Source organism: Myodes glareolus, chromosome 10 (genome assembly GCF_982192425.1).
Source record: "Myodes glareolus chromosome 10, mMyoGla1.1, whole genome shotgun sequence".
In the NCBI taxonomy this organism is placed as follows: domain Eukaryota; kingdom Metazoa; phylum Chordata; class Mammalia; order Rodentia; family Cricetidae; genus Myodes; species Myodes glareolus.
In genome coordinates, this window is record NC_142035.1 from 5,814,743 (window position 1) to 5,885,913 (window position 71,171).

The following is a 71,171-nucleotide window of genomic DNA, read 5'->3' on the forward strand; positions in this document are numbered from 1 at the left end:
ATATGGTTATTATAAAATAATAGGGAATTTATCTTACCTTTTTTGCATTAAGAGATAATAAAATTACTCTCTGAAAACAAATTATACCTCCTTTTGTCTTCGTGAAACATTAGCTAGGCCTGGACAGTACTCTAGAAACTTCCTTTGTTTTGTCAGGTGTTTCTTCTGTCAGAGACTTGCCAGAAAGCTGCTGGGCCTGCTGGCTCTCCAAGCCCTTGTTTCTGGCAGGTCAGACAGACAAGCACAGAGGCCATCTTCCACTGTGCTACCCCCCGCCCACGCTTATTAATTTCCAAGGGAACATCCCTTTTTTCATTTGGTCGGAACCTCTGAGGCATGGACAGACCCTTCCAGAACAAAAATGTCCTCACCGCCCTGAGTACATCACTGTGGCCAAGGAGGACCTAGGAAGAGCACAGGATTCACAGCAGGCCTGGGGCAGGAAGATCTTCCTCTAGGGGTCTCTCCCTCCATGGCCTCAGAGGTGAGCTTCCTGTGAACTTGACATTCGTCTGAACTGTGCCTTTGCCAGTGTCTGAGCCTGCTTCAGTCTTGGAACACGTGGAAACGCGGGCTTTGCTTGACTGTGAGCGACAGCCCAAAGGAGCCCCTCCTACAGAAGAGGAAAGAAAGCCACCAAATGCGGAGGCACAATGCCCCTTTCAAGAGGAGCGCCATAAAACCCTCCCTGGAAATGAAGCCTGGGGTCGGGTGCATGAACCACCTCAGTGGCTTGGAAGAAGCCAGCAGGGGGGTCAGAAGCTAGAATCACATCATGTGGTATGAAATGGAACAAGTGGTTTGTCTCAGTTTCCCTGCCTAAAACAGAGATCTAAGATCCCAGTGACTGTGTTCTCTTTCTGAACAGGGGTATCAAGAAGACCTAGGCACACACTCCAGGCATCGTCTCAGCCCCGCACCCCAACAACACCTGCAAACTTTACCAAGTCCCCACTATTCCCAGGCCACATCAGTGCAACCCACTCACAGGCCCCTCTAGCCATGATCCCCCTCTCTAGAGCTCTGCTCCCAGACTGTCTGATCATGTTTCCCAAACAAAGTACACTTGCAATTTGTCTGGCTGCTTAATTTCTCCTAAGACGAAGTGACAGCCTCCTGAGAGCTCCCCCTCTGTGTTGGCTTTTATTCTTTCTTTCTTTATTTCTCCCTCTCGCCCACTCTTCCCTGTTGCTCAGTCTCCCCACCGCATTCAGCTGTCACTCTGGTGTTAGCCCACTGTCTGCTGGCAGCCCACAATTACACACTTATTTTATTACTTAGTTTCCCACCCTGAGCCGGTGAGTCATCCCTAACCTTTTGCGCTGTAACAAACTCCTCTTCTACTTTTCTTCCTCCCCGACAGCCTCCTAACCCCTTAACTTTCAGAAGTCAATGTCTGCTCAAACCCTTATCAAGGAGCGAGACAGGACAGGCTTAACTGTGGTGCTGAGCCCGTGACCTTTTTTCCACCCGAGCAATTGATTTGAACAAATGAAGTGCTGTACTCTGGGTGTTCCGGTCCCTTGGGATCAAAACAGAAATAATAAACAGGACTCAAGAAGGGTGGGAAAGTGATACCTTGGTCCCATGGGCAGATCTTGGACCAAGACAAGGCAGGGCACTCCTTTCTGTAACCTGGACTTCACTATATGACTGCGTCATCAGATTGCAGAAATGAGGCTAATGTCCAGCTCCAGACAACCGGGCGTGGGGCTCCTGGGTGTTTTCAAGTAACAATCCTAAGAGAAGCCAGAGACGGCTTTTCAGTGTTTATTGCATTTAATTTATTAAGGGGGGGGGGGTTATGAGCGTATGTGGAAGTCAAACAACGATTTGTAGGAGTCACCCCCTTTTTTCACTTCATGGGTCCCAGGGATTGAACTTGGGTCTTCAGAATGGGCAGCAGGAGCCTTTCCTGCCTGAGTCAGCTCATTGACCAGGGTTTGTTTTTTTAAAAAGATGTAAAACCCCAAAAGTTACATAAGTTCTCTGTGTGGGAGCTGGCATGGAGTTGTCTCTGAAGATGCCAAAAAGGAAGACGGGACAGGAAATCTTGAAGAGGAGGGACTAAGAGCTAAAGAGACCCAGGAGTTCCTTACTAATTTTTACCTACTAATAGTTACAGGGAAAAAAAAACAGATTTGGGCTAAGACTGGGACATAACCTTCAGGGTCCAGAGTCCAAGTCCTTCCCAGCATCCATGTAACCTGATGCACCTACATACAGTTCAGAGGAGAATGCAGATCAGAGAGGGCTTTGAAGCACACGTGCATGGGGAACGAGACAGTGAACTGCACAGCTAGCCCCTCACAGGCAGCTCCGCCCGAATCAGCAAGTCATAAGAGCAAACACAAAAATGCCCAGCAAGGCCTAGGCACCCACAGTCACAGCGTACGCAGCAGAATCTAAGGGATGAGAACTCGGGATGTAAGGCACTCTGTTTGGGGCTGGAGAGATGACTCGGGGACTGAGAATGTGTACGGCACTTGCAGAGGACCAAGCTGGGTTCCCAGCACCTAAGTGGGAAAGGTCAACTATGTCTGCAGCTGCAGCTCCAGGGGATCCCATGTTCTCTTCTGGTCTCTGAGGGAACTGCATGCACATGAGCCTCTCCACACACAGACACAAAGGTAATTTCAAAACAACAAGAACAGCACATAAATCTGAAGGCATTGGGTTTCCCAGCTTGTGACCAGAGCATCTTGCTAGCATAATCGTCAATTTTGTCTCCCCGCTGGTCACAGCTTTTCCTCCCCATATCCTATTAAAGGTTCGTTGGATTTACCTTTTAAAACATACAATTCAGAGTCTTCTAGTGTAATCACACAGGGGTGTGCAGACACCCCTGGATCCTTCAGAACCCCTCATCACCTCTTCCCTGACCACACAGTCCCATCCACACACACCGTGTCTCCTCAGCACCCCTGCGGCCCTTGGCAGGTGCCAGTTCTCTTCAGCCTCACCCACCTGCCCTTTACGAGGCTCCACACCAGGGGCACAGTACGATTGCTTTGTGGTATTTTGTGACCGGCATCTTTTATTTAGGTCATTCACCTCTCAGCATCAGGAGTTTTTCATGGCTGGGTGGCATTCCACCGTGCGGCTATGCTACGCTTTATCTGCTCGCTAGTTAATAAGCCCTCGAGTTGTCTCCATTAGGGTGCTGATAAGAATAATGCCACTGGCCCTTCCTTTTTAATAATGTTCTGCCACTCACCTGGTTGTTGCTGCCTGAGTAGAAGCCCCGCCACGGACTAGTCAGGATCAAACATTGCTGAGTAATCCATCTTCCTTAGGGGCCAGGCACTCTGACTGAGCCCTGACACTGTCTAAATGGCAATGGGTCGTGGCAAATGTCCCGATGACATTTCCAATTTTCTCTGTCTCTGCTTTTCTATATCTCCTCTTGAAGGTCCTTTGGAATTCTGATTAACCAATCCATCACTTTTCATGTTCAGATCGCAGAGACCCTGCAGTTTGGTTTCCACGTGAAGCATGTCTACAGTCTTTCTCTGGTCCCCTAAGCTCCACAAACTCGGTCTTCACAATACCGCTATATGGAAGAATGGTGTAGTACTCAGGAAAAACGAAACCGAGCACCAGAGAAACGGACACAGGAGCAGAAGGAAAATTCAGATCTGCCACTGCGTCAAGCGCCTTCTGGGAGAACTCATAGACAGGGATCAAAACTGCTTTTAAAAATCATTTGTTAGCCAGGCGGTGATGGCACACACCTTTAATCCTAGCACTCAGCAGGCAGAGGCAGGTGGATCTCTGTGAGTTCGAGGCCAGTGTGGTCTACAAGAGCTAGTTCCAGGACAGGCTCCAAAGCTACAGAGAAACCCTGTCTCGAAAAGCGGAAAAAAAAAATCAATTGTTGACCAGTAGCAAATTCACAGGTAAACAAGGCTAGGCAATTAAAATCAGATGTCTGACCAGAGTGATGATCCAGTAGAGAAGGTGCTTGCTCCCAGCCTAAGATCCACAGAGAGGAAGGAGAGAATCACCTTCACAAAGTTGACCCGACTTTCACCTCAAGTCATCACACACACACACACACACACACACACACACACACACAACCACATACCACAATACACAATAAATAAATAGATGAAATTTAAAACTAGATGTTCCTAAATTAATGTAGAAACCATGTCACAAGGGGTGCAGTGATGGTGCACACCTTTAATCCCAGCATTTGGGGGCAGAGGCAGGCAGATCTCTGAGTTCAAGGCCAGCCTGGTCTGCAGAGTGAGTTCCAGGGCATCCAGGCCCAGGACAGAGAAACTTTGTCTTGAAAAACAAAAGAAAAAAGAAAAGAGCATGTACAATGTGACTCTCATATGTCTCATAAGAGCATATACGTATTGCTCTTACACTTTTTTCTTGTGTGCGCGTGTGCACAAACACACATACATGCAGAGACCAGATGTGAGCCTCCAGATGTGAGCCTCCAGATGTGAGCCTCCAGATGTGAGCCTCCAGATGTGAGCCTCGGGAGTCCTCCTCAGCCACTCCTCACCTTTTCCAGTTTTAATCTTTATTAATTTTTAACGCTCTTGCTGAACCCAGAGCTCACCAGTTTAGCCAGCATGAGCCCCAGGGATCCTCCTGTCTCTGCCTCCCCAGTGCTGGGATTCTAGGCACACACTGCCATACCCTGCTTTTTATGTGGGTTCCAGGGTTCCTCGTGCTTGCACGGTTTACTCCCAGAGCCGCTTCTGCAGCCCCTGTGTTTATGTCTCTATTAAGAGCCTGCAGGGGATGAGCCAAGCAGACCTCATCAAATCTCAAGGCCTCTGATTTACAGTCATCCTGATAGAGGCTGGGTTAAAGTTTATCCTCTCAGATCTTCAAGAAAAGCTCTGCTAAGCAAATTAATCCTGTCAACAAGATTGCTGGTGCCTGCCGAAGCACTTTCCAAAGCACAGGATGTTTTCAACTGCATCAAATGGGGCTGGGATCGGGGCTACAAATTCTCCTTGGGGCTTGTCCAGGGTGTGATCAATATTCACCTTGAAGAGAGTTCTAAACGGTACTACTTATCTCCTTCCCATCTCTTGAGTTTTCCTAGGCCCGTACTTGCTGGCTTTGGAAGTAATCAAATACCCGCCTCCCCCTCCCATTTGATTGGAAAGTCACTTAAATTTTACATAGTCAGCCAAGCCTTCCCAGACGTCCGTCCAAATGGTAATGAAATGAAATGGACGGTCCTGTCATGATGGAGAGCTTTCCAGGCCACTGAACTCTGCTGGTAAAGAACTCAGCCTTTTAAGTTGGACTGTAACACAGACAGATCCCGCCACTGAGCGGCTGGAGTGCACCCTGAGTCTAGACACCTACGTGCATGGAGAGCTGTCCTTCAAATGTTCTTAGGGTAAATTCTGAGAGGTGCCTCCGAGCTTAGCATCCAGTTGTCACTGAGGGGAGGAAGAAGGAACAGGAGCTTAGCCTCAGTCCCCTCCCTCGTACCACTTCAGGGAACGTCACCACCCTCATTTGCACAGGAAGCCGGGGTTCTGACCCCATTAGATGCGTTATCATGGTATGACCAAGCAGTGCCTTGCTGCAGACCCCACATGACAGAAGACTGCCCTCTGTTCTATGGCACTGTGCCCATGTGATTAAGGGGGACATTAGGAGTCAGTGAGATAGCCCAGTAGGTAAAGGTGCTTGCTGCCACACCTGCTAATCTGAGTTCAGTCTCCAGAACTCACATGGTGGAAGGGGAGAAGCAACTCTTCCAAGTTTTCCTCTGACCTTCACACATGTATGTGGCTCTTATGCTGTAGGTGTATGGGTGCATTCACGCATGTGTGCGCGTGTGCGTGCGCGCGCACACACACACACACACACACACGTTAAAGAGAGAACACTAAAGATGGGGACGAAGAGAGGGCTATATGGTGACATGTAGCAAGTTGAAGATTTCCATCCTGGAGGGAGGCTCCTTAAGAACCTGAAGAAAACAAGTCATAAATCTCAGGAAGATCCTGAAACTTACAAGACCCACAACACCCCTACGTTCCCATAGTTATGTACAAGTGGGAACTGCAGGGGACTGCTGTCAGGGAGCTCCACTGTTGCAGCTCACACCGTGTGTCTTTGAGTTACCTATGACCTAGCAAATCACCCCTTGCCCCCTCTCGGAATGGCACCCTGATAAACTCAACAGCTCACTAAGTTGGACTTGTCAGATCCTCTCTCTGGAGGGAGGAGACATATGTTCACATCTCCCCAGAGAAGTCACACAACAGCTGGACAAGAGTGTGGGTAAAGGCTGGAGAAGGGAAAACCACAGGACATGAGGCAAGGAGGCATCTGCCTGGCTATAATCAACACCTTCCCCCCAGAAGATGCTACCCACCTCAGAGATGTCCCCAGAAACGTCTTTGCAGTTCATCACTTAACAATGCATTGCTTGAAAACCACTTAGCAGCTCACTGGGCTGCTCCCTGCCTTGGGAAAGCATATGCCAGTCTCTCTGTTTGTTATATTTAGCTTTATTGTGTAAACTGCTGCTTAATTCACATCCGTCTCTTGGTTGAATTCTTTCCTTCTTTGAGGACAAGAACTAAGAGGTACTCCCACAACTGAAGTGTCTTTTTAGTCTGCTGATAAAGAGACTTGAGGCTCAAGACGGTTCAAGTCCAATGTTGTAGTGGGGTTAGGACAAGCCTTTCAGACTTTGACCGTTTGGAAAGGATCTTTAGCAGTAGCTACAAGGGACAGAGTATCTGGGGTGGCAGACTGGCATCTGTCTCCTTAAAGAGATGGTACTTTTGTTCTCAAATAAAAAAAACAACTAGTCCTTTCTGGATGTCCCAGTGCCCTTTATGTCTGGTTAGTTCCCCACAGAGACCTGAAAGGAGCAGGCATCTGGAGGCCTGAACTGCCAGCCAGGCCCAGAGCCAAGAATCAGCACCAAGATGATCCCCTCCTCCAGGCTCTCTGTGGCATTGGTTGTCCTGTGACATCAACACAAGACCGTTAAGGAAGCAGTATCACAGCTAGGCCCAGTGGCACAGGCCTGTCACCCAAGCTACCTGGGAGGCTGAGGCAGAGGGATTGTTCACGGCCTGTCTAGGTGATCTGGTGAGCTCCTGTTTCAAACCCAAAGTTTAAAAAGAGCTGAGGAGTCGTTCAGGGGGAGGAGGCTTGCCTGGCTCATGAGAGCAGCTAAGTTCAGGCCTCTGTGCTGGGGTAGGAAGAGGGAACCAGGAATCACACAAATAACTGCAGAAGAAAACGACACAAAGCGCCTTGTGACAGTTCTGCAGAGAGTAACTACTCCGAACAAAAGTCCCCCAGTGGATGTCAGCCCCATGACAAACGCCCTCCACCGACCCTGAGCCTTTAGGCTTTATTGTCTAGAACAGACATTGGTAGCTATTACGTCTTTTAACCCAGGCATCAGGAACGCAAACTCAGAAGTGTTCCATCAAACGAAGATGCACACTGTGACGGGCTAGGGACCCAGGAGTTCTGGAGCACATCCCTTCATCTGCTCTGCTAGCTCAGCTGCTGCGGCTTGCCCCATCTGAACTCCACTCCAGGCAGGCCCACTCTGCTCTGTGCTGCTCCCCCATGAGCAACAGAAGCCACAGCTAATTGGTTCCTAGGCCACCAGCTCTGCATTCATCACCCAGGCCCCTCAAGAGCTTCCAGACTGCCACACCGTGGACTTGTCTGGGCCCAGACGGAGACTTTGTCCACCCTTTATTTGACAACCGCTGTTAATTGGAAAATTACTTCTAAATTCATCTTTCGAAAACAACTAAAGTCCAGACTAATTGCTGAAGGGCAGTTTTGCCGACAGTGTCCTGACTAATTGCTGGCAAGAAGCCAGAGACAGTTCCTAGGAAGGAAGCAGGCCTGCTAGAAGGTTCTAGAGTGGATCAAAGGTGTATGGGAGGACATTAGCAATAGAGGCCAGTGACCTCTACCTTTGTGTCTGTTCACAGAGGCTTTGGAACATCCAGTATCATACAGACCACCAGCCAGTGTCTGGGAGGCTATGCTAGATATCACGTGTGTTGCTGTGTGGTTGCAGGATACTCCTGGGGTCCTTGACATTTGAATTCTTAGTCTGCTCCATCGATGAATGTCAGTCAGACACCGTTTCAGGCTGGGCAGGGTGGGGATGAGAAGACGACTGGGCCATGTCCTCTTGAGTCTGAATCCCCAGGGAAGCTAAGAAGTCAGGCCAAAGAGACACACAGCACAGATGTAGCAGAGATCCTGACATGGGGATCAGGTGTCCCCGGCCACCCTCTGATGGAAGGTTAGTTCCAGAACTGAGCAAGGAAAAGGGCTAGAAGGCTGCAGTGGAGGAGGGATAACCCCAAGACCCATCAGCTGCAGAACAGGCAATGGGAAAGGGAGACTTGACATCTGACCTCCTCACAGGTCAGATTTGCAAATCTAACATGCAAAAAATGACTTCCTTCACATCAGCCTTGACTGTGTCAAACAACGAAGACCAGCTGACCCTGAACTCACCACACAGCCGAGGCTGGCAGCAAAGTTTCCCTCAGAAAAGTTTTAAAGTGTGTGTGTGTGCGTGTGTGTCTCTGTGTGTGTCTGTGTGTCTCTCTGTGTGTCACTGTGTGTGTCTGTGTGTGCGTTTGTGTGTGTGTGTGTCTCTGTGTGTGTGTACACAAGTGCAGATGCTTGCAGAGTCCAGAAGAGGACATCAGATCCCCTGGTACAGGACTTGTAGACTGTTATAAGCCCTCCAGTATGGATGCTCAGATCTTCTGCAAGAGCAGAGCATACTCTTAGCCACTGAGCCATCTCTTCTGCTCAAAGAAGTTTCTAAAATGTCCCTGTGGCTTACATTCCTCCAGTGTCTCCCTGACAAACCCAAGGTCTTTCCTAAGGTTCATGTCCAGCTGCAGGAGCGAAGTCTTGTGTCTTCTTCAACCTCTCTCAGGCTCTGACTATCGGAAGGACACAGGGGACCCTCAAGCAGCCCAGGCCGACATGAGAGGGAGGTTTTCAGGGTTCCTTGAAATAGCTTTAGAGGTCGGCTAATGAAAAGAGAAGTGGTTGTCCAAGGAGTAAAGATATCTCTCTCTCCCTAACTCCCACCACATACATACATTCACACACACACACACACACACACACACACACACACACACACACACATGAATATCTGGCCTTGAGTATTGGATAATGGTGTACAACCAGTTGTGATTATAATATTGTAATTATTATAAGAGACTTATAATATAATGTTATATTTATAATAGAATAGACTATTTCTTATGAGAGGCTGGGGAGATGGCTCAATCGAAAAAAATGCTTGCCATGCAAGTGGGAAACCCTGAGTTCAAACCCACAGCCACTTTTTTTTTTTTTTGATTTTTCAAAACAGGGTTTCTCTGTAGCTTTGGCGCCTGTCCTGGAACTAGCTCTTGTAGACCAGGCTGGCCTCGAACTCACAGAGATTCGCCTGCCTCTGACTCCCAAGTGCTGGGATTAAAGGCGTGCACCACCACTGCCTGGCCCCACAACCACATTTAAAAAGCCAGGCACAGTGGCATCCTAGGAATCTCGGCATAGAGTAGGGTTCTGTGGTTTTCCCAGCCTGGACTACTTCCAAATCAGCAGGAATCTTATGTGGAGACTGTTTCTGACTGAGGACATCCCCACCACGATCTGTCCTACACACACACACACACACACACATACGTGTGTATGCCCCTCAGAGGAACACAGCCCACCATCTAGTCCATGGAACTGAAATTACCAGAAACTATGTTGCTGTTCCTGTCCCCAACTTTGAGCTTTTCTTGGGAGTGGGCAGTTAGTGGCACATGCCCTGGGTCCTTCAAGTCAGGGCCGACCAAGGTGGGCTGAAATCACAAAGACCAGAGCATTTCAGACAAGTGGATAGGAGAGGGCTGGGTGTTGAGAACACCACCCACAGCCCTGCACCAGGACGCAGCTCTGAGGTCATGCTAGGTTGTGTCCAGGTCATGCCATGTGCTACCCAGACTCCAGACCTTGACCACACTATGCCCATCCCATACCCCCAGGGGATAAACCAAGGAAGCAGAGCCCAGTATCCACTTGATAGGCTGCAGAGCCCTGCACAGTGTTAATGATTATGGTTTCCAGAACATTCCCTTGGGAAAAGCGACAATTTAATGAATGACTGAAGTTCTTCCGAGTCCCACCACTCGACGTCTTCCAACTCTTCTTGTTCTGAGACCTAAAAAGAAAAAAACCAAGGGTCACTGGGCAGGTATCCAGAACGGAGGTCACTCACCGGCTCACACCAGATCTGCTACACACATCTCTTTTGCTTGGTAGGCAAAAAAAAAAAAAGGACATTGTTTGAAATTTTTGCCAGCTTTAAACTGGAGTGACTTGTGTACCCAGAAAGCACCTAAAGAACACCTCTCCTGCTGCCATCTACTGGACCTGAGAACAAGGTTTGCCCTGTGGAAGGCCCTGTCCCTCTCCAATCAAAGGCAATGGCCTACCTGGTCCCTCTAGGGAAGCTAATTGAAACCTTTATCTTAGCCCCCATCTGCAATGAAAAGGGGACCAGACCAGAGGGAACCCAGAGCTCCTCTACCTGTGTGAGTGGGCTTCTCTACAGACACCTTGGGCTCCAGCCTTGAAATGACATCTCAGAGATGTCTGTGCCGTCTGCCGAAACGTGGCCCTGGTGACTGTGTGGAGTGGAAGGACTTTGGAGCAAGTCTTCTCAGGATTAAGCTTGGCACTGTCTCTAGCAGCACCGGCATACGCCGGAGTTAAGAGTACAGGTGCCCCAGGCCCTCAAGTCCTGATAAGATAGGTGCAGGCCTCCGCAGGAGGCTGTGGAGACACCCAGTGTTCTTCCTCAGATCCCGGTAGGGTCCTGGGAGGATTCAGTTCTTGTGCCCTTCACTGGGCTGAGGAGGGCAATGGAGGTGAGCGGTGCAGGGCAGCATATGGCACACTTTGGGGGACTGTTCTGAATTCTGACTGCACAGAAGCGTGTGTGTACATGCACACACCTCCAGTACTCCCCCAAGCCTGTGTGTGCAGCAGAGGGCCATTGTGTTGGAAGTCAAGCAGAGCAGAGAGGGAGAGAGAGAGAGAGAGAGAGAGAGAGAGAGAGAGAGAGAGAGAGAGAATGATGAGTTCCTCTACTCCTCTTTGTCTTTTGAAACAGGGTCTCCTGTAGCCCAGCCTGGCCTGGGACTCACTATGTACCAGAGGAAAACCTTGAACTTCAGATCCTCTTGTCTCCGCCTCCTGAGTGCTGAGTGCTAGGATTGCAGGTGTGTGCTGCCACATCTGGCTTGCACAGTGCTAGCAACGATAGCCAGGGATTTGTGCAAGCTAAGCAAACACTTTAGTAACTGAGCCACATCCCCATGTCCACCTTCTCTCTAACACATAGCAGTACAGCTCTCCGGAATCTCCACAAGGGTCTCCTCACGCCTGCCAGGAGCTCCTCGGGGCCTTTCCTGAATTGGGATAATCACACTGTCAGGAAAAGTGTAAAGGCGAGGGGCAGTGAGCCACCTGTCTCCTTGAGAGGCATGGTCAGACTCAACCAACGCAGAGCTAGTTCCCATGGCCTCTCCACCTCCCACAACCCCGTGGGCTTCCAGCTTCCTGGCTACTGTCTGCTTGTTCTTTCTTTTCCCAACTTCCTGGCAAGGGTCTTGAAGGAGCTCTAGTGAGCCCAAGCATGGCAAACACAGCTCTGGCAGGCCTTGCCCTTCCCTTCCATTCTCTCTGCCTTGCTAAAAACCATTAGATTACATTCCTAATGCCAGCCACCAAGGCCTATTTCCTTATTTGGCCACTTCTTCCTCCAGAGACTGACAACCAAGGCCCAGCCATCAAAGTATTGAAGTCCAGCAATCAAAAACCCCCTAACAAGCCCAGTTATAGTTAAACACCTCATCCTAACAAGGAGTTTGCCCCTTTGCCTTTATAAACTGCCGTTTGCCTGTGGCCACCTCTGTCTTCTCACTGTCATTGTCCCCCAACCGACAAATACCTCTCCCCCCTCTCCCTTGTTCCTTTCCCCTTCTTCCTCTTCCTCTGTCTCCTGTCTTTGTCTCTTATCCCCCGCTCTCTGTCCCTCTGGGGAAAATAAATCTCTTTTGTGCTGAGAATTTGGTCTTGTGAGTCTTGAACCGATACTGGTTCCTTTAGGTCTCATAAGTGAAAGCAGACAAAAGGCTATCTGCTGTCAGAGAGAATATTGTCCCACAACCCCTTTTCCACCTGAATGTATCCTATGCAAGAGGTCAGTTCTCTTTCTCCTTCCCAGACAGGAGCTTGGGATTCTCCTCTACAACTGACTTTGGAACTCATGTCTATAAAAAGCCAAGGGTGCTTTCAAGAGTTAGAAGATGACTCAGTGGTTAAGATACTGGCTGCTCTTCCAAAGGATCTGAGTCGATTCCCAGAGTCCACATGGTTGCTTGTAACTATTTCCATGGGCTCCCCTGCCCTCTTCTGGCCTCCATGGGCAAGCACACACATGCTAACAGACACATGTGCCGGCATCCATGAGATCCCCTGCCCTCTTCTGGCCTCCATGGGCAGCACACACATGGTACACAGACACATGTGCAGGCAAAACACTCAAACACATTTTTTAAAAGTTGAGTGTTTTTTTTGTTTTTTTTTTTTGTTTTTTTTAGACAGAGGGAACTTTCAGCAGGAGAGGTGTGCCAGGAACATGCTGGCAGCTTCTCCCTGGGAACCGGATTTCACACTGTTTGATTACGGTATACAGTCTTGTAACTTTTACAAGTCTGGCAGTTAAGATGCATATTACATTCAACTAATATAATATGCCCGACTAAGAGCACAGATAAGCCAGACCACCAGTGAGTCCTGGTAAATACAGGCCTGAGAGCCAGGCTACGCTGGTGGAGGAGTTCACTGGTAGTGAGCACCACTGTACTACATGCCAACTCCCAGGCTTGATCCTCAGTACTGAGGGGCTGGGGCGGGAAAAGCCACTCGGGACCAGGCTAAATGACTGCAGAGGGCTGTGTCCCCGAGCTGGGTGTCCACCTGTGATCCTAGCCTGAGGGAGGCTGGGGCAGAAGGGTTTGAGGTAGAGAGCAGACTGGACTCCAAAGCAAGGTCCTGTCTCAAAACAAAACAAAACGAAACAGAAAAGGCGATTGCATCACCCGTGCCCGGGCCAGCTCTCTCAGCAAACGTCTGAGGGCCCAGTACAGCAGGGGCACCCATGTCACCCAGATGTTACTGCCAGCAGAGCAGGAAAATTCCACTGTTTCGAAAATGCTGCTTGCTGTCCCTGAAACACGGAAGCTACCCACAACAGAACAGGGGTTTCAACTTGACTTCAAGGGTGTTTTGAGACGGCCTTGGGAAGAGACAGGTGGTCAGAGAAGAGTCAGTCTTGATACTTTGGGGACCAGACCTTGCCATGGTAGAAGGAAAATCTGGTTCAGGACAGCAGGCCTGAGGGCTGCAGGAGAAACTAGGGTCCACGTGGAAGAGCAGGGCTGACCATGTGGACAATCATGGACTCCAAAGGGAGAAGGGAACTCCTTCGGCTCCCTTGAGTCCTGAAGACTGCTAGGGGGCTCTGCCTAGGGTATGACCAGAAGGTGGAGGTGTGGCATGGTGCTGGCCAGATCCAGGCAAGAGCTGAGGAGTTAGGATCAGGGCCTCAGACTTGGAGAGATTTTGTGAGGTCGGTCCATTGCTGCTGTAGAGAAAGAAGAGTCTCTAAAGTATTTTCCAGCAGCATCTAGAAGCGTCTACAAGGATCTTTACCAACTACAGTAGAAGACTGAAGAAGGCGAGATTTGGGGTGTGGTGGGGTGGGGGTGAAAAGCTCTGCTCTGGACAGGTTTATACATTAGAGGATTTGAACAAGCCAAGGAGTTTCGGAGTTCCAACAGAAGGCACCAACCTGGTTCACTGAAAGTACAGAGGTGCTGAGATACCCAAGGAAAATGCTGTGGAGGCTAATCCAAGGAACAAACCACAGGCCTGGTGCTGGGAGACTGGGAAGGAAAGCAGAAAGCGGGTGGAAGACTGAGATAGCCAAAAGGAGAGAACCAGGGGCATCAGGAGCAGGTGGGACACTGAGATAGCCTCAAGTAGAGAACCAGGGGCATCAGGAGCAGGTGGGAGACTGAGATAGCCCCATAGAGAGAACCAGGGATATCTGACTTTCAGATGCAAGTTATACATGTGTCTTCCTGCTCAGATTGCGTGCTCTGGGGGACACACACACGCCCTCTCCCAGATCTGGACACCAGCATTATAGAGTGGTGAGCAGGGCTGCAGCCTTTCTACAGGTTTTGGGGGCGCTCCCTTCCTTTGCCTCTGTAAAAAGTAGTTTCTGGACTCCTCCTCTTCCTTGCTCCCAGCCTATCCCTCTATCCCCAAAGCCCAGAGCATATTACCCTTAAATCTCTTTCTCCATTGCCTTGGCTACATCTCCTTCTGACCACGACCACATCCCCACACCCCCACACCCCTACCCCACCTCCCTCACAACGTCTTCCCAATGACATCAGATCAGTTCAGGATAGTTTCATCTCAATGTCCTGACAGCACACCCCAGTCTATGCAAAGGAGAATGGAGACACACTCAGCATTCAACACGAGGCCCTTGAGTACCCCACTACCGGAGCTGTCTACCAGGTATGGTCTGGAGACCCCTTTTTAAGCTGTTTGTCATCGGAGTCCATTAGACTGAAGGTTAACAAAACGTTCCCTCGTTTACAAGGTGTTTCTCCAACTGTCAGCAGGATAACAGAGCCTTTACCAATAAAGTTCTGGAGTGTTCTGGAATCCAAGGACACTTTTATATAACAGCCCCTTTCATGCCCCGCCTCTGTGACTCATGATCTTTCAGGTTCTGAGGATCCTTTGCCTCGCTTGTCCCCAAACTCCCCATGAGCAGCCAAGTCCAAGGCAGGGCCGAGCCGCTCGTGAAGTCAGTACATTCCATGTCCATGGCAAAGTTCAAAGTATAACGGCGGGTATATAAACAAAGCTTGCCCAACAGGCCACTGACACGTGCCCACACAGACACTCCCGGGCCACCTACTGGCTGAAATCGGAGTGACCGCGGGAACATTTTGAACAAAAGCTATTTACTTTATGGTATAAACTATCTATCTTCAACACTTAGAAGGACCAAATTTTCCACGGAAATTTAAATTAAAAGAATAATCTACACACCCATGGCTAATCCAGCTTCAGAGCAACAAGAAGAGGATATAGAAGTGACTAACCATACAGAAAAAAAATCAGGGTGTTTGATCCTCAGTTTGCATGGGTGATAAAGTGGCAGTCAGCGCGCCAGTTCCTTCTACAGACACCAGCAGCTGAGGAGGGTTGCGTGGTGATGAAGGCTACATGCACAGTCTCGGCAGCGCAAGCAAACTCCAGCCCAGGCGGCTCCTTATACGCTACATTCTTTCTACCTGGTATATATCCCAAGTACATCTTGGGAAATGGCACACACAGGTCCAGGTTGGAAATGCTGGATACCAGAGCTCAACTCATAGGAGACTTCTGGATACCCACTTTCCAATGATAAAAGTCCTTAAAGCATATCCCAGGGTCGTTACAAACACCTAGAGTTGGACAAAGTCAAAAGCACTGGAAAGTTTCACCGGTGTATGGTAATAAGAACATACCCAGCATGACATCCTGTAAGCTCGTAGGATGTGCAGATCACACGCAAATCGCGTATTCTCCTCGTGCACATTAGCAAGGCGCAAAGAGCTAGAGGACTGACTTTAGCGCCAAGCTTCTCCAGAACAACTGTCAGGGCCGGTCCAGTAAAAGCAACAGAGATCAGCTGGTGGTGGGGGTATACGTTTTTAATCCCAGCACTCAGGAGGCAGAGGCAGGTGGATCTCTGTGAGTTCGAGGCCAGCATGGTCTACAAGAGCTAGTTCCAGGACAGGCTCCAAAACTACAGTAAAACCCCATCTTGACAGCCTACAGAATGAGAAAAGACCTTCACTAACCCGGCATCAGACAGAGGTCTGGTCTTCAAAATATACAAAGAACTCAAGAAATTGGACACCAAAGAATCACTTAATCCAATAAAATAAAATGGAGTACAGACCTAAACAGAGAACTCTCAACAAATGAATCTAAAATGACTGAAAGACACTTAAGGAAATGTTCAACATCCTTAGTCATCAGAGAAATGCAAATCAAAACAACTCTGAGATTCCATCTTACACCTGTAAGAATGGCCAAGATCAAAAACACTGATGATAACTTATGCTGGAGAGATTGTGGGAAAAGGGGAACACTCCTGCATTGCTGGTGGGAATGCAACCCCTTTGGATGTCAGTGTGACGATTTCTCAGAAAATTGGGAAACACCCTTCCTCAAGACCCAGTAATACCACTTTTGGGTATATATCCAAAGGATGCTCAATCGTGCCATAAGGACATGTGTTCAACTATGTTCATATCAGCTTTGTTTGTCATAGCCAGAACCTGGAAACAACCTAAATGCCCCTCGATCAAAGAATGGATAAGAAAAATGTGGTACATTTTCACAATGGAGTACTACACAGCAGAAAAAAATAATGGCAGCTTAAATTTTGCAGGAAAATGGATGGAGCTAGAAAACATTATTTTGAGTGAGGTAACCCAGACACAGAAAGACAATTAACACATGTACCCACTCATAGGTGGTTTTTAAACATAAACCAAAGAAAACCAGCCTACAAACCACAATCCCAGAGAACCTAGACAACAATGTGGACACTAAGAGAGACTTACATAGATATAATCTACATGGGCAGTAGAAAGTAGAAAAAGACAAGATCTCCTGAGTAAATTGGGAGCATGGGGACCTTGGGGGAAGGCTGGGGGGGAGAGACAGAGAGGGAACAGAGAAAAATGTAGAGCTCAATAAATATCAATAAAAAATGTATTAAAAAAAGAAAAAACCCTGTCTTGAGAAACTAAAAAAAAAAAAAGCAACAGATATCCCTGCCCACCTATAGCTTTCCACCCATCCCACGCCATAAATGGGACCATGTACACATGCATATACATGGTTACCACATGCAAATACATATTTGCATATCATATGCAAAAACACCCTTGAATTATCACATGCAGGTATACATTTGCATGCCATGTGCAGCTGCATTTGCATATTACCTGTATATTTTTCACATCCTAATTACATTGCATACTAAATGAGAGTGTTAAATTAAATAGATAATGTTTAGACATTAAAAAATATTTTTATATAATAGTCTTGGCAGTAAGAAACAAGGAAACATTACCCAGTGTTTAAGACAAAGACACTGCAGTGTCTAAGGGAGGCAGGAAGGCGGAATGGGGTGGGTGGGAAGGAAGGATGATTACAAACGGGGGTTACCATCTCACTGTGCTAAGCTGCATCCTGGGTTCTCAAGCCCTCCAGCAGGAAACCAGCTCAGCTTCAAGAGGGAGGGCTGGACCCACCTCCTCCCCCTCTCCAGCTTCTCCCCATGCCAGCTTCCATCGTTTGTGAAACTCCCTCCTTCTCTGCTTCTCCAAGTCTACCTCGGTTTCTCCTCCCATGCTCCTCCTTTCCCTGGCCTCTGTCTCACTCACACACCTTTATCAGCTGCATTTGAGCTGGACGTACCGGAACGAGTGGGTAATTTCAGCACTCAAGAAGTAGAGACAGGAGGATCAGTTATCCTCAAGTATATGGCCCACCTGGGCTACAGGAAACCTTATCTCAAAAAAGGGGGGCGGGATGGAGAAGTGGCTCTGTGGCTAAGAACACTTATTGCAGAGGACCCAGGGTCAGTTTCCAGCACCGACATAGCAGTTCTCAACACAGGTGCATGTACATACATGCAGACAACACACACACACACACACACACACACACACACACACACACACACACAAAATCCTTTAAAAACAAAAACAGAAAGAACTGTGGGACCCCTGGCAGTGGGAGCAGGGCTGTGTCTGGTGCTTTGACTGACTCTTGGGAACCCATTCCTCATGCTGGATTACCTTGCCCAGCCTGAGTTCAGGGGGAGGTGCTTGGTCTTATGGGTGACTTGATATGTCATGCTTTGCCGATGCCCATGGGAGGCCTGCCCCTTTCTCAGCAAATACAGAGGCAGGATGGACTGAGGTGGAAGGAAAGGAAGTGGGGGGGAGAGTAGGAGGACAGGAGGGCGAGGAGGTTGTAATCAGGACGTAAAATTAATTAATTAAAAAAAAAAACCAGGGGAAAAAAGCAAGAAGAGAAAAAAGATGTTGTCTCTTCACTGTGTAGGTTCCAAGGATCACACTTCCATCAGCAGGCTTGGTGCCAAGCACCTTTACCTGGTGGGCCATTTTGCTGTTCCCAGAGCCATTTAGAAGATTGGAAGGCAAGGGAGACCAGGTGGTAAACTCTGGCCTTAATCCTAGAAATTGAGACAGGAAAATAGAGAATTCAAGCTAGCCTTGGCGACAGAAAGAACCTGTTGCAAAACAAGCAAAACAGCTTCCGGCATAACTCAGTGATCATTTGCTTAGCCTGAACTCTGGCATAACTCAGTGGTCGTTTGCTAGACTGAACTCTGGCATAACTCAGTGGTCGTTTGCTAGACTGAACTCTGGCATAACTCAGTGGTCGTTTGCTAGACTGAACTCTGGCATAACTCAGTGGTCGTTTGCTAGACTGAACTGGTACCTGGGTTCTGCTCCCCCAGAACTTCAATAATGTGAGTTTTCTGGAACCACGGAGACTGAAGCAGGACTGACACTTCAGGCCAGCCTGAACTACATGAGAGTGTCTCAGAACAACAAGTAGACGAAGAGAAAACCCCGAGTGAGCCACAGAGAGAAAGGGAGAGGCTGCTGCAGGCCCTTCCTCCACAGGGAGAGCCTGTCTCTAAATAAATAAATAAAAATATAAAAACCCTTGTGGATATTTTTTAAAAAAATAGAAAGAATGAAAAGGAAAAAAAAAGTTCAGTTTGGACTACATAGTGAGTTCCAGGCTTGCTCGCCTGGGCTACCATCCCAATAAAACAAAAGAGAGAAAGAGGTGCGGTGGGGGGGGGGGGGGCGTTTAATTGGTTTTTAGAATTTTCCAACATCAATCTTTAACACATATCCTGAGAAAATCCCCTACCTGTAAAATTACCCACAAAGATACTGGATATAGGTGGTTATTGCTCAAGCAGAAAAAATGTCATTTAAGTGATTTGCTTAAAGTTATTATCATAGTGGCTGGAGGTTAAGAGCACTGCCCGCTCTTCCAGAGGTACTGAGTTCCATTCCCAGCAACCACATGGTGACTCACAACCATCTGTAATGAGATCTGACTTGCAGGGATACATGCAGACAGACTGTATACATAATAAATAAAAAAATCGTTTTAAAAATAAAAGTTATTATAGTACAGTTTTCACAGGGACCTCCGAATATCTTTCCAGCCCAATCCCAGCACTTGGGCGCACATGCGCACATGCGCACACGCCCACACTCATGTACACATGCACACACAGACTCCAGTGCCCCCCTCTAGACTCCACCTCCCCCAGGACTCCAGCGCCCCCTCTGGACGCCACCTCCCCCAGGAGTCCAGCGCCCCCGTCTGGACTCCACCTCCCCCAGGAGTCCAGCGCCCCCCTCTGGACTCCACCTCCCCCAGGAGTCCAGCGCCCCCCTCTGGACTCCACCTCCCCCAGGAGTCCAGCGCCCCCCTCTGGACTCCACCTCCCCCAGGACTCCAGCGCCCCCTCTGGACGCCACCTCCCCCAGGACTCCAGCGCCCGCCTCTGGACTCCACCTCCCCCAGGACTCCAGCGCCCCCTTGGGGTCCTGTGCCCTCTTACTCCACTTCCCCATCTCCATGCTCTCCCTCTCCTTGGCTCCACCCCTCCCCCCCCCCCAGCGCCTGCACACGACTGCTCTCTTTGGGGAGGTGGTGGCAGCGGCTGCAGCACGAAGATCCGCTTAGCACGAGGCGACAAGGTGGCAGCCATGCGGTAGACTTCCCAGGCTCTGCCTCCGTGGTGAGGCCCCAGGGTGCTTCGGCCTCGTAGGGAGCGTCAGGGAGCGTGGGCGTGGGTGGGGTGGAGGCGGGGTGGAGAGAACAGGTGGGGCATGAACATGGGAGGCGGCCATGGAGCCAGATGGGCCGCGTGCACATGGCGGCCAAGAGCAACGAGGTCCCAAGAGAGGTTGCTCTGCTGTCTTGTAGACCTCGAGTGTTGCACCAGGTTGGGGATGGGTGAGCCTGTACACGGACCCGGGTTTTGCTGGACCCTTGGCTATGCCAGCTCAGACCACCACCCTTCACCACCGTGAACCCACCTTGGGACTTAGAATGTACTTGCTGTAGTTTATATCCCGCTAGAGACTTTTGTGGGGGTGGGGGAATGTTGAGACATGGTCCCGCCATAGAGCCCAGACTGGCCTGGAATGTGGGCTCTGTCTTTTGCACTTTGAAAGTCTCTGTCCGTTAGATCTCAGCCCCTCTGCACCCCGTAAAGATTGCATGCTCTCTTTCCATCAGGGGACGTCACTATGGCTGCCGCCGAGGTCCCTGTCCTTTCTGAGTCCTTCACCCAAATCAAAGAGCAGAAGTTGAAGCCTGGAGACCAGGAAAAGGAAAAGGAGGAGAGTGGGGTACAAAGAATGGGAGCCCAAGAGTGTACTGTCGAGGTGGAGGCCGAGTTCTGCCAGCTTCTGGATGCAGGGCCCCAGAAAGACCAGCCCGAGCTGCCTTTGTGGGTCCCGGTAGATGGCGACAGGCAAATCCTGACCCTGCAGACCTTGCACCTGACCTCCCAGGATGTGCACCTGCAAGGGCTGGGTTGGCTGAGCGTGCCACACTCCGAGGGGTTCCCAGTGATGATGCCACAAGCGGAAAGCTTCCTGCCACTGTCCTCCGTGCTGTGGCTGGAACAAGAGTCCCAGCCCAGCCTTCAGCATTGTGTGGCCATCAGCATCCCGGAAGAGCTGTGCCCACCTGAGGAGCTGGAGCGCACGCATTTCCACCTGCTCTGGGAGAGTGTGCCAGTGGCTGAGGAGGACCAAGAATTAATGCCAGACTTGGGTGAAGGCACAGCCCTGATGAAGGTATGTTCCTTTCTTCCACGCCGATGCCTTGTGGGAGAGAGGAAAGTAAATCTGATTTTTCTTAGGTCAAGGCTTTGGATGATATTATGTATGGACAAGATAATTTGAAGTTGGAAAGTAAAGCCCAGTATAAAAATAACAAGAGACCGTACCATATATAAACACACACATAGAATATAATGTATGTGTATGTTTTTAAAAATCTACAGGATTTAATCCCAGCACTTGGGAGACAGAGGCAGGCAGTTCTCAGTGAGTTTGAGGTCAGCCTGGTCTACAAAGCAAGTTTCAGGACAGCCAGGGCTACACAGAGAAACACTGTCTCTAAAAACAAAACACAAAAAAGTTACAGGAAAAAATGCTATTCGTGTGAGGTGTGTTGTGTTTGAAAAAGGAAATATTACGGCCTGGAGCTGCAGTTCAGCTGGTACAGTGCTCGCCTGCACACATGGAGCCTGGTTTTCATCCCCAGCACCTTATAAATCTAGCTTGGAGGTTCATAGTGGGGCATTCACGAGGTGGAGGCAGGAGGAAGAGCGGTTCAGGATCATCCTCAGGTACATAGTGAGTTTGAGGCTGGCTGGACAACAGACCCTGGAAGAACCCAAAAGAAAAACACCACCGGGACTGGAGAGATGGTTCGGTGGTTAAGAGTGCGGGCTGTTCTTCCTAAGAATCTGGGTTCGATTCCCAGTACCTACACGGCAGCTCACAACTGTGTGTAACTTGGGTTCTAGGGAACCCAACACCCTCACTCAGACGTACATGCAGGCAAAATATCAATGCATATAAAATATAAAATAAATAAGAAAACCACCACCAACAAATGAGACCGAGCCACCGCAGAAAGCCTGGTGCTAAATTAACAACAGCTTAATTACAAGCATTTGGTAGCTGTGAGCAGTCTTACGTGTTTGCTTTTCCCTCTGTGTACTGTGGTTTGCCAGAGTGAAGAACTCCATCAGACGGTAAGTAAGTGTTGCCTCTGATTGCTCATTTTTCACTTATCAGTTTGAAGACAAGGAGAAGGACCAACCGTTGTCAGAGGGAGGACCAGATAAGGAAGGAGAAGAGAGATATCTTTTTGTGGAAGTGGCCCCGGATAATGAAGGAAAAGATGAAATCGTTCTGACCATTTCCCATCTGAACCTAGAAGAGCAGCAAGATCAGCCCGCACCAGACCAGACAAGTGCGCCTAAAGCTGCAGCCACGAAACCTCCGAGGAAGGCCAAGGGTAGGCTGGCCCGCGTGCACGGGACGCTGAGAGACCCCCTGGTTTTCTTGTGGGAAGGTGGCAGTTGTTGAAGTTTGAGGTGTCGACTTTTAAAAACTCCTTTCAGAACATCAGGAAACGGAAGAAATTTTAAGCTGATGTTCTATATTGAAAATTGAAGCCAAAACGTTTTTTTTTGTTGTTTTTTGTTGTTGTTCTTGTTGTTTTGTTTTTGTTTTGCATACAGACATTTTAAAAAGTGGTTTTTAAATGTTCCAGAAAGTATTATGCACATAAATCACAGGCCAGGCCCTGGACTCTGCTTTCTGACTTGAAGTTCCTTGGGGGCAGGTAATTACAGAGCAGGGCAGCAGCAAGCCCTGGTCCCGTAGAAAGGCAAAGAGTGAAGGGAATAGGACCAGGGACCCCTTCCTGCAGAAGGCTAGAGGCTAGGCAAGGGGACAAGCAAAGCTGGGGGTCAGAAAGAAAAACAGAGGGAGACTGGGGGGCAGGAAGAAGGACTGAGCCAGGCTGGGGGCCATTGTGGAGAATGAAGCCAGCCTAGGAGCTGGGACCAAGGGCCAACCAGCAGAAAGAGTGGCCTTCCTGCGGCCATCAATGGCCCTGTCAGGGCACTCAGAGGAAGGGCCAGCGAAGCTCTGTGGAGGTCTCATAGTAGCACAATAGATGACATCCTAGCGGCCCACGGGAAGAATTTGACTCTCACAGTGGTTTAATGGGCTGCTGTTTTAAAGTAATTTCTCGCTTATTTAAATCAAGACATTTTATCCCATTATCCCAATTTTGAGATGACTTTTTAAAAAGTCCTCTCTGACTGAAATTGTGGCTCAGTGGCTCAGCACTTTCTTAGCATGCGTGAGAGCTTGGGCTCCATCCCCAGTCCGGCAAGGAGAACACCGCTAAAGTCAGTCTATGACAGCACACTGCATCTTTGTCTTCTAGCGACCCACGGCCAGGCTGGGAAGGAGGTGACTCCGTTTACAAAGGCACTAGCCACCCTGCCAACACTTCAGTTCCCTTCTGCGGGGCCGGGGTCTGCCTCTGAAGGTGGAGGTTTGGCTCTTTGCCTGAGGGCAGCTTCTCATACAGTCAGTCACGAGGCTGTAGCCCCAAATTTCTGGCCTACCTCGCTTTCCAGCTTTTAATGTATTTGCAATCCTGTGCAATCATCATCACTCTAATTCCAAAACATTTTTTATCGTCCCCAGAAGAAACCTCTACCATTGAGTTACTTTCCACCCCTGGCCTCCTAGCCCTGGGAACCACCAATATGTCCGTAATAATACTTATAAACCGTGTGGCCCCTGGATCTTTATTCTTTCACTTAGTAGTTTCAGGGTTTAGCCTTATTGTAGCATAGGTTAGCATTTTCTTTTTAACAACCACCTAGTGTTCTATCGTATGGATCACAGTTATGTATCTGCTCGTCCTTTGCGGATGTCGAGGTTGTTCCCACTCTTTGCTATTGTGAATGGTGTTGCTATGACTATCACTATACTTTAATTTTGGGGAATGTACATAAGGAGTGGAATTTCCGGGTCATATCTTTGTTCCATGTTTAACGTGTGTGTGTGTGTGTGTGTGTGTGTGTGTGTGTGTGTGTGTACATGCATGTGGAAACCCTATAGGAAGAGGTCACAGACTGTGTGCTGTATTACTCTCTACCTTACTCTCTGAAGACTCTCTCTCACTGAACCTGAAGCTAGGCTGGAGACCAGCAAGCTCCAACAATCCTCCTGTCTCCAACTCCCACAGCACTGAGTTAAAGGCATTCAAGGTCATGCTTAACTTTTAATAAGGGCGCTGGGGATTTGAACTCAGGCCCTTGTGCTTGCATAGAAAGCACTCTTCCACACTAAGCCGTCATGTTTAATTTTCTGAGAGACTGCGGACTTTCTCCATAGCTGCCTGCAGTGTCAGAGACTCGTTCCTCCACAGCCTTACCAAACCAGTTTCGGTGCTTTGTCCCGTTGATCTGATGGTCCTGGGTGTGAAAAGGAATCCTGCTGCTTTCGTTCACATATTCCTAGTGGCCGTTGTCTCCAAGCATGCATTGCCCCTCTGTGTGTGTCCTGGAGAGAAACGCCTGCGTAGCCTCGGCTGCTTGTGTGAGTTTCTGGCGGCTGTTGTCACCAAGCAGCACTTGCTCAGTGCCTTAAAACAGCAGGTGTGATCGGCCACGGTGCTGGAAGCTGGAAACTGCCCTCAGCCAGCTCCTTGGGAGCTTCCTCAAGAAATGTTAACGGGGGCTGCATCCTCCTTCGCAGCTGTGTCCTGCCAGAGGGTGTCCTCGCTTGTCTGTCTGGCCTGGCTCTGCCAAGTGGAACAGCTGAGGTACAGGAAACGATTGTATCCAGTCCAGTAGCCACCAGCCATGCGGCTGGTGGGCGCAAAAATGAGGCTTACATCAGAGAGCAGCCGCGTTTTGTTTTCACTTTAGTTATTTTAGATAAAAACTTAAATAGTCGTGTGTAGCTGTTGGCTGTGGTTTCCTTCAACTTCATGCCAGTTTGCCAGAGCTCCCTGGCTTGGGTGGAGGATGCTGAGGAGCCAGGCAGGTGTCTCCGTTTCACTCAACAGAGAACATATGCACCCGGGTCCATGTTTAAGGGAGATTCTCTTCTAGGACCCCCTGCTTTGAGCAGACACTTCATCTTCTGCCCCTTCTGGTCCCTGCCATACTCTGAATGTTATAACATTTCTTTAAGACTGACTTTTTAAATTTTGTTTTTGTTTTATTGTTTTTTGAGATAGGGCTTCTCTGTGTAGCCCTGACTATCCTAGAATTCACTCTGTAAACCAGACTAACCTCGAACTCATAGAGATCCACCTGTCTCTGCCTCCCAAGGGCTGGGATGAAAGGAGTGTGCCACCACTGCCCAGCTAGGATTGATTTATTTTTAATGTTTGTGTGAGTGTGTGTGTGTGTGTGTGTGTGTGTGTGTTTGTATTCATGTGTCTCTGTGCACCACCTGTGTGCAGTGCCCATGGAGGCCAGAAGAGGGCACAAGATTTTCTGGAATGGGTGTTGCAGACATTAGTGAGCCCCACTGGTGCCCGTTCAGGACAGCAGGAAGATGGGTTAGGGACCTAAACAGAAACCTATTTCCTGACAAAAATGATGACGCTCTTCATCAAGCATGGGGTATCCAAGGTTTTGAGACATCTCCTAATCCTGACCTTTGCTGGAACTGCTCAGGGCAGAGCCTTCCAAATGTGGCACTGTGTCTTCTCCCTATAGGAAAGCCACGCACCTTCCAGTGCGATGTCTGCCTGTTCACGTCTTCCAAATTCTCAACTTTCACCCGCCACAAGAAAATTCACAACGACGAGAGGCCTCACCTGTGCCACCTGTGCCTGAAGGCTTTCCGCACTGTCACCCTCCTCCGGAACCACGTCAACACCCACACAGGTGAGGCGCCCTGGGTGACCTTCCTTCCCAGATGTGCTGTACGTCTCGGGGAGGGTGCGGGGGAACCCAGTGAGTTCTCCCTTCACCTGGGGCTTCACTGAGACCTAGCAAATAGAAAATCCCAGAAGCTGGGGGTGGAGCTCCATGTGGAGCTCTTGCCTGGTGCATGCAGGGTCCTGGGTTTCATCCCCAGCACTGCAATCATAAAGGGAAATTGCAGAAGAAGCAGCTCAGACGTTTAAATAATTTTCCTCTCAGTGCGTAGTTTAAAGAGTTTTGTCAGTATCCTCTTGGCATCTGCTAAACTCAATTTGTTGCCCGTGCTTTGTAAAAATGAGGACTCAAGCATGCTAGGAAAAGTTCTTCCCGCTGGGCTACTTTCGCAGATCTTTACTTTTTATGTTGAGACAGGTCTAAGTTGCCCGGGTTAGTCTGGAACCTGTGATCCTCCTGTTTCAGCCCCTGAGCAGCCAGGATGATGCCCTTGGGCCACCAGCCGAGCCCATTTGTTCAGTCAATTTCTTATTGTTGTTCGCTCTGAGTTTTAGTGTCTAATTTATTAATTAAGCCTCATCATAAGCGTTCAGGGACCACTTGTACCTTGCTCTCCAACAAGGTGGGTTCCCCTTGTGCAAACATTTATGCTTAGTTTTGTCTTTCTTCTCCTGTTTTGTTTTGGAAATAGGTCTCACTTGTAGCCCACTGATCTCTAGTCACCAATCCCTCTGGCCTTAGCCTTCTGAGGGCAGGGGTTACAAGGCTGCCCCGCACCATTCCCAGCTTGGTTTTGCCCCCTCCACACGCCTTCTTGAATTTCAGCTAAAAGCACTGACTGTTACCCAGAGCGTTGTCTCGTACATCTGTGATATTTATAGTTCAAAGAACGTCTTAATTGCTGAAGCCTTTTCAGACTGCCATTTCAGAACTAAGAAGTCACTGGAAGTTTTGCAGTTAAGTCTTGTTTGAAAAGTGTAAACCACGTGATTTTTCTAGGAACCAGGCCCTACAAGTGCGGGGACTGCGACATGGCCTTTGTCACCAGCGGAGAACTGGTCCGGCACAGGCGTTACAAACACACTTATGAGAAGCCCTTCAAGTGCTCCATGTGCAAGTATGCCAGCGTCGAGGTGAGGCCCCTTGCTGCCAGCCGTGTACAAGAGTGAGAAATCGCCACCCCGAGGGAGGGCTAGCCTGTTACTCAACTGTTTACCATATTTTAAAATCTATGCGAGAAGCAAGCCACAGGCATTAGTGTCCAAACCGAATACAGGAAATTGGAGCTGGGTATGGTGACTCACACTTATAATCACAGTACTGTGGCAGGATGATTGCTGTGAGTTCAAGGCCAGCCTGGTCTTCATGCTGACCCTCAGAGGACAGCTTGAGGGAGTCAGTTCTCCCCTTCTGGAGGGTTGAACTTAGACCGTCAGGCTTGGCAGCAAGCACCTTTACCAGCCGCGTCATCTCACCGTCCCCAAACAGTATTTATCTGTGTTTACTTTTATTATGTTTAAACTGGGGGAGGTGGCATGTGCCCATGAGTACAGGTTCCTGTGGAGACCGATAGAGATACCAGATCCCCTGCCGCTGGGGTTAAAGTGGTCAGGGGCCGGCTGACAGCAGTGCCAGGGACGCGGCTTGAGGCCTCTGCAAGGGCAATCCGTGGTCTTAGCTGCTGAGCCAGCTCTTTGCCATTCCCAACAATATTTAAAAGTATACAGATTGTAGATATTAGCTACAATTGAGAAATAACCCCGGGGCTGGAGAAATGGCCCGCAGTCACGAACACCAGCTGCTGTGTCACAGGATCTGGTTTGACTCCCAGCACTCACGTGGTGGCTCACAACCAGATGTCTGTAGCTCTAGTTCCAAGAGATTCAATGCCCTCTCCTCTGGCCTCTGGGTACCAGGCACACCTGTGACACCCAGACATATACGCAGGCAAAACACTCGTATGCACAAAGTGAAAATTTAAGTCCAGAGAGAGAGAGAGAGAGAGAGAGAGAGAGAGAGAGAAAGACCCCACCACCACCACTTGTTGAAAAGGCCTTCCCAGTATTTATGTCACCGTCAGGGTTGCAAACCAGAGTGTCTCCTCTAGTATAGAACTTGGGAGTTTGAACTGAAACTGTGTCCCCAACACCACCGGGACAGACCTGTAACTGATGGCTTCAAGATGTAACTCTGTCCACACACACCGCAGCACCAGAGACGCCAATGGAATTAGCTGCATGTTCTACTCATGACAACTAAGTGTGTGAGTGTGTGTGTGTGTGTGTGTTGTATGTGTATGTATGTGTGTTGTGTGTGTGTTGTGTTTTGTGTGTGTGTGTGTGTTCTGTGGTACTAGGGTTTGAACCCAGGACCTCCAACATGCTCGGCAACTGCTCTATCACTGACCTATGTTCTCAGCTGTGTCTTCTTTTTTGAGACAAGGTCTCACTAAGTTGCCCATGCTGGCCTTGAACTTGCTCTGCAGCTTAGGCAGTCCTTGAACTTGAAGTCCTCCTACCTCAACTTCCTGAGTAGCTGGGATGACCGGCCTGGGCAGCTGCTGTCAGGACCCTCGGTGAAACAAAGGCCATTTGTGGCTTCTCCTTTAGCGGCCCATTTTCTAACGGTCTGTATCCAAGGTTTCATCTCATGTGAGGACGCTGACTGCATCCTGGCAGAGGAGGGTTAAGCAGGGACTCCTAACAGGAACTAAGCTAAAGGGGACAGAGAAAGCTTAAACGCAGCAATGACGCAAGTGTGTTTCATCAACCGGGGGATTTCACAGACGGGTCGGAACTCGATTCCAAGAACCTCTTTCCGCTGCGGCTGTTTTTAAAAAGAGCGTTCCCAGCTGAGGCAAAGGTTGTGACGCAACGTGAGGGTTCAAAAGGTATCCAAAAAGGGGACTCCGAGGCTCCTCATGAGAAGGACTTACTATGGGTGTCCCACCATTCTCCCTGGGAACTCTGAGACCCTGCCTAGTGGCAGAGTGTCCATGCAGCCCAGGGATGGCCCATGGGACACTGCCCACGATGCTGCTGTCTTGATGGTACCTTCTGGCTAGCAGTGAGATAGGGTGTTGGGCTGTGCCCTCCGTACCCCACCCTTCTACACGTGACCTCGCAAAGTGGATTAGACACACCAGTTTCTGATGCTTTTGCATTCTGCTGAGCCCCTTGGAGGCAAGTTCAAGGCCTGCCTGGGCTAGAATGTGAGCTATAAGCCAGCCTGTACAACTTAAACATGGTCTCAAAATAAAAAGTAAAAAGAGGCTGGAGATGTATTTCAGTGGTAGAGCACTTGCCCGCCTCGAGAAACCAAGCAGGGACGTCCTATGTTACCACATTTGATCTCCTACCGTTCGCCTCCTGAACCCTGGAACCTCCTACACTGCAGTGTTAAAAATTCTTTTTCTTTCCCTTCTATGATACATGAAAGATGATCCTCACCGTTCTTTAAAAAAAAAATCAAGCTGAGTCGTCCGTCTCCGACCTCGCTTTTCACTCCAAATCTTCCTCTGTTTTTGAATGTCCTTCCAGCCTCCTGCGTTCCAGGGAAGCAGGTCCATGTAGCCTTGCTGAGCGTAAGCAGGGCTGATGTGGTTCCCAAGCCTCCAGTCCAGTGTGGCTGATGGCTCTGCTCCCCGGGGAACACCGAGAGAAAGGGTGGCAGGAAAGCAGGCCGCTGTGGTGAACGAGAAGTTTCACGCTGGTGCCTACTTAGTGGCCTTCGATCCCTAGTAGAGTTCATTCTTCCCCTTACAGCTCCCCTCTTTGTTATGTGTTTGTGTCTGAGACTGGAGCTCCCAACGTGGCCCCGGTTGGTCCAGCACTCACTCTGTAGCCTTGGCTGGCCTGGAACTTGCTGTATAGACCAGGCTGACTTCAAACTCACAGAGATCCCCTTGCCTCTGCCTCCCACCTGAGTACAACAAGACCATCGTACAGGAGGCTGAGGCAGTAGGATCGCTGAGAATTTGAGACCAGTCCTTGTGTAAAAACATCTTTAAAAGAAGTCAGCAGCACACAGATCCTCCCTTCGGGGCAACAGTCTTGAACTCAGTTAGCGGTGGGCCCATGAGGACTCTGAGCCGGCCTTCATCCAATGGTCCTGCTTTTCCACCTTGGAGAGCGTTCCCAGCGTGTGTCTGTCTCCTCGGTGATTTAAACCTCACTGCCGCCGTGAGCCGACAAGGACTTGGAAATAAAGTTAGAAACATACACAGCACTGAGCAGAAGCTCTGTTTCTGTTTTTAAAGTAAAATTGAGGGTGGAAGTCTTCAAACTACTGCTCATTCACCAACCCCAAAGAATCTTGTGCGCACAGCCAGCAGCAGAACAAAGAACCATCAGCAGATTGGACAGTTCTGTTTTATGGGACACCCTGATGCTGAGGTCTGGTTGTCTTAAATTTTTCCTTTTGCTTTTTTGAGACAAGGTCTCTATAGCCCAGGTTAACTTTGGGTTCACGGTATGATCCAGGTTGTTCTCAAACTTGCAACAATCCTCCTGCCGTAGCTTCCCCAAAGTTGGAATTGCGGGCATGCACTACCACTCCTAGGTTCCCTTTTTTCCATCTTTCCTTTCTGGATTCATTTTTTTGGGGTTGGGGGAAAAGAGTATTTAAGACAAGGTCTCCTGATAAACCGTGAACTACAGCAATCCTCCTGCCTCAGTTTCTTGATTTCTGGGGTTGCTCATATCTTTCACAGGAACCCTGAAGTTGGTTAACTGGAACCCTGACCACCCTCAGGTTCCCATCACAATGACTCTCTCCCACCTGTCCTAGGCAAGCAAGCTGAAGCGCCACATCCGCTCACACACGGGTGAACGGCCCTTCCAGTGCTACCAATGTGCTTACGCCAGCAAGGACACCTACAAGCTGAAACGCCATATGCGGATCCACTCAGGTGAGAGCCACGCACACACTCAGGTGAGAGCCACGCTTACACTCAGGCGAGAGCCACACTCACACTCAGGTGAGAGACATGCTCACACTCAGGTGAGAGCCACACTCACACTCAGGCGAGAGCCACACTCACACTCAGGCAAGAGCCACGCTCATACTCAGGAGAGAGCCACACTCACACTCAGAACACGCTCACACTCAGGCGAGAGCCACACTCACACTCAGGCAAGAGCCACGCTCATACTCAGGAGAGAGCCACACTCACACTCAGAACACGCTCACACTCAGGCGAGAGCCACACTCACACTCAGGCGAGAGACATGCTCACACTCAGGTGAGAGCCACACTCACACTCAGGCGAGAGCCACACTCACACTCAGGCAAGAGCCACGCTCACACTCAGGCGAGAGCCACACTCACACTCAGAACACGCTCACACTCAGGCGAGAGCCACACTCACACTCAGGCGAGAGCCGTGCTCACACTCAGGTGAGAGTCATACACCCTCTCAAATGAGAGCTGTGCACCTGTTCAGTTGGTTTATTGCGTAAAGACTAGGTGTGCCCAGGTCTCCTCTGCATACACAATCTCATGCACCCACTCTGAGCTAGTGAGGGCCCCCCAGGGTCAAGGAATTTCACATCTGAGCCCAGTGACCCTGCTGTCTGGCTTGCCCTCCCAGTCCCGCGCCATTGAGGCTAAACCTACGGAAAAGCGAAGCCCCAGCCCAGACATCCTTTGGAAAGGACCAGGCTCGTGGGGACACCATACCCCAAGAGTCATTTGTTGTTCACGTCCCAGGTGAGAAGCCCTATGAATGCCCCACGTGCCATGCCCGGTTCACTCAGAGTGGGACCATGAAGATCCACGTGGCACAGAAGCATGGAGAGAATGTGCCCAAACACGTGTGTCCCCACTGTGCTACCGTCATCGCAAGGAAGAGCGACCTGCGTGAGTGCCTGGTTTCACGGTATCCCCTTGGCCACAGTACAGACCTGCCCTTTGGACTCCCAAAGTCTGCTGAGCCTGCCCAACTCTGGAAGGTCTCGCAAGCTTGGGAAACTTTTCTAGAAATGTTTTTACAGAGGTCCTGTCCCGCCCTCTGGTGGCCGATCTGAGTAAGTGCGGTTCAGAAGCTGCCAGCCCAGTCTGCATACCTGTCTGATCCAATCCATGGGTATTGTTTTTAATCTCGTGTTGGATTTGCTCTTACAGATAAAGACACTGAGACTGAAAGACACAGATGATTTTTCTGCCAGGGACAGCAGCCCCGATAACAAAGCTTAGCCCTGTCCATGTTCCCTCCTCAGCCGGCCGTTTGCACACTTGGCCGGGAGCTTGGGGTGTTGAGGGGAAACTGAGACAGGGTTCTCCCTAAGGAACTTGCTTCTCCTGTGGTGAGTCTTGTGACACAGGACACCCTAGGACAGGTGAAGCTTGCAGGGGCGACTCTGTATATGCGTTTGGGAGCCTGCAGTGCACCCAGCCCTGCAGAGAGAGGCAGACAGCCTTTGGCATAGGAGCGGTGCCTGTGGAGGGCAGGGAGTGTAGAGGGCAGAGTTTATTTACGGCAAGGAGCTATCAAGGACAGGGTGCTGGCGAAGGAGCCCCTAGATCTCCATGGCCTTCCTACTCGTCCTCTTGTTTTTCCTCCTCTCTGTCCCAAAAGTATGATGTCACAAGAGACAGTAAAAGTATCAGCATAAAAGTCCTCCCAGTTGCCTCGGAAAACCCCAGAGATTTTGGAAATATCCCTGCATGGGTAAAGGCATTTAACCAATCTTAACTTTTACCTTTCGTCTGGAATATTCTGTCAATGCCTCTGGGTTCCTGCAGTATCACCAAGCACCTCCCAGTGGGACCTGTTAGGACAAAAGGACCAGTAGTCAGTTGTCAAGTAGAGCCTGTTTGTCGCATGCTAGAGGGGACTGATCTGCAGCCCCTGCAGGGGTGCTGTAGCAGTGTGGTGTAGAGACATTTCAGTTGTATAGTAAATAAAGCTTGCCTGAGATCAGAGAGTAAAACAGTCCCACTGGCCGGTCTTACAGACCAGGCAGTGGTGACCAGTAGCCCCACTAGTTACCATAGAAACCAGGAGGTGCAGGCCTTTAATCCTAGTAGTGCACACCTTTAATCCAAGTCCTAGAGAGGATTATACAATGGGAGGAGACAGCTCTCAAACACAGCCTCGTTCTGAGACTCCTGGAGGGCAGGATCGCCATTTCAGACTGAGGTCGAGGCTGACCAGTGGGGCTGTTTTACTCTCCCGATCCCCAGGCAAGCTTTATTTACTAAAATACAATAGAAATACCACGACAGTATGACTCTTCATCTCCCTGTAAGAAGGGGGTGGTCTGTCCGTCTGAGTTGGGGGGAGTGCGGGATGCTCCTCCATCATATTGACATCTTGTTCAGCCTCTCACAGTGCCACATGACTAACAGACATGACGCTTAGCTGAGGGAGGCGTGCCCTAGACAGTGCCCAGTATGCACCTCTCTCAGGTTGTAGGGACAAAGGGGCCTGGACTCCCAGCAGGACAACAGTCATGCTTTTGTTACAGAAAACCCTTTAGCCTGGCTCTGAAGCCCCTGCATTGTGCTAGGGTTCTCAACGTTCACGGCCAGCCTATAGCCACGCTCTCCCGGTTGAACAGGTCTTAGACTGAGGTCTCTGGTTAGTTCCTTCATGACAGTGGTACTTAGGCAGGGTGTTTGTGTCCTGGGGACACGCCCCTGGATGTGGAGGTGGCCATCTGTCATCTCCGAGAGAGGCAAGCTAATGTGGGGGAGGGGGAAAATGCAGAAGACAATCTGTTGTGCCCAGAACTGCCCACCCTACCCAGGGAGTCCCTAGGCATTCACAGGGCCACGGGGCAGCAGTGTCTCCTGTGTCTCCAACAGGGGTCCATCTGCGCAACCTGCACAGCCACACCCCCGTGGAGATCAAGTGCCGATACTGTCCTGCTGGCTTCCATGAGCGCTATGCCCTCATCCAGCACCAGAGGACCCATAAGAACGAGAAGAGGTTCAAATGCAAGCAGTGTGATTACGCATGCAAGCAGGTACGGCGTGAATGGTTGCGGAGACTGGGAAGCGGTCATTCTTAAGAAAGAGGCTCAGGGCTGGAGAGGTGGCTCAGCTTTTAGGAGCAGTTGTCGCTCCTGCAGAGGGTCTGAGTTTGATTCCCAGAACCCACATGGTCGTTTACAACCATCCATTATGCAAGGTAACTCCAGTTCTAGGGGATCTGACACCCTTCTGACTTCTCTGGGTACCAGGTATACACATTGGTACATGTACATACAAGCAATAAAAACACTCCTATATATCAAAATAAAGCAATAAATAAACATAAACTTTAAAAAGAAAGAAGGAAGCCAGAGACTGGAGAGCAGGCTCAGCAGTTAAGAGCGATTGCTTATCAATCATGAGGTCAAGAGTTCAAATCCCAGGACCTGTGTTGGATGGCAGGCAGCTACCACCTGCAGGGGATCCAATGCATCTCCAGAGCTCTGCATACTTACACACATACAGACACAGTGTGGTGGTGCACACATCAGTCCCAGCACAGAGTCAGGTGACTCTCTGAGTCTGCAGTCAGTTGTGAACTGAACCCAGTTAGTAAGAGGGTACCAGATTCCCTAGAACTGGAGTTACAGATAGCTGTGAGCTGCCGTGTGGGTGCTGAGAACTGAGCCCGGGTCCTCTGGAAGAGCAGCCAGTGCTCTTAGCTGCTGAGCCATCTCTCCAGCCCCATCATCTTTTTGAGTTTTTTATGTGTATGCATATTTTGTGTGCTCCTGGTGTGTAGTGCCTATGAAGGTCAGGAGAGGCCATTAGATTCCCTGGAACTGGAGTCAGAGGCAGGGGCGAGCTGTCACACAGGTGCTGGGAATTGAACCCAGGTCTCTTAGAATAGCCAGTGCTTTTAACAACTGAGCCATCTCTCCAGTTCATACCATTATTTTCTGATGTACCGGCTTTCTTTTTACTTTTCTAAACGTATGTCAGTGCCTCACTTTCTATTTTTCATCATGAATACGGCTGTGTCTCATCCACAAGAAGCACTTTGGCGTGTGCGATGATCCGAGTGTGCCTTGGAGCCGACTGTTTCACTAGTGGATGCTGGAGGCAGGAGTTCACACTCACTGTCTCTCAGGCTGCAGTCTAGATTGGGGCTGAAGGGACTGCTCAGTAGTTGAGAGTTCTCGCTGCTCTTATAGAGGACCAGAATTGCTTCCCAACCCCTGCATAAACTCTAGCCCCAGGGGAGCCGACACCCTCTAGTCTCCCGTAGCCCCACCCAGGTATACATGCACACACATACAAATTCATCATCATCTTCTACAAAGATGATGCCGTAGAGAATTTCTGCTTGTTTTGCTTTTGTTTTGGGGGCAGGTCTCTTGTAACCCAGGCTGGCCTATACTCCGCATGTAGCCAAGGATAACCCTGATGCCCTAGCATGCAGCAGGCCCAGGCTCTGATGAGGGCCACACCGCTCTTGGGGAAGGAAAGCACAGAAATATATGGACAGTTCTGGGGAACCCTTCCACCCCGGGTCAGCCGTGTTCTTGCTTTCCCCCCAGGAGCGCTGCTTGATGGCACACATGCGCACACACACGGGAGAGAAGCCATTCTCCTGCCTCGACTGCAACAAGCACTTCCGGCAGAAGCAGCTGCTCATGGTGCACCTGAGGAAGTACCATGACCCGAGTTTCGTCCCCAGTGTGCACCTTTGCCTCAAGTGCGGGAAACACTTTTCCCGCCGGGTAAGCACCCCCCTGTCTCACGGTTACTGGCACATCAATGACCTCCACCTCTGGGGAAGGTTCCCACTAGCTTTGGGGTTCAGGAAAGTCAAACATTTTATAAACACATGCTGTCCCTCAACAGGCAGAAGGGAAGCCCAGACACACAGACTTTTGGGGATGGAACCCAGGCCAGGTGTGTGCCAGGCAAGCACACCACTGGGCCTCCTATTTTTTATTTTTGTTTGTTTGTGTTTGTTTTTGAGACCAGCTCTAGATAAACTGTTCATTCTGGCCTTGAACTTCTGCTGAGGGTTCAGTCTGAGTAGGTGGATCAGTCTAGACCACCAGGCCAGACCCATAGTCTGTTAGTCTTGTTCTTTAGTGGGTATAAAATTGCCCCATGCCGGGCAGTGATGGCACACACCTTTAGTCCCAGCACTCAGGAGGCAGAGGCAGGTAGATCTCTGTGAGTTCGAGGCCAGCCTGGTTTACAGGGTGAGTTTCAGGACAGGCTCCAAAGCTACAGTGAGAAACCCTGTCTCGAAAAACCGAGAGAGAGAGAGAGAGAGAGAGAGAGAGAGAGAGAGAGAGAGAGAGAAGAAATTGCCCCATGGTTACTTATTGCTACTATTTAGGTTTTTTGGTTTTTCACCCCTTTCATTTTTGTAAAACTACTGTGTTGTACCAGGCCCAGGTCTGGGGAACACCGGGGCAGATTGTCCACACACTATGTTAAAAACAGTTTGAGAAATTCTCTGACTGCAAAGACCTGACTAGCCTGGGACTCGGTACATAGCCCAGGCTGGCCTTGAACTCATAGAGATCCACCTGCTCTGCCTCCCAAGTGCAGGGATTAAAGGTTTGTGTGCCCCAAGCTAGGTGGAACCTAGCTTTTAAAGTGTGATCATTGACAGTTGTCCCGTGAACTAAATGCAGTCGTCTTCACAGAGTGGTTTCCCTTCTCGGGCGTTTCCAGGGTGTAAAATCTGGCAATGCATCCACATTCATTTTATATTCTGCCAGTTGGGGTATTCGTTTTCGAAACCTCAGAATGCCTGCGCTCAGCAGATGTACATCACATTCCATGGGCGATGTGAGCCTGGAACTGGGGAGCGGTGTGGCTGGGTGGCTCTGGCTATTGAAAATGAGAGCACAGCTGGATACTTGAATCCGGCTTACCTTTTGGAAGATTAAGAGAAAGGTCTCAGGTGCAGGGCTCATAGGGACACCAGATCAGACTGACCTTTGGATTACAGAAGAGTTAGTAACAGCATGGACAGACAGACAGACAGCATGATAGGGCTCTGCTAAGACAGAGTGGGACCCTTCTTACAGATCTCAGAGGAGGGAGAGGTCCCACAGCAGGAGCCTGTGGGCCAGGTTTCTCTAATGTGAGGGGAGGGGCACGTCTCACTGAGATGTCCCCACCCACCGGTGGCCTTCGGTGGCAGGCTATCTGTTGGGTATCTGTCTCTGTGGCAGCAGGGAGTCCCAGGACCATCTCCAGGGATGAAGGACTAATCTGGGATTTTCACCTTTCTGGAGTCCTGGTACTAGGAGTCTGTTCCAGACTCACAGGTTTGGTCTCTGGTAGGATGCTAATGGGGGCTGGGACGCTGCAGGCACATGCCACTGTCTCCATGTCCAGAGGAGCCTAAATGTGCCATGCTTAGCATCTTTGGCCCGCTTTTAAAAGGCTGACATAGCTATATTCATGTGTATTAGCTCAGCTTATGGACCAGAAGTTCTCAGCTCTAATCTTTATGCATGGCAGGCGTGTGAGTTGCTGTTTCCCACACAACTGGGGAAACAGCCCACGGGTGTCTTGGATGCTCAGACACTCCTGACCCCACCACCACCACGACTGAAAACAAACTTTATTTTACACATGACCAGGAGCAGCACATTTTCTTTGTAAATAGGACAAACGCTCCCAGCGTCTCAGGCAGCTTGTGCTACTGCTTGGCAGCAGACGTGGATAGACCAGTTAGGAGCAAATGCTGAGGAAAAAATAACAAAGTTAAAGACACTTGCCAAGACAACTTTTTTATAAAAAGGGTATGCCAGAATCCAGACTGGGCTAGTGAGCATACTCAACCAAGATAGCCTCTGCCTTTTAGCCCCGACATAGGTGGTAACTGCATCTTATCACGTTGGTAGGAGATGTACCCTGAGAGCCACACTCGGTGACCTTAGCATCTCATCCCGTTGGTGGGAGATGTACCCTGAGTGCCACACTCAGTGACCCCAGCATCTCATCCCGCTGGTGGGAGATGTACCCTGAGAGCCACATTCTGTGATCCCAGCATCTCATCCTGTTGGTGGAAGATGTACCCTGAGAGCCACACCCAGTGACCCCAGCATCTCATCCCGTTGGTGGGAGATGTACCCTGAGAGCCATACTCAATGACACCATCCAGCTGGAAGGAGCCAGCTTGGTTACTGCCCAAATTCCATAATGCCATTTGGGGTTATCTCTTCAATGAATCTATCTAAAAGACCACAAAAGTGCATCAGTAGTTTTATTTATGTGGCCTCCAAGATGGGGCAAAGTTATCAGCATGACACACAGTAGACGTCAGGATAGAGGGACATTACACACAGTAGACGTCAGGATAGAGGGACATTACACACAGTAGACGTCAGGATAGAGGGACATTACACACAGTAGACGTCAGGATAGAGGACATTACACAGTACACGTGAGGATAGAGGAGCATTACACAGTACACGTGAGGATAGAGGAGCATTACACACAGTAGACGTCGGGATAGAGGACATTACACACAGTAGACATCGGGATAGAGGACATTACACACAGTAGACGTCGGGATAGAGGACATTACACACAGTAGACGTCGGGATAGAGGAGCATTACACAGTACACGTGAGGATAGAGGAGCATTACACACAGTAGACGTCGGGATAGAGGACATTACACACAGTAGACGTCGGGATAGAGGACATTACACACAGTAGACGTCGGGATAGAGGACATTACACACAGTAGACTTCGGGATAGAGGGACATTACACACAGTAGACGTCAGGATAGAGGGACATTACACACAGTAGACGTCAGGATAGAGGGACATTACACACAGTAGACGTCAGGATAGAGGAGCATACACACAGTAGACGTCAGGATAGAGGGACATTACGCACAGTAGACGTCAGGATAGAGGGACATTACACACAGTAGACGTCAGGATAGAGGAGCATACACACAGTAGACGTCAGGATAGAGGGACATTACGCACAGTAGACGTCAGGATAGAGGGACATTACACACAGTAGACGTCAGGATAGAGGGACATTACGCACAGTAGACGTCAGGATAGAGGGACATTACACACAGTAGACGTCAGGATAGAGGGACATTACACACAGTAGACGTCAGGATAGAGGGACATTACACACAGTAGACGTCAGGATAGAGGAGCATACACACAGTAGACGTCAGGATAGAGGGACATTACGCACAGTAGACGTCAGGATAGAGGGACATTACACACAGTAGACGTCAGGATAGAGGGACATTACACACAGTAGACGTCAGGATAGAGGGACATTACACACAGTAGACGTCAGGATAGAGGGACATTACACACAGTAGACGTCAGGATAGAGGGACATTACACACAGTAGACGTCAGGATAGAGGGACATTACACACAGTAGACGTCAGGATAGAGGACATTACACACAATAGACGTCAGGATAGAGGGACATTACACACAGCAGACTTTAGGATAGAGGACATTACACACAGTAGATGTCAGGATAGCGGGGCATTATTCAACATCTACAATCGCCGCTCATCTCCTGGCTCCCCCTCACTTTCATTTGCCCACAGTAATCTTTCGAACTCTTGGATAGCTGTTGGGATGGCCAGAGTCAGAGTGAGTGTCCTCCTGGATGAGGAGAGAAAAGAAATCTAATCAGCTTTTAATTTAGGTTAAAACAATATTGGGCCTTTTTTTCTTGCCTGTAGGTAGATGCTGCCATGAATCAAGGTCTCAAGTATGATATTTTGGCAGCATTTTCTTTCTTTCTTTTAGTTTTCTTTGTTTTTATTTTTTGTTTTGTTTTATTGAGACAGGGTTTCTCTTTGTAGCTTTGGAACCTAGCCTGGAACTAGCTCTTATATACCAGGCTGGTTTTGAACTCACAGAAATCTGCCTGCTCCTGCCTTCCAAGTGCAATGATTAAAGGTGTGTGCTACCACCACCTGGCTGTGTCTAAACAGCATCACCTCTGGATTTGTGTCTGATGCCTAGGGGGTTTGAATATGGGCCTGGTGAGGAGAGCAGACCGAGCAAGCCATGGGGAGCAAGCCAGTAAGCAGCACCCTTCATGTCAGCTCTTCATGTCATGGCCTCTGTGTCAGCTCCTGCCTCCAGATCCCTGCTTGGGTTCCTGCCCTGACTTCTCTCGGTGATGGAGTGTTGTGACCTGAGAGCTGTAGGCTGGAGTCAGCCCTCTCCTCCCCAAGCTGCTCTTGGTCATGTTGTTTATCACAGCAATTGAAACCCTAAGACAGGTACCAAGTTAGGTCAGCATGGGTAGAAGAGGAGGAGGAGGAGGAGGAGGAGGAGGCAGTACATGGGGCCCAGGGATATAGGCCCTTAAAGCAAACAAACAAACTAAAACTGTTAAAGGAAAACATTCCATGCTTGCACAGCAAGAAATGGCATCCATTTGTCTTAGCACAAACTATAACTGGATGCCAAGCGGTGTCTCTGGGGCTTGCTTTGCTCTCGCATCACCTCCTAGACACATCTGGTGCCAGGAAAGGAGCCCATGCTGAACTGGGGGGAACAGGAAGGGTACCCCAGAGCCTCTATGTGGCCCTATTATTTTGGAAGCACATGAAGAAACTGGGAAAGAACACTGACCTTGGTGTGGGCTGGATCAGGTGGATCGTGGATATTGAACAAGGGAAGATGCCTCTGGGCCTACCGCAGGAACTGGCTACCCACTGTCTGGGGGTCTCTGGGCCTACCGCAGGAACTGGCTACCCACTGTCTCGGGGTCTCTGGGCCTACCGCAGGAACTGGCTACCCACTGTCTGGGGGTCTCTGGGCCTACCAGAGGAACTGGTTACCCACTGTCTGGGGGTCTCTGGGCCTACCAGAGGAACTGGTTACCCACTGTCTGGGGTCTCTGCTCCCCTTGAGCCTTATTTAGCCTAGTTATTTCCTATCCTGGACTCGTGAGAGTTCATCTGCCAGCTTCAGTCCCACATGTAGAGAGATTTCTTGAATCTCAGCCTCTGGTAATGAAGGCTTCCTGTGTTCTGCTTTTAACATCTTCATCCATCTTCAGCCGGTTCCCCCATAGGGTAGTCCCCTATGCTAGGTCTTCTTAGCAACCAAAGTCACCAAGGACACGTGTGACGTGTGGATCCAGACTTCACATTCTCTTTAAGTTAGCTATGTGTCTCATCCACTCTCTTACTGTACCTCCAGGGTGACCCACCCACCAAGGAGTACTTTGCTAGGGAGATTTAAAGTCCATGATGAGCCCCAAATTGTTTTCTATGTCACACAAAGCAACACACAAACTGAAGGTAACCTCGCAAGGCAATTCTTCTTATAATAATAATAAAAAAAAAAGTGCACCAGAACTCAGCCTGGGCTAGCAAGCACACCCAGCCAAGATGGGTTCTTTATACCTGATTGCCTTAGTTATGGCTTTGTTCAGCTTCTTTCCTCAGCTGAGATTACAGACACCATGCCCAGCCTGTGTCTCTGAGCTCTGAGGTGCCGCAAACTGTGTCCTGAGCTCAGGAAAGCAACCGGGTGGCAGGCCTCTGCAGGACGGCGGGCATAGCAATGGATGGTACATTGCATTTCTGGCTTAGTGGTAGGTCTCATTTTACAGGGTAAAAGCATCATGTAAAGATCAATTTATTTTAAAAATAAAAACAAGTTAGGTTTGCACTAGACCTAATTGTAAGAGGGAGGGTCCCTTTAAAAGGTCATTTGGGGGACCTGGAGAGATACCTCAACAGTGAAGTGCATGTATTACTCTTGTAGAGGACCCGACTTGGGTTCCCAGGACCCACATCAGGTGACTCACAGCCAACAGCAACTCCAGCTCCAGGAGATCTGACGCCCCCTTCTGACCTCCAGAGATACCTTCACCTACCCCCTCACACACATACATACACACATGCACACATACACATACACACACATAGCATACTCATGATGTGGGATTCCCCTCTGTATGCTATGAATACGTCTTATTGCCATTGGTTAATAAAGAAGCTGTTTTGGTCTATGACAGGGTAGGATATAATAGGTAGGTGGGAAAACTAAACTGAATGCAGGGAGAAAGAAGGCAGAGTCAAGCAGACGCCATGTAGGTGCTGAAGGAAAAAGATGGCAGAACCTTACTGGTAAGCCACAGCCTTGTGGTGATGCACAGATTAATAGAAATGAGTTAGTTTGAGATGTAAGAGCAAGCTAGGAATACATCTGAGCCATCAGCCAAACAGTGCTATAATTAATATAGTTTCTGTGTGATTACTCAGGTCTGCATGGCTGGGAAACAGCACAGTCTCTCCATTTACGTACACACACATAACATATACAAACAAGAGACACACAGACATGCAAACACACAGAGAGAGAGACACACAAACACACATTTTTAAGGTCATTTTGGTTTGGGTTTGTTTTTTGGTTTTGGCCCCAATTCTTAAAGATGCATATTATCTACTGTCTTCCTGAAGCCCACTTTTTAGAAGATGTATGTAATTGCTGATGTGCTTTGCAGTGTATCAGAGAGTGTAGCGTGTGCCATAGCATACATACAGAACTCAGAGCACAACTCACGGAAGCCAGTTCTCCATCCAACATGTGGGTCCACAGGTTTCAACTCAGGCCAGCAGTGACAAGTCCCTCTACCTGTAGAAGCAAGTCAGACTCCGTGGAAGCCCATCTCTTAACCATGGCTGCAAGCTACACGTGGGGACACTGATGTTCACTAGTGGCCTGTATCGTCTCCCACAGAGTAACCTGCAGAGACATAGGAAGAAGTGTGACCCCGAGCACGAGAAGTTGGCTACCTCCATAAAAGGAGGAGCAGTGCAGAAGAAGCAGACCGTGGAGGAAGGCCCAGGATCGGACAACGGTACGTCCTTTCTGATCACGTTGTTTTAATCTGGCAGTGGTTTTCCCATTGTTAACCCCAGCTAGAAGGTCAGTGAGGGTGGCGGCTGTTGTAGCCCGGTCTCTGAGGGGCTTGGTGACTATATCAGAGTGGCGACTGCATTCCAGTAAGCCACACCTCTGCAAGGTCACCCACACTCAACCCCAAAATCAAGCACTTACCTGATGAGCTATGCCTAGTGACTTTTTTTTTTTTTGAGACAGGGTTTCTCTGTAGCTTTGAAGCCTATCCTGGAACTAGCTCTTGTAGACCAGGCTGGCCTCAAATTCACAAATATCCACCTGCCTCTACCTCCCGAGTGCTGGGATTAAAGGCGTGCGCCACCACCACCTGGCGTCTAGTGACATTTTTGATTGCCACGGACATCTCATGGGCAAGAATCTGCTTGCCTGCTATAGTGCTCACAGTGCCCCCATAAAGGAGTCCCTATCCCCTTTGCTCAAGTTGAGCAGCCCTGACTCGAGGCAGGAGACTGACCGCCAGTATTCCAGAATCAGGCTGTTTCAGCAACTATTTCAAAACATACTTTCTGGTTTCCTGACCTGGATGTCTCAGCTTTCTCTCACATTTTCTCACTCTGTGTGGTTTCTCCTAGATACTGCTGACCAGGAGAGCAACACCGTGAAGGAGGTGCAGTGCCCTGGAGAGCTGGCTCTCGGCCACCACAGTGACGATCGTGCAGGAAAGAGCGAGAGCCAGGATGAAGGCCTGACCTGCGAGATGATCTTAAACATGATGGATAAGTGACAGGCTGCTCCATGTTGTGGCCTTTAGGGAAGAAACCAGTTAGAAATAGGATCACCATGGTGATAGCCGTGTTCTCAGAGTTTGATGTAGTATGTAGAAATGTTTGAAAAAAAAATCCACGACTTTTTCCTGAAGACTGGAGTCAGAGCTTGGAGTGAAGGGCACACCTCAGCCCCATGGGTTCACCCTCTGGGCACTGGCAGGGTGGCCCACCATGAGCCAGGGACAGGTTTTAGGAAATATTTATTTCCACAGATGCTCAGCCCAGCTAGCGCCTTGGTGGTTAGAACAGAAAAACTTTTGAGTTGTTGTACCCACCCTTGGTAGTTCTGATACTATGATGTTTTAAACCCAAGGATGAATCATACGCCCTTTTTATACCAATGAATTTTTCACGATGTTTAAAGCTACCAAAATGCTTTTAATGAATTCTAAACTCAACCCAAAGATCTTAATGCTATAAAAAGATGGAGTGGTAGAAAGCAATAAGTATCCCAATTGACTAGAAAAAAAAATGATATATACAATAGATTTTACTTTGCCATAGAGCAAGTCTCGCCTTTAGATTTTTTGCCCCCCTACTTTTGTAGACCTGTAGACTGAACCCAGGGCCTGGTGTAAGCTAGGCTACACCCCAAGCCTCCAGTCCATTTTTTTTTAACATTAAGTTGCCCTGGCAACTTGAACTCATTCGGCAGCCCAGCCACACTCTGAAACAACCATCCTCTTATGTCAGGATCCCAAGTAGCCGAACGATTGGCCTTTGCCACCAGGCCTGGTCTGTATTTTCCTTTAATTACAATCTTTGCTAGCTATGAAATTGCCCTGGCATTGTTACTAGAATTATTTTTATTCTTAGCCAGGTGTGACACACTCTTCCCAGCACTTAGAAGGTAGAAGCCACAGGATGGGGTCACCCTCAGCTACATATCAAATTCTAGGCTAGCCTGAGCTACATGAGAGTCTCTCTCAAAAAACATATATCTATGTAATTTCTTAGCACTTTGGTTTCTGCCCCCTTTTGTTTTGTTAGAAGTATTTTATTTACATTTTTAAAATGATTGGCTGTGAGAAGAAATCTGAAAATTTGATAATGAAATGTGTATTTGTGAAGAATTCGAACTTCTTGTAATTCTCACTAGTTCGGGAGAATGTCTTTTTCCAGCCCTCATTCTGGCACTCAGTGTCTGGGGTCTCTGAGATTAGCTAGGATCTGTCTGCAGGAGCTTTGCCTAGCATCCGCCTGCTCTGGAGTCCTACACTGCCATGTCTCCGGATCACCCACAAACTCCAAGTTCAAATTCTTAAAATGTTGATCTGTTCAAAACATGCCACGTGTGAAGGAAGTCCTTGTGGTGTGGTCACGGGAGCATTTTGTGCCTCAGATGAATTCCGCTCATATGTGACATGCAACAGGATTTAAACTCTGTGGTCAGCTGTATGCTGTTATTGTTATTTTTGACTGTTGTAAAAGATTTTTGCACAATTCAATAAAATGAAATGATTTTTTAAACAAACTTTCTTTGTAGTAGAGATTAAACCCAGGGCCTCAGGCATACCAGGCAAGGCTGTACCCCTATGTACACCACAGCCATCTTTATACTTTCTATTTTGAGAAAGTTGTCCAGGTTGTCCTTGACCTCACTCTGTGTAGCCCAGGCTATCTTGAATTCTCAGTCCTAAGTCTCTGGAGTAACTGGGATTATACCTCCAGAAAGCCTGGCTAATAGTGGTCTTTAAAATGTTCTTGGGGGCTGGAGAGACGACTCAGCAGTCTTGCAAGTCTTGCAGAGGACCTGAATTAGGTTCCCAGTCACCTGTAACTCCAGCTCTCAGGAGCTTGATGCCCTCTTCTGAGGGTGCCACCACCGCTCATCTTGGTTTTGTTTTTAATGTCTTGTTGGGCCAGAGAGATGGCTCAGTGGGTAAAGGCACTTGCCACCAAGCCTGATAACTGAGTTCAATCCCCAGGACCCACATTGTAGAAGAATACCAACATCTGATATGTTGTCCCTTAACTTCCACATGGTAGTGTAACACACACGCACACAGACACACATATAATGTTTTCGGAAAACTTTAATGTCTTCTTGAGTGACAGGGGCAGGAGGGATGGTTCAGTACATAAAATGTCTGCTGAGCAAACATGGAGACTTTGGCTCCCCAGGACCTGAGTAAAAGACAAGGCATGGCACATCTGTAACTGCAGTGCTGCGGGGTGCAGCAGCACACATCTGTAACTGCAGTGCTGCGGGGTGCAGCAGCACACATCTGTAACTGCAGTGTTGCGAGTCAGAGGCAGTTGGCTCCCACATACTGAATTAGTGGCTTTCGGGTTCAGTCAAAGACCTCTCTTGATAACATGAAGTGAAGCGAGATAGAGAAAGGCGCTCAGTGTGGACCTCTGACCTCCACGCTCATACACACGCAGAAGGTGTCATCTGCAGTGAGGATTTAGAGGACCTGGCGTCCTGTGCTCTGTGGCTGGAGATGGACCAGGCTTTGTCTTGGGAAGACAATGAGCAGTTCCCCGGAACATCTAAAGTGAAATTTCCAGGCGGTTCAGCAGCTGGGCTCCTACCCAGATGAACTAGAGCTGGGCTTCCCGAGACAGATTTGTACACACACATTCAGACAGTATCCCAACAGCCAAAGATGGAAGCCAAACTCCATCAGGAGGTGAGGAGAAAAACAGTGAGGTCCGTTCGTGCAATGGATCACTATGCAGTCCTAAAAAGGAAGTGTGCTCCATCCTAGGTAAACACTGAGCTCTGCCGAGCGGTGTGGTGGGAGTTCCCCAGGGGAGTCAGCATCCTGGAGAAGGACAGGAGAGCTGTGGTCAGCCGAGCCAGGGAACAGAGCAAGATGGTGTTTAATGCGGATGTTTCAACATCACTCAACAGTTTTTCACTATGAAGAGTTTTAGAATGGGCGGTGACTCAAAAGTGTGACTTGTCCTAACACCCCAGAACTGTACATTTAAAACAGCCGTCACGGTCATTTCAACCAGCGACCAGCGAGATGGTGCAGCAGATAAAGGTGCCTGCTGCCGAGCCTCACAACTCAAATTCAATCCCCAGAAGAGACCCAAAGCTGTCCTGCAAGGTGTGCTGTGAGCACCGTGTGCATCCGTGACACGCATGAGTGTGTGTCCATACATCCAAGTAATTGTCACTTTAAAGGAGAACCCACAACGGGAACTCTTCTATGCACAGCACAGCCATTTAAAGATTTTAGTGGAAGAACAGATAATGCTGGAGGGATTGCTCAATGGTCAGAGCACCAGCTGCTCATGCAAGAGAGCTCAGGCTCGGTTCCCAGCACCCGCACGGCAACTCACAACTGTTAGTAACTCCGGTTCCAGGAAACCCCCACCCTCTTCTTGCCTCCTGGGACGTTGCACACACATGGTGCACAGACATACAGACAGGCAAAACTCTCACATAAAGTAAAAATAAAGCTTTTTAAAGAATGTACGTACAGGACTAATCCCAGCACTCTCGGGAGGCAGAGGCAGACGGATCTCTGTGAGTTTGAGGCCAGCCTGGTCTACAGAGCGAGTTCCAGGATAGCCAGGGCTGACAGAGAAACCTTGTCTCAAGAAACAAAAACAAACAAGAAAGAACATACAAGACAAAGAACGTGTTCTTAAGATGCTAGCCTATGGGGCTGAGGCTGTCACTTAGTTGGTCGGAGTGGTTACCTAGCATGAAGCCCCGAGTTTGATTCCCAGCACAGACTAAACTGGGTGCAGTGGTTTGGGCGTGTAATCCCAACGTTGCGGAGACAAGAGGCTCTGGAGTTCACGGTCATTCGCAGCCACGTAGTGAGCTTGAGGCCAACTTGGACTACATGAGACCCTGACTCAAATAAAATAAAATATAATAGCCTCCAAAGGTCTCCAAAGAGTTGTCAAAACCTCATTATAAACAGACTTTTAAATCAGGTAGTAAAGTTCGACTTAGGTGTCTGGCGTTGACTCTGCTCCACGTTGAACCCCACCACACATCTGGAGATCACACAGCCACACAGGTGCCTCCTGGAATGCGGAGGGGGATTTCAGTCCTTTGGGCTCTAAGGTAGCAGCAGTGAGTGCCCGCAGTGCCCACCAGAGGGCAGACGTCTCCTTCTCAAACATCGCTACAGGATTCAAGGCTTTCCAATAAGCACACACAGTACTAAGCCTTGGCAGATTACTTTGCGTGGCACCCCAAGAGAGAGCAAGAGAAAGGAAGATTTGGCTGCTGAGTTGGGACATGTGGAGAACCTGCTGGTGAGTGTGCTAGGGTGAGGAGCTGCCTGGGAAGGAGTGCTTCACTTAAGACAATTTGGAGATTTGGAGATATAGCAGACATGACTGGAACACCTCTGGCCCACTTAATGCCTGTTTTGCCAGAAGACAGTACCAAATTACAACTTGGGTCGATGGTGGCTGTCCCCAATAAAGAACCCTGGGGAAAAGAAAAAGAAAAAAAACTGAGATCTAGAGGAAGCATGCTCACATGGCAGCAAACTCTGTGCAGGACCCATCAGTGGCAGGCAGAGCTGTGGGCATCCATGGCTCACTTTTAGAAAGTGGCAAGAATGACTTCATTCCTAGATCTTGGCTCCAGGGTAAACATTCAGCTATTCTGATGCCCTTGACAGTCCTCAGGGGCAGCCCCCATCAGAGTAGTCCTGAGTTGTCCCTGAAGGCCACGGTTACTGCTACTTAAACATACTGACGAACGTCTCGGAGTGTGGTACACATCTTGGCTCTCACTCCCTCTCCCCAGCCTTTCTTGGGAGTTGACTTGCAGCTGAGTGCCTGGTGTGAGGCGCTTGTAGAAGCTGCCCCATCACTTCTGCGGTGTGGTTGTCACTAGAAACCTGGTCCCCTCCAATCCTCTTTGAAACCCTTGCAACCTAATATTTCAAAAGGTGTCCTTGTCACCTGGCTCAGTAGTTCCACGAAGGGGGGGGGGGCAGGCAGATCTCTATGAATTCAAGGTCAGCCTGGGCTACAGAGTGAGTTCCAGGACAGCCAAGGCTACACTGAGTGACCTTGTCTCAAAACAAACAAACAAACAACAAAAAGTGCTTGCCTCTGCTTCCGCCCAGGGCAGAGGACAGAGCAGGAGGTCCATTGTGGTGCCCACTACAGAAAGTGCCACAGAAGTTTACTGTGGACAGACACTGGCCAAGAGACATCATAGAAAGAGCTCTAGTGAGTAACTATCGTGGACGGCTCCATGGTTATGAACACTGGTTGCTTTGCCAGAGGACCCAGATTCAAAGCCCAGCACCCACATGACAGCTCACAACTGTCTGGAACTCCAGTTCCAGGTCATCTGATTCCCTCTTCTGACCTCCACGGGCACTAGGCACACACGTGGTGCAAAGACGTACAAACAGGCAAAACATAAAATAAAAACACACATAAAATAAAAATAAATCTAAAAAAAAAAAAAACCCAAAGCTTTAAAAAAAATAGTACTGTAAGGGGCAGCTGAGTGAGCTCTCAGAGGGTGGCCTGCCACGGATGTCATTTCTTGTTAATGGCTGTAAGCGTGCAATCCAAGAGTGATTAAAAGACTTTTCAGATGATGACTATAATTATATTCCAAGCTCTGAACAATGAAAAGTGGTAAAACAGGGCTGGGATGTGGATAGCTCAGTGGCAGAGAGCATGCCTGCTTAGCCTAACACATGCTATGGCCGGTTCCATCCCCAGCTCTAAATAATAATAATCACCACCCAGGCAGTAAACAATGAGGGGAGCCCAGGCCTTCACTGGGGGCTCCTTGAACCTTGAACCTCACGTCTGGTGCATAGCCAGTTCCCTGAGAGCTGTGTCATCTGGGAATAAAAGTAACCGGCCTGCCTGTGACTCTCGGCCCCGGGGAGGTTGAAGGCATCTCCTAGACAGAATAATTTGTCTTAAAGCAGGGGTCACGGGATATTTAAACCTTTTTGGTCTCAAGTTTTCCAATTTAAGATGAAACACACACTAACTTTGATAAGCCAACACAAAATACAGCGTGTGGGTTGAACATCCCTATGTCCCGCCATCCTCCCCACACTGTCCTGCAGCCTCCCCTCCCCCCATGCCCTGTCAAGTCACCTCCTACATCTCTACCCCTGCCAGGCTCTGGTGTCCGTGCACGTGGGGTTAGCTTTGCTGGCCCCAGGGCTGACTGGACCACAGGGGTGTGGTGTCCTGAGTCACTCATGATCCCCAGGCTTCCCCACCATCAGCAGAGTCCTGCCAGCCCTAGCTCACTCACGGGAGCCTGTTCATTCATCGCGCCTGACTCTTGAGATTTCTAAATTTGGTCAGTGTACAGGGCTGTGCAGGGTGCCTGTGAGCTAAAAATACCAGGCAGGTCTGGGGCGGAGGCTGCACACAGCACGGGTGGGGGACGGTGAGTAAAATCTCTGGGATTCAAAGTGTCCGTTCTCTCCCACAGCCTTCTCTGTCTAGATGGCATCTACGCTGTGGAACGGCCAGCCATGACTGTCCTAACTGAGCTACAAAAGATCTCTTTCCTAATGAGCAGGTATTGGTTCAGTGATTCCCAGATCTGGACTGCATCTGGGCGTCACCAGCTCTTAGACTTACCTTCACTTCATTTATTTAAAAAAAAAAAATGAGTAGTTTATATCGCAGCCCAGGAAACAAATGCAAAGAAAATGAGGAAGAAGGATTATGAGTTTGAGGGCAACTTGAGCTACGTATTAGCAGTTGGCAGAATGCTTGCCTAGCATGCACAAAGTTCCAGGCTCCATCCTTATCATCGGATAAACCAAACGTCGTGGCCAGGCCTGTAATCTCAGCACTTGGGAGAAAGAGCTGAGGAATCAGGGGTTCGAGGTCATTCTTGACTATGTAGTAAGTTTGAAGCCAGCCTGGGTGACCCCAGACCCTGTTTCAAGAAAGAAAGACAGGAAGGATGTTTATTTTAAAAATAAAATGGCACAACCCAAGTCTGCTTGGAAAGCTAGCACCGCCTGTTTGCAGGGACAGCAGCTGAGTGGGTGACGCCCACAACAGGGTTGATAAATTTTGTCCTTGCTGATGGTGACTGTGATAGGCCAGGTGCTTTTGCAACACCCTCCAGTGTCACCTTGCTGACCTAGAGACACAATAGTGTCCCTACCTCCCGTGAGTCTTGTCACCCTCTCACTTTGTCTGGGAATGGGTGGGGGTGGGTGGGTGCATGTGGAGGAGGTCAGAGGTCAACCTCACATGTCTCCTCATGTGCTGCCCATCATAGTTTGTTCAGTTCCTTTTAAATCGTTCACAAACTATTATACTTTTTATTTGTTCTTATTTATGAGTGTGTGTGTGTGTGTGTGTGTGTGTGTGTGTGTGCCATGTGTGCAGGATCTTTGGAGGGCAGAAGAGATACCCAGACACTCTGGGACTGCTGTGAGCTGCCCACCGATGTTGGTATTGGTAACTGAACTTGGGTCCCCTGCAAGAGCAGCAAGTGCTCTTGGTTTGCCTCAGCCTCGGTGTTTTTCCATTCATACTAGGGGTCAATTCAGGTCTCTGTGCTTGCAAGCCAGTCACACTGCTGGCTGTCTTATTAGAGTTTCCATTGCCGTGAAGAGACACCATGACCACGGCAACTCTAATAAAGGAAAACATTTAATTGAGACTGGCTTACAGTTCAAAGGCTTGGTCTATTAAAGTCATGGCAGAAAGCATGGTAGCATGCAGGCCAACGTGGTGCTGAAGAAGTAGCTGACAGCACTACATCCTGTTCCCAAGGCAGCAGGAAGAGAGAGAGACACTGGGTCTGGCTTGAGCTTCTGAAACCTCAAAACCTGCCCCCATTGACAAACCCACTCCAACAAAGCCACATCTCCTGATAGTTCCACTCCCTATGGGCCCAAAGAGGGGGGAGTTTTCATTCAAGCCACCACACGACTCGGCCATCTCTCCAGGCTTGTGACAGCAGAGGCTCAGGGTATGGTCAAGATGGGACCACTTGCCCTGGCCTGGTATGCCTATGGAAAGCCCTGCCCCCACCCAGGTGGCTCAGTCTGAATGAGGTTTCTGTTTCCCTTGTCCACTCACTCATTCCAGTCTTTGGGTTGTACTGGATTAGACATAAAACAGTAAAATCAGGGCTAGGGATGCGGCCAAATTGGTAGAGTGTTTGCCTAACATTCAAGACACACTGGGTTTGACCCCCCTCCCTGCATCTCATAAAATGGGGTGTGGTGGTGCACACCTGTAACCACAGCACTGGGGAGATAGAGGCAGGAGGATTACAAATTTTAGATCATCATCACTTACATAGTGAGTTTAAGGTCAGCAAGAGCCATAAGACCTGCTTTCCTGCCTCCCAAAAAAGGGAAGAGGAGAGGAAGAAGACCCCATTCCGTCAGGGGCACACCCACAGTGTCCCACAGACCTCCCAGTGTGCCCAAGAGCACACCCACAGTGTCCTAAAAACCTCCCAGTGGGCCCTGCCTTTGCTTTATTTGAAACAGGATCTCAGTGAGTTGCTCTGGTTGGCCTAGAACTTGCTATATATAATAGGTTGGCCTTGAACTCACAAAGATCATTCTGCCTCTGGCCCCCAAGTACTAGAACTAGAAGTATGAGCCACCATCTGTGACCAAGGGCCTCACCTTTTGAGGGTTCTACCACCTGCCACTAACTTCATAGACCTTTTGAGGGAGAGCTAAGACCCAATGTAACACTCCCATCCCAGTGCTCAATCCACACCCTATGCCGCCTATCAATCGATGGGTCTGTAGCCACCACTGGACCAGTCGACTGAGGATGGCAGGGACAGATACCTTGCCCTCGGTTCAGGGCACAGTGTTGGTACTCAGCGAGCACTTGTTGAACCAATGAATGAGGGAATAAGAGGATGGATGAAGAAAACGAACCCAGAAGGTGAGTTCAGTTTGAGTCATCTGGAGGGAGTGGGGGCTTGCTTACCCTGGGCATTCCGGGGCAGGGCATGTGATCCCATCTTGGCCGTAGCCTCTTGAGCCTCTATAGTCACATGACAAGGCTCACATAGACCTAGAGAGGTGGCTGAGTTAGTAATGTGATGGCCTTACAAACATTAGCCCTGAGTTTGACCACAGCACACATGTCAGAAGCTCATCTTGGTGGTTGGTACGGAACCCTGGGGAGGCAGTGACAGGCCGATCCCTGGGGCCGGATGGCCAGCCAGTCTAGCCTACTCGGTAAATGCCAGGTCCCAGTTAGAGACTCAGCCTCAGAAATGAGGTGGACTCTGAAGGATGACACATGGGGTTGATTTAATATGAAAATAAAGTGGAAGCCCCCAGCAGTGTGATGGCACACACCTTTAATCGCAGCAGTTAGGAAGGCAGAAGCAGGCCTGGCCTCCAGTTTCAGGTCAGCCAGAGCTACATAATGAGAGATCCTGTCTTTTTAAAAGGGGGAGAGGAGCCGGGCGGTGGTGGCGCACGCCTTTAATCCCAGCACTCGAGAGGCAGAGGCAGGCGGATCTCTGTGAGTTCGAGGACAGCCTGGTCTACAAGAGCTAGTTCCAGGACAGGCTCCAAAGCCACAGAGAAACCCTGTCTCAAAAAACCAGAAAAATAAAATAAAATAAAAAGGGGGAGAGGGTGTAAAATTATATGAATACCAAATGTCTTTGGTATTAAAACAAATGACTTTTTTATTTATTTTTAGTAAATGCTCATTTGCACACCTATCATATATATATATATACTTGTATACACCCAGTTATGGAAACATTTTTTTAGGCAAAAAGCTGTCTTGAGCAGAAATCCCACTGTACAGAATGAGAAGGAGACACAGCCACTGCCAGGTGACCTGAGGGCTGTGCGGAAGGCGCATGACAGGGCTCATAAGGCCCCAGACATGGGAGGAGAGCTTCTGTCTCCGCAGGATCTACAGTATCAGGTAACACCCTTCGGAGCCGCCCACTGTACTGATTCCTTCTCTATTGGCATGACCAAACACCGTGGCCAAAGTAATAAATAAAAGACAGCATTTAATTTGAGGGCTCATGTTCCAGAGGTTAGAATCCTCAGCCACCATGGAGGGGGAGAATGGCAGCTGGTAGACAGCACCAGTGCTGGAGTGGAAGGGAGGGGGAAAGGAGGGAGAGAGAGAGAGAGAGAGAGAGAGAGACTGACTGATGAGAGACTGAAAATGGCACTGGCTTTTGAAACCTCAAAGTTCACACCCAGGGACACACTTCCTCCACCAGGGCCACGGTTCTACTACCTGGGGACCAAGTACTCAAAGAAGAGCCCGTGGGGCCACTATCATTCTCATGGATGAGCAAATGTGGCCTGGACAGCAGTCAGGGCACAGGGTCAGGGGAGCTGCTGAGTGGAGACAGCAACCCCACCCACCTCGGAAGGGTTCCCCAGTCGGCAGGGTCACCTCTATTTCCTTTTCTCTCTTACTCAGCTCAGTGACCTGCCCTTCCTGGCCCCTGGAGGGAGCTCCTAGCCAGTAAAAGATGCCTGATAAAGGCTCGGAGTATGTCAGTCCTCAGAATCTACAGGCTGCCTTGATGGGCAAGCTTGGATAGGCGTTAGAATTCCCCAGAGGTTCTCCCTCCCTCCCTCCTCTCTTCCTCCTTCCTCTCTCCCCTCTTCTCTCTCTCTCTCTCTCTCTCTCTCTCTCTCTCTCTCTCTCTCTCTCTCTCTCTGTGTGTGTGTGTGTGTGAGAGAGAGAGAGAGAGTGCACACCACACAGGTCAGAAGGGAATGGGTTCTCTTCTTTTTTTTCTTCCCTTGAGCCAGTCCCAAACAGCTAGACCTCGAACTCATAGAGGTCCGCCTGCCTCTGCCTCCCTGCACTGGGATTAAAGGTGTGTGCCTCTTCTTACACTAAGTGGGACCTAGGAACAGAACTCAGGTCATTAGTCTTGGCACCAAGGGCCTTGACCTACTGAACCATCTCGCCAGCTCATGTTTTTGGTTTTCTGAAAAGGGGCCTCATGTCGTTCAGGCTGGCCTCAAACTTTCTATGTAGCCGAGGCTATTCTTGAACTCCTAATCTTTCTTTCTCCACCTCCTGAGTGCTGGGATGACAGGTGAGCACTACTCAGGGACCTTTAGAGAATCCTAGTGTCCAGCTGCTCCTGGACCAGCTACTCTAGAGGGTGTGGTGGTGCAGGGAGGGAGGGAGAGAGAGAGAAGGAGGGAGAGAGGGAGGAAGGGAGGGAGGCAGGCAGGCAAAAGAGAGAGGGATGTAGTCATACAGACAGCCTGACACCAGGCTGTGAGCCCACCTCCGCTCCATAGAGGAAGACAGGCAAACCCAGACATTGCAAAACCATCAGTGAAACTCAGTGGTGGCCGCACACATCCGCTTCCTGCTGCAGACGACTCCTGGACCCTCCCAGGGGCTTTGGCACTCAGGGAAGACCGTTCGGGTGCAAGCAAGGGCTTCCTCAGCCTCTGTCGGGGACATACCCTAGACTCGCAGCTTCACTCAGTCACACATCTGAGACTCTCTGGGGCTCTCGGGGTGGCCTCATTCCTTTCTGTTCTTCGTCTGAAAGCCATAGAACTAAAACTTAGGTTCCATTGCTCGTGTTGAGTCAGGCAGCCAATGGATGCGACAAACCCAGGCAGGACAGAGACAGGAGCGTGGGAGTAGGACATAGAGTTAACCCTCGGTCCAGCCCAGTCTCCTGGCAGAAACAGGACCTAAAGTTGTACACAGAGTGTCTGGTGGACAGACGGTGCACGTGCTTCAGGGGAAAATAAGAGGTGACTGAGCCAGGCTTGGTGGCACACTCCTTAAATTCCAGCACTCGGGAGGCAGAGGCAGGCGGATCTCTGTGAGTCTGAGGCCAGCCTGGGCTACAGAGAGAGTCCTAAACAGCTGGAACGGCACAGAGAAATCCTGTCTTGAACAACAACAACAAAACAGAATAGGTGACTACAGAAAAGATAAAATCAGGAGATGGGGGCGGGGAGGGGAGGACCCAACAGGAGAAGAGCAGATGCAAAGGCCCTGAAGTGTGCACTGGAATGGGTGGGATGCTCACAGTACCACAGTGCCCTGAGGTCAAGGGTGGGTGATGGGCGGCCTCACGAATGATGGGGCTCATGGAGCTGAGTAACTCATGGTGTCCAGGAGATTGTGATCTGGAACAGGATCAAAGCCCAGGCTGTGATGACTTCATCTCATCCCCCCCACCCAAGGCAGCCAGGCCCATCCATGGGTTATGGTACTCCCATAGACCCTCAGTTAGAGCCCTGGCTTCCCACTGGGTGGGAAGAAGGGACGAGGGGCCTGGCTAGGCCACCAGGCTTCCCAGCAGGCAACTGGGCTCCACTGTCCAGTCACCACCTGGTCCAGAATCTCCCACAGACACAGGTCATTATCAGGAGTGGGGTGTGTGCAGGTTCTTCCCTGCTGCCCCCAAATCTGATGGCTGACTTTAGTGGCTACCTGAGGTGTCCCCTCTCGCCCCATTCTGAAATCCCTCTGGTGATAGACAGAGGGCCCGGGAGATGGGCGGCCGCAGCCAGGTTCCACAGGCCAGTCCTGACCACTGGACCTCATGGCCAGCCCTGGCCACTGACTGACTGTGAAAATAAAGGAAACTGAGATCACATACAGTCCTTGTCACAGCACCAGCCACCTGCTGGACCACCCTGTGTCCCCACTCCCCCACGGGACAGAGTCCAAGGATGCCAGACTGCCCGCGCTGGGCACCGCCAGCAGCACCTGCCCTCCAGTTGACAGCAGGGAGAAGGAGCTAGAGAGGAGGAGAAAGAAAGACAGAAAGAGATTCAAGAAAGGAGGGCAGGAGGAACAGGAGGAGTGGGGGCGTGGGGACGTCGGGGGCGTGGGGAGGTCGGGGCAGAGAGACATGAATCTCACCATTACAGAGTGATATTTCAAAAGACCTGAAAAGTGTCTCAGAGCTGGGGTTGTGGCTTGTTTCTGCAGTGCTTGCCTGGCTTGCACAAGGTCCTAGGTTCTATCCACAGTACAGTGTTAACGTGTGTAGTGGGTACACCAGGAGGAGGAGTTCAAGGTCGTCCCGGGCTATGTCAGAAGTTCTAGGCCAGCCTGGGACACAGGACACCCCGCTTCCTTCTGTCTTGTTTTTAAGGGGAACTGTTTTGGATGGGAAGATAAGGAAGAGGAGAAGGGAACAGGGCTCTGCCCAGCCCTTCACAAACTCTTCTAATGGAATCTGCTCTGCCACCTGGGAGGGAGGCCACCAGCCTGGTTCACAGACAGAGAAAATGAGACTCTCTGGCAGGAAGAGGACCGTGACCCAGCATGCAACACTGTCATCCTGCCCCCTCCAGATGGCAAAGTCAAGGGGCATCGAGAATCAGGTGAGGCTGCCATGCGCAACTCAGACTTGTGCCTGTCTATACACTGCGGGATCCTGGGCAGCCCAGAGCAGCGGGCATGCTACTGTGTGGGAATCTACCCCTCCCTTAAAAATGGACAATGAGAGTCGGGTGTAGTCCCAGAATTCAGGAGGCAGAGGCAGGCCAATCTCTGTGATTTCAAGGCCAGTCTGACCTAAAGAGTAAGTTCCAGGATAGCAGGAGTTACACAGAGAAACCTTGTCTTGAAAAGGAAGGAAGGAAGGAAGGAAGGAAGGAAGGAAGGAAGGAAGGAAGGAAGGAAGAAAGGGAGGGAGGGAGGGAGGGAGGAAGGAAAGAAGGAAGGAGAGAAGAGAAATGGAGGATGGGAGGGAGGGAAAGAAGAAGAAAGAGGGAGAGAGAAAAGGGAGAAGGGAGGGAGGGAGGAGAATGAGGTAGAGGCCGAGGAGATGCAAGTATGGCCTATTTGACACTCAGTCTCAAACCTCTTCATCCCACATGTGAGACATCTGGCCACCTGGAACCACGTACCACTGACACGACATTCCCCCCAAACCACTGCCTCAGGGCCACGACTGAATTGCTCGACCCTTGGGACCAAGCCAATGGCTACACTGAGTCAGGGAGCCTGAGGATGGATCAAGGCTAGGCCGGGAACTGCTTTGACACATTCTGGTCCCTGCTACTCTAACAGGAATGCCTGGGCTGTTGATGTGGAATCCTGTGCTAGCAGGAGCGCCATGCTTGCTGGAAACCCCTTCTGTAGCTCCTGAAGGCCTCAGTCTCCCCTGAACTGGCTGCTCTGAACTTCTCTTCGCCTCCCTTAGGACAGTCTGCCCGAAGTGCAGGGCAGCCAGGAGCCTTCTATTCTTGTAGAATTCTGACAGCAAGGCCTGAGGAACCAGAGAGCCCTGGAATGCTTCAGCATCCAGCCAGAGCCCTGGGGGAAGTTGGGACCAAAGGATTTTGAAAAGCCCCAGGAATGTCCTTGCTGGCAGCTGAATGGGAACAGCCCGGGCAGCTATAAATAGCTCATCCCATGCAGGTGATGGGCAGGGCAGGCAGCCCTCAAAGAGGAAGCAACCCCTCCCATCGTGCCCTACCAGTGGGTTGTCCTCCTCCAGAGCCCAGAGTCCATTTCCCTGATATTTGCCTGACTGTTGCTGGAGTCTTAGTCAAAGTACATGCAAAGCCAAGTTCTATACCTGGGATTAACCCTTGGTGGCATGGGCCTAAAGAATCCTGTCCAAATGGAGGCAGCCCAGGAGAGAGAGCCGCTGTCCTTTGCTCTCTCAGAAGTATATGACGCTCCTACCATGTGCAGGCAATGTTGGGGACTGGTCCTAAGTGATAGAAGCATGATGTTTGTTTGTTTTTGTTAATTGTTTGTGTTTTGAGATGGGTTTCTCTGTGTAACCCTGACTGTCCTGGAACTTGATTTGTAGACCAGGCTGGCCCCGAACTCAGAGATCCTTCTGCTTCTGCCTCCTGAGTGCTGGGATTAAAGGTGTCCGCCACCACTGCCCAGCTTAGAGCCCAGGTCTTACACCAGCTGTCAGCGCCAAACCAGTGTTAAACATCTAGACGTCTGTCCGTGGTGACAAGAACATTAAGTGTGGGGTAGAGCTTAAAGGAGGGCCATTCCAGAATGTTCTTACCAGTATGTTTGGCACAGCCATGATCAAACATTTACCAGCAGAGTCTGCATGAGAACTGGTGGGCATGAAGAATGAAAGAACGGGACTTCACAGTTTGCATGACCACAGAATGTTCCATGAGCGGCATCTGAAGTCATGAACCAAAGGAGGTTCATGGTTGCCCTTGAGTGGGTGGTGAGGAGCTTGAGGGTGCAAAGGCTTCTGGGGTCCTGGTTCGTCTCTGTCTTTCAGTTTGGGCCTTGGCTCCCTGGGCGTGCTCACTGGCACTAAGTATTACACACTTCTCTGAATGTCTGTTTTGCACTTCAATAGACTGGGTATGAAGCCATATGGTAAGGGTGCTTGTTGCCAAGCCTGATGACCCAGGTTTGACCTGAGAATACACAAAGTAGGAGAGAATAAATTTCCCCAGCTTCCCCAACACTATCTTTAACATCGCCTCTGACCTCCATGTGTGTGGCTGTGCACATCACACTGTGGTGTGCATATACCCCACACATTCACTTGAGTACACAATACACAGGCAGGAAGACAGACAGACTGACTGACAGACAGACACACACACACCCAGAGGAGGGGGGAATAAATGTAGCATAAAATAATTTTAAAGCAATCAGACAGGGGACGGAGGAGCGTGTCCAAGAAGCAGGTTATAGACTGTAAGTGACACAGGGACCACCTAGTTAAACTTGAATTTAACAAAACTGTTGGGCTAGGCATGTGGCTCAGTTGGTTCAGTGATTGCCTAGCATACATAAAGCTTTGGGTTAGATCTTGAGCCCGGCATGAAACCAGGAGTGGTGGCACACACCTGTAGTCCCAGCTCGCCGGATCAGGAGTACAAAGCCAGCCTCAGTTATACAGTGAGTGTAAGGCCATTCTCAGCTAACATGAGACCTTGTTGCAGAAAGAAAGAAAGAAAGAAAGAAGGAAGAAAGGAAGGAGAGAGAGAGAGAGAGAGAGAGAGAGAGAGAGAGAGAGAGAGAGAGAAAGAGAAAGAGAGAGAAAGAAAGAAAGAAAGGAGTGTGCTACAGTACTGAAAAGAGCCTGGTATTGGCATAAGAACAGACAGGAGGACCAATGGAACCGAACAGAAGACCCAGGTATCAATCTACACATCTTCGAACACCTGATCTTTGATAAAGAAGCAAAAAATATCAAATGGAAAAAAGAAAGCATATTTAACAAGTGGTGCTGGCATAACTGGATATCAACATGTAGAAAAATGAAAATAGACCCATATCTATCACCATGCATAAAACTCAAGCCCAAATGGATCAAAGACCTCAACATAAAGCCAGCCACACTGAACCTTATAGAAGAGAAAATGGGAAGTACACTTGAACACATTGGCACAGGGAACCACTTTCTAAATATAATCCCAGCAGCACAGACACTGAGAGAAACAATTAATAAATGGGAACTCCTAAAACTGAAAAGCTTCTGTAAAGCAAAGGACACGGTCGACAAGTCAAAACAACAGCCTACAGAATGGGAAAAGATCTTTACTAACCCCACATCAGACAGAGGTCTGATTTCCAATATATACAAAAAACTCAAGAAATTGGACACCAAAAGATTACATAATCCAATAAAAAAAATGGAATACACACCTAAACAGAGAACTCTCAACAGACAAATCTAAAATGACTGAAAGACACTTAAAGAAATGTTCAACATCCTTAGTCATCAGAGAAATGCAAATCAAAACAACTCTGAGATTCCATCTTACACCTGTAAGAATGGCCAAGATCAAAAACATTGATGACAACTTATGCTGGAGAGGTTGTGGGGAAAAGGGAGCACTTCTGCATTGCTGGTGGGAATGCAAGCTGGTACAACCCCCTTGGATGTCAGTGTGGCGATTTCTCAGAAAATTAGAAAACAATCTACCTCAAGACCCAGTAATACCACTTTTGGGTATTTATCCAAAGGATGCTCAATCTTGTCATAAGGACATGTGCTCAACTATGTTCATAACAGCTTTGTTTGTCATAGTCAAAACCTGGAAACAACCTAAATGTCCCTCGATAGAAAAAATGAATAAGAAAAATGTGGTACATTTACACAATGGAGTACTACACAGCAGAAAAAAATAACAACAGTTTGAATTTTGCAGGAAAATGGATGGAGCTAAAAAACATTATTTTGAGTGAGGTAACCCAGACACAGAAAGACAATTATCACATGTACTCACTCATAGGTGGTTTTTAAACATAAAGCAAAGAAAGCCAGCCTACAAACCGCAATCCCAGAGAACTTAGACAACAATGCGAACACTAAGAGAGACTTACATAGATATAATCTACACGGGAAGTAAAAAGTAGAAAAAGACAAGATCTCCTGAGTAAATTGGGAGCATGGGGACTTTGAGGGAGGATTGAAGGAGGAGGGGAGAGGCAGGAAGGGGAGCAGAGAAAAATGTAGAGCTCGATAAATATCAATAAGAAAGGAAGAAAGGGAGAAAGGAAGGAAGGAAGGAAGGAAGGAAGGAAGGAAGGAAGGAAGGGAAGGAAGAGAGAAAGAAAGAAAAGAAAAAAGCATTTTAGATAAATGTTGAACTTTTTCCTAGTGGAAGCATATCCCAAATATTGCTGGGGTTACCAAGTGTCCCCTGGGGAACAAAACCAGCCACTAGTAGCCACCACTGGGTTGTCAAAAGGACTGAATGAAATTCCTGTGGGAACTCAAAGACTGTCAATGCTGAGTGCTCCCTAAGAGCACTCAAGGCTCAGAGTGTAAGCCCCTGATGGGAGCTGAGACCTGGGGCAAGGAAACTAGTCTCAGACTTGGCTGCTCCTGAGAAGGTGTAGGGGCCGTTGTGTGTGTGGTTTGTCCTATAGGCCGAGAAGCAATGCCCCATGGTCTCCTCTTTGCTTGCTGAGCTCCAGCGACAGGTGTGTGCTGTCCTGTCTGTCACCTTTCCTGCACACCTGGGAGCTGGGGAGAGCAGCGTATACCTTGAGTTTGCAAGTCAAATCACTGAACTTCTAACCTGGAGTAGCCATCTGTTCTGGGAGACAGCAGTCTGTGGGAGGCGGGCTGTGGGCAGGGCAGGATCGGGCTGCACTGGCCAACGCTGTCTTTAGCATCTGCTGGTTTGTGCTCAGGAACTTTTGAGATTTTCACTTCAGTGTTTTATTTATTTATTTATTTTCTTTGTTCTTGTTTGTAAAGACAAGATCTTACTAGACAGTCCAAACTGACCTTGAACTCAAAATAATACTCCTGTCTCAGTCTTCCAAATGTGTGGTTACAGCCTGAACCACCACACCCTGCTATTATATTATATTATATTATATTATTATTATTACTATCACTATTACTATTATTATTATTATTTTATTCTTAAGTGTTGAGTTAGTTTTCTCCTTCCACTCTGGGTTGTCAGGGGAATCAAACAGAACTCAGGTACAATCAATTTTTACCTACTGAATCATCTTGCCAAGCTGCTATCTGCTCTGTTTTTTCATTCAAATAGTGTTTACCTTGCACTATAGCAACTGCTGAGGGAATGACCTCACCTGAGGGAACAGCCTCCCCTTCCTCAGTTCCTCCCTATGGGCTCAAGAATGGCTGTATGGCCCGATAGAACAGACCCTGCCTCAGAAAAACACTGTCCTGCATGGAAACTCCACTTCCGCCTGGGGATGTTCCTTGGTTGGTAGAGTGCTTGCCCCACATCCATAAAACCCTAGGTTTGCTCTCCAGCACCACACAAACCAGCCTCGGTAGCACAACGTAATCCAAGTGCTCGGAAGTAATGCAGGAGGATTTGAAGTTCAAGATCGTCTTCAGCTACTATAAGACCTTGGGCGGGGGGGGGGGGGGGTTGACCCAATTGTGTTGGTCCGGTAGGGTATGCAGAAGGAGAGCCAAGGCTTTGACCTCAGAATCAGTCATAAGTGGGACACTTGGATCACCTCTCTACCCCCTGGAAGGCTCAGGAAACATCCCGGAACAGGGAGTGGAAAGATGAGAGACAGAGATCAGGAAGGACAAGGACGGCACTGTCTTCTGAACGTGGCGGGACTCCTGACTGAACTCACAGTGGCTGTGAACCCCTGCCTGAGATCAAGGCGGTACCTTCGAATGCCAAGCTCAGGGGAAGACTGGCAGAGGCAGCTGGGCCCCAGACCAGTGTTCTGAGGCAGGGGGAGAACTCACAACTGGAGCTCAATGTGTGCAGATTAGAGTCTAAAGTCCAATCTCATAGTGACCCAGGTGGGCACCTGTGAATGGCATTGACCCCAGCTAGAGGCAGTGACTGCACGTGTCACACCCAAGGTAGAGGAAGGGAGCGTTCCGAACGAACACAATGCAGTCACGACTGACGCTGTACAATATTTAGAGGGGAGAACATGAGCGTCCAAGGGACACGCACCTCTAGGTGACCTTCCTACAAGAACCTCAGAAGGAAGTTCCAAGTGCAAATCTGGCCGCAGGCTCAGGGGAGATGGCTTCAGTGGCGGATGACTGAGGGAGTCAGCTTTTGATTCAGTCTTCAGAAGCTGGGAGTCGGGGCCTCTCCTGGGATGGCTCTGCCAATGGATCTCTGGACCAGACAGCTGCAGATTCTTCCAGAATGAGTAGGGCCACCAATCCTCCCCAAAGGGAGCTTTAGGAGGTAGCCCCTTTTATAGTCAATCTCCTATGTTGGCACAGGCTTGCTTGTCTGGAGAAACAGCTGCAGGGCCCCAACACTGGTGTCTCCACACCACCAGCACCCCCTCATTGACTCTTCCCAGCACCCAATGCAGCCAGCCACAACATCGTCCCCTCCCTTTGCAGTGAGCACAGTGAGGCCCAGGGAGGTGGGACAGGAGGCATCTGGCTCAAGATTAGTGGTGGGCATACAGAGGGAATTCAAATGCATGTCTGTCGTCCACCAGGTGATTGCTAACCTGCCCTCTTCCCTCTCAGCCGAAGCCCCTGGGACATTCTCTCCCACACACTTGATGGATTCCTCCCGCCTGTGAGAGAGGATGTTGTCTCCAAGGAAGCACCCAGACTGAATGCCCAGAACAGCACACCCATGCGAACTCTGTCTTTCTATGCGGTCCTGGGGTGGGAGAAGCATCGAGCAGGTCAGACCACAGTGTGCGGCTCATGGGTGTGGCCAGAGTGGATTTCAGCAAGAAATCGGTTAAGCCAGAGTGCAGATGTCACAAAAGCTTCCTCAAAAGCCGTGTAGCAATGAAGGCCGAGCTGGGGTGTGGCACCCCCAAAAGACAGGATCCTAAAAGACATTGGGGACATAAAAACAGATATGTTGGCATACACCTGTGCTCAGTTTTAACTCCACTTGACACAAGCGAGAGTCATCTAGGAGGGAGCCTCAATTGAGAAAATGCCTCCTTAAGACCCAGCTGTAGGTGTTTCTTAATTAGTGATTGGCAGGAAGAGCCCAGCCAGGTGGGGTCTATGTCATCTGTGGGGTGGTGAATCTTTTAAAGAAGAGCAGGCTGAGCAAGCTGTGGGGAAGCAAGTCAGTAAGCAGCACCCTTCCATGGCCTCTGCATCAGCTCCGGCCTCCAGGTTCCTGCCCTGCTTGAGTTCCTGTCCTGTCTTCCTTAACTGTGATGTGGAAGCGTAAGCCGAGTAAAGCCTTTCTTTCCCAGTTTTGGTCATGGTGCTGCGTCACAGTAACCTTAACTAATGCAACTGAAAATCCCATCACTTGGAAGGTGGAGGCAGGAGGACCAGGAGTTCAAAGTCATTCTTGGATACATAGCAAGTTTGAGGTCAGCCTGGGCCACAACGAAGCCTGTCCAAAAAAAAAATAAATCAGTGGAGCTGGTAAAGGCACTTTCTACAAAGTCTGGTGGCCTAAAATCTGGCTTTCACAAGCTGTCTTCTGACCTCTCCATGTACCCTGTGACAATCATGTACACAGAAGCGCACATTTAATTCAGGTTTAAAATGACATCAGGTGAAGCTGGAACCTCACTTTTTCCTGCTTCTTTCCAAATCCCACAGCCTTCTAGAACCCACAAAAAAACATCAGACAGACCCAAGCTGTAGAGTACATCACAACGTCCTGAGCTGTGCTCCCCAGAATGGTCAAGATCATTGAGCTGTGCTCCCCAGAATGGTCAAGATCATTGAGCTGTGCTCCCCAGAATGGTCAAGATCATTGAGCTGTGCTCCCCAGAATGGTCAAGATCATTGAGCTGTGCTCCCCAGAATGGTCAAGATTACAAGCGAAGGACAATGGAGAAGACTTCATGGACTCAGGAGCCTGAGGAGTCATGGTGGCCGTGGGATGTACAATCTCAGGCAGGACGCTGTGTTAGTTGCCTTCTGGGTTTTTCAACACAATACCTGACACTGGTAACTTAAGGGAAGGAAGGGTTTGTTGCGGCTCACAGTTCGAGGGTCCAGTCCATCACGGTGGGGAGGGCAGAGCAGCTGGAGTGTGAAGCAGCTGGTCATGTGACATCCACAGTCAGGAAGCAGAGAGAGATGGCTGCTGGTTTGAGTGCCCTGGCTCATTTTTATTCAGTTGGGAACCCCAGCCCACAGAATGGTGCTGCCTGCATTTCAGACAGGTCTATCCTGCCTCAGTTAAAACAGTCTGGAAGCTCCCTCACAGACAGGCCCAGAGCTTTCTCTCTTACATGATTCTAGATCCTCGGGTGACCATCAACATTAACCGTTCCAGACCCTACAGGAATTCATGAGGATCTCTATGTCAAGCCTGGTACTCCATCTCTTTTGTCTTTAAATTTCTGTTACCCTTTGTTGTGTGTGTGATGTGTGGGTGGGCACTCAAATACCATGGAACACGTGTGGAGGTCAAAGGATAGCTTGTGGGAAACAGCTCTCTCTCTCCACCATGTGAGTCCTGAGGATCAAACTCAGGTTGTCAGACTGTAGACAAGTGCCCTCATCCACTGAGCCATCTTGCTGGCTCTGGAACTCCAACCCATTCATGAGCTTACGGTGACTTCTCGGCTGGGACAAGTCACATAGGATGGTAACACGGGGGGGGGGGGGGAGTGCTCACCAGACCCAACGAGAGGCTCTTGGCACTTTCCTCTGCTGGTGCTGAAACTTTCAAAGTTCAAGGACCGCCGGGTAGTAGTGGCACACGCCTTTAATCCCAGCAGAGGCAGAGACAGGAAGATCTCTGTGAGTTTGAGGTCAGCCTGGTCTACAAGAGCTAGTTCCAAGACAGGCTCTAAAGCCACAGAGAAACCCTGTCTCAAAAAAAAAAAAAATTCAAGGACCAACCGGTGCAACACACACACACACACACACACACACACACACACAGAAGAGAGAGAGAGAGAGAGAGAGAGAGAGAGAGGGAGAGGGAGAGGGAGAGCTGGGGTGGGGGCCTCTCCCAGAGATGGGAAGAAAGCCCTTTCATTATATTTCTGCTAGGAGTCTTTTGAAAGGGTCTCCCCAGATGCTGGGAGACCATCTCTGAAGAGGAGTCCTGAACTGGAGATTCTCCAGAGAGCGCCATGACACTACTGGTCGGAGTATCCTGGGTCCCGGACCCCATCCTCTCATCCCAGCAAGTGGGAACTTACACTGAAGAGGAAACTGAGTCAGCCATGAGGACTTATGCCTGGGATCCCAGAATTGGAGAGGCTGAGGCAAGAGAATTGCCGTGAGCTTGAGGTTAGCCTGGGCTGTATATGGAACAGTCTTGATTCCATAGCTAGATACTGTCTCAGGAGTGTGTGTGTGTGTGTGTGTGTGTGTGTGAGAGAGAGAGAGAGAGAGAGAGAGAGAGAGAGAGAGAGAGCGAGAGAGCGAGGAGGTTGGCCAACGAAGGCTTCGAGGCCCTCAGTGGCATCCACCAGTTTCTGAAACAGGGCTCCAAAGCCTTCCTTCCTCATACCGAGTCAACAATCCCACCCCAGAGCTCCCAAGCTCCGTCACAACAAGGAGACCAGAGCAGAGATCAATGAGAAGAACACCTGTGGGTGATGCCATCAAACAGGATGTATTTTACAAGTTTTAAAAGGCTAATAGCCACAAAAATAGCATTCCATTGGTATTGAGGCCTCAGGAGATTGCGGGAGAGGTTGGCAGAGCCTGTTCTCCGGAGGTCAGGTGCTGCCTGGGAATCTGCCAGAACAAGCCCTGGGTGACCCAGGCAGCTGTCCTCTGAGCCTCCTCTATAGCACACATGAACTCTGGCTGGACAGCCTTGTCTCTCAAAGTGCCAAAACAGTGTCTCCTGTGCTACCTGGCAGCTGGCAAGGAAAGCAGTTCCAGGGAGTGGATGGCCACATGGTCCAGGGACACCGGGATGTCTCCAGAGGACAGGGATGGGTCAGGAAGAACCTCCCATGAGCAGGCCCTTTAGCAAGGCTCCTGGGCCTCCAGCCTCATCCATGTACCTCAGAGGCCTCTTCCTCTGGTAGCCTGGAAGTGACTTTAGAAAGCTGCCTGAGAACCCAGCCTGGCCGTAGCAGCCCCTGGAGATCCTGAGACGTCACTGTGCTAGTCTGGACGATGGACATGTGCCAAGGCCTGACCAGTCCCAGCGCTAATCACAAGCGGACCCATGGGGGCCCAATTTCCCCATGATCTTGGGTCTTATGCTTTCTCAGACACAAAACAAGCATGAGGGGTCTCGTGGTTGAGGGATCAGGTGTAGACACAACAGGGAGGAATCTTCACCACGGTGGGACCCGAGGCTGTGGTGAGAATCCAGCTTTGCGGCCGGAGTATGGCGTTTGCACACTGCTGTATGAACCTCCACCTGGGCTCTCCATCTATACAATAGACCACTGCTGTCATCCAAGCCGCTGTGACGAGGCCCCGAGTGTGAACCACGCAATGTGTGGCTGTCTGGGCTGTCTTTCTCGTCGCCATTACAAGACAACTTGAAGAGGAGCGGTTTGTTTAGGTTTCTGGTCTCAGCAAGTTTAGTCCATGGAGCCTGGACAGCGTGAGGCAGAAGCTTGTGGCAGGGGTGGGTCTCCATCTTGAGGAAGACAGGAAGTCAAGAGAGGGAGGAAGAGGACAGTCCAGGGACTCTTGGGAGACAGGAAATGGGGGGAGTCCACACCTCCAAGTAACCTACTTCCTCTAGCCAGGTCCCACCTAAATTTCCAGAACCTCCCAAGATAGTGAAACCAACTGTTTCACTAGTGATCACACCTGCGGGTGACATTTCAGATTCGATGAGAGTCCCAAGGTGGCTCACAGGGAGAACAGAGTGAATGAGCTATATCCCAGGAACACTGCCTCACAGGGACACCTACTGGGAGAGGCAGGGGCTCTTCCCTGACAGGGTTTGGGGGTCAAACTTGGTGCCAGGACCACTGCGTGGCTTTCAGGGTGGGAAACAAAACTCAAGAGAATCCACAATATTCTAGTCAGACCAGCCACCCAGAGCCTCTTCGGAGGACAAGACCACCCCGATCACAGGCCTACCCCTTCAGAATGGGATCTCCCCTGCAGACGCCTCCATCAGCAGCCTGGCTCTCAGGACAACTCTATCTAGAGGTCAGAGTGGCCCGTAGCAGTGTGGAAAGAGACGGGGAAAGGAGAGCTCTGGGAACGGTCAAGTTGTCGCCAGGCAGCTACTGGAGATAAAGTCACAGCCAGCAGCCAGCCAACTGCCTGGTGCTCACTGTGAGACCCCATAGCACTTGTCTGTTTCCAGTGGCCCGGGAAGAGAGTGGGTCTATAGTCAGAGGCACCCGGACCACCGGTGAGTTGTCTGCATCATTCACTCACCAGCTGTGCTTCAAGGTGAAGCCAAGGACAGGATGGGCACTGGAGGTTTGGGAGATGGTCCTCAGACCACCCTGGGATGGGTCCCTCAGGACAGAGTAAAGGGAGTCTGTCATATAACAAGGAGAGGGCAGAAGGTGGGGTGGCAGGAGGATGGGGAGCAGCAAGCCAGAGCCAACAACTTCTCACCTCATGCCTGAACTTCCTGAGGTGGCTCATTTGCATAGTGCCCAGACTGTGGGGTGACTACAGACAGGCAGGCCCGCTGGTCACCTGCATTTCACATCATGTAAAAACTCGAAACAGTCACTGTGACCAGCCAGGGGCCATCTCCACACCTCCACCTAAGCTCACCCCTAGGCTTGGTCTGTGCCGTGCTACCTAAGTGTCTGAGTATCCACAGAGGAGGAGCCAGGGGTCTGACAAGAACCTTCTTCCTGGGCTCAAGCGGCTGATAAACGGCAACAGTCACCATGGAATCCAGGCTCGGGTCCCTCGGGTCACTTAGTCTTGAGAGCTTTGGGTAAGTCAGATTTTCTTTCTGCCAACGCCAGTAAAGCTCATGATCAACCTGGACTGCAGCCCAGGTGTCTGGTGGGGAGATGGGGCGCAGACCCCACAGAGGCACCTGGGTGACCCAGAGACAGTGACGCAGTAGAACACACCGACTTGCTTTTCTACATCAGAGGAGATTCCGTTTCTCAAAGGAGAAGGCAGGTTCAGCCCCCACTGCACTGTGAGGGGCTCCTCACGGTGGTGCAGAGGCTGAGCGGTCCCACATGTGCTGAGCTTGAAGGGGCTGCCTTTGCCTAAAGCTCTTTGCTTAATCCTCTATCTTTAAAATAAAAAGATAAATAATATCTATGTTAATTTTGTTGTTGAATTTTTTTTAAACAGTCTAATGTGGCTCAAGTTGGCTTCAAAGTCAGTTTGCAGCTGAGGATGACCTTGAACTCCTGATCCTCCTGCCTCTACCTCCTAGTGCTGGGATAACAGGTTCATGACACCACATCCTGTCTGTGTGGTGCTGGGGCTCCAACCCAGACCTTCCTACGTCATAGGCAAGCACTCTACCCACTGAGGTTCCTGTAATCTAGGAAGCCCTTGAAATCCCTAATTGTCTTGAATCGGAGGCTCTACATTTTCATTTAATAGTGGGTCAACAGGTCACACATATGTGGTCCTGTCTGTCCCTTTGCTCCCAGAGCATGTGAAAGTCCAAACTTCTGCCACTAGTGGAACATCCCATGTTTCCTGATCTCCTGAGCGTCTGTGTGTGCAGGTATCTCAACCCTGCCTCAATTCCTGTCATGTCTGCATGAGGTCAAACAATGTTCCCCAATTCATGTTCACCCAGGCCAGAAGGAGACTTTGTATGGAAACAGAATCTTGCAGGGCAGTGGTGGCATACACCTTTAATCTCAGCCCTGGGGAGGCAGAGGTAGGCGGATCTCTGTGAGTTCAAGGCCAGCCTGGTCTACAGAGCTAGTATCAGGAAAGGCTCCAAAGCTCTGCAAGAAACCCTGTCTCAAAAAACACAAACACAAAAACAAACAAGCAAACAGGATCTTTGTGGGTGCAATCAAGGTAACTAAATCCGATGCTGGTGTTGAGAGAGAAATGGGTTGTCTGAGACACAGAGACACAGGAGAAAGCTAGTAACCACTGAGTGGAAGACATGCTGCCACAAGCCATAGGATGCCCAGGGCACCAGCAGCCAGCACAGCTAGAAAGACTGTCCCTGGGCCAGATTTCCTCTGCTGCCTCAGAAGGAGCCAGCCCTGTTCACACCTCAGCTGCAGATTTTAGTTTCTGTTGTTTCAAGCTACATGCTGGTAGGAACGGGATCTCTACTCCTTCCCTTCATTCCCAGACCACTTCCTTGCTCCACAGCCAGCTTTCCACCCCAACAGTGAGACGGTGAACAAGATTAGCCTCACCAAAGTTGGACACTGAAACATAAGGAAACCAGAACCCAAGAGAACAGAGCCCAGTACCGGTGGCTCACACAGCAGCTGTGGGGGACACGAACAGTGGGTGCGGACATCAGTAAGGTCAGGCTTCGTGCCATTCCCTCCCTGCCCCTGGCTGAGGGATCAGTATCCCTGGTACCTAGCCCCTACCTCTGAGTCATATGGGGTGGCCAGGATCCTCCGCAGAAGCTGACACTCTCGTGAGGACACCTGCCCAGGAAGGACTTGTTACTTGCAGTGGCCACTTGATTCGCGTCACGCACCCATGCGAAAGGCTGCTGTCCACTATGCTGGCCTCTTGGCCACACAATCATCACCCCCCATAGAGGCCAAGGCACATCAGAGTCCCAGGCTGCAGCTATCCTGGCAGGACTGTGAACGTTCTAAAGAGACCCAGTCCCTCCCTGGGCTTTCAGACTTGAAACAGTGCATCTCGAGATTCCAGACAGCTTGGAGGACCACCCTGCTGGAGACAGCGGAGCCGTCAGCAATGAGTCAGTGACAGGCAGGACACACATCCTTAGTTAAGCAGACCTCCTGCCTTCTACTGAAACCTGAACTTCAAGTCAGGACCTTGAAACTGAACTTGGTGTGTGTGAGGTATCCACTAGACCTCTTCATTCGTTCTGCTTCCCAGTGTGACCATGCTGAATAACACTCCTCTCCCTGATTTTTGCTGGTTGTTTCTTTAGTTGGTGTGTTGAAATGAATGGGTTAGCCTGGCTTAGACAATGCTGCCAGGGTCCAGACTCTGACTCCAGTAACTCCAGTAAGAAATCCTGCCCCTTTCTCCTGGCTTCAGCCTGCTTCTGGGACCACGTCCAAGTCCTCCTGTCCATCCCAAGTCACTTGCTTGAGGCTGGCTTTCTGCTCCCCATTGCTCTTAGAGTCTCAGTGGAAATACATCCCAGCCTCCACTCCTGCTTCATTCCAGCTCATGTGCAAAGTCAGTCCAGAGTGTTGGCAGAACACACCACACACACACACACACACACACACACACACACACACGTTATCGGCCACTGCTAAGAAGACCAGCTGTGAGGTTTAAAAATAGTACCCACGGGCTGCCAAAGATGCCAGGTCCCTGGCTCAGAGAACCCCACACCAAGGAGGGGTCATCATTGTCCCAGAGAGCAGCTGCTGTCATGTGCTCAGAGTCCTCTGGTGGCAAAGGACTCCTGGCTTATATGGGGC

The 71,171-nt window shown here is 49.7% G+C and overlaps 1 protein-coding gene and 1 long non-coding RNA gene across 3 annotated transcripts; one reads left to right on the forward strand and one right to left on the reverse strand.

Annotated features, from left to right (window-relative positions):
- Window positions 1-10,078: 10,078 nt before the first annotated feature.
- On the reverse strand, window positions 10,079-28,544 carry LOC125404956 (uncharacterized). The gene is made up of 2 exons (XR_007233422.3): window positions 28,248-28,544; window positions 10,079-10,225 (listed from the first exon to the last, which is right to left on the reverse strand). It is a non-coding gene; the product is annotated as an uncharacterized LOC125404956 (long non-coding RNA).
- On the forward strand, window positions 19,902-44,835 carry Ctcfl (CCCTC-binding factor like). 2 transcript variants are annotated; one of them, XM_085696950.2, is made up of 11 exons: window positions 19,902-20,020; window positions 20,524-21,089; window positions 22,101-22,323; window positions 25,565-25,735; window positions 26,729-26,862; window positions 30,518-30,638; window positions 31,439-31,588; window positions 33,539-33,699; window positions 35,227-35,409; window positions 42,412-42,532; window positions 43,167-44,835. In XM_085696950.2, the coding sequence occupies exons 2-11, from the start codon at window positions 20,535-20,537 to the stop codon at window positions 43,316-43,318; spliced, it is 1,971 nt and encodes a 656-aa protein (XP_085553076.2). In that variant the 5' UTR covers window positions 19,902-20,020; window positions 20,524-20,534; the 3' UTR covers window positions 43,319-44,835. The 2 variants fall into 2 exon arrangements, with proteins under 2 accessions (XP_085553076.2, XP_048297172.3); XM_048441215.3 differs by lacking the exon at window positions 19,902-20,020 and having other exon boundaries at window positions 20,408-21,089.
- Window positions 44,836-71,171: the final 26,336 nt, after the last annotated feature.

Bases quoted from the DNA above. Each gene is read 5' to 3' on its own strand.
- Ctcfl (XM_085696950.2), top strand. From the start codon at position 20,535: ATGGCTGCCGCCGAGGTCCCTGTCCTTTCTGAGTCCTTCACCCAAATC. The intron at 21,090-22,100 runs GTATGTTCCTTT...TTCACTTATCAG, and splicing joins AAGGCACAGCCCTGATGAAG to TTTGAAGACAAGGAGAAGGA. The intron at 26,863-30,517 runs GTGAGGCCCCTT...CACCTGTCCTAG, and splicing joins GCAAGTATGCCAGCGTCGAG to GCAAGCAAGCTGAAGCGCCA.